At 39.0% G+C, this 72089-nt stretch overlaps 3 protein-coding genes across 3 annotated transcripts; 1 reads left to right on the top strand and 2 right to left on the bottom strand.

Annotated features, from left to right (window-relative positions):
* The first annotated feature begins 5562 nt into the window (after positions 1-5562).
* On the top strand, positions 5563-28919 carry slc25a37 (solute carrier family 25 member 37). Its single transcript, XM_088908468.1, has 4 exons — positions 5563-5821; positions 17744-17972; positions 19289-19345; positions 22359-28919. Exons 1-4 carry the CDS (start codon positions 5627-5629, stop codon positions 22889-22891), a joined length of 1014 nt encoding a protein of 337 aa, XP_088764594.1. The 5' UTR covers positions 5563-5626; the 3' UTR covers positions 22892-28919.
* Positions 28920-48094: 19175 nt separating this feature from the next.
* nkx3-1 (NK3 homeobox 1) lies at positions 48095-50252 on the bottom strand. Its single transcript, XM_088908258.1, has 2 exons — positions 49917-50252; positions 48095-49269 (listed from the first exon to the last, which is right to left on the bottom strand). The coding sequence occupies exons 1-2, from the start codon at positions 50206-50208 to the stop codon at positions 48836-48838; spliced, it is 726 nt and encodes a 241-aa protein (XP_088764384.1). The 5' UTR covers positions 50209-50252; the 3' UTR covers positions 48095-48835.
* A 17077-nt stretch (positions 50253-67329) lies between these two features.
* nkx2.7 (NK2 transcription factor related 7) lies at positions 67330-69198 on the bottom strand. The gene is made up of 2 exons (XM_088908447.1): positions 68877-69198; positions 67330-67940 (listed from the first exon to the last, which is right to left on the bottom strand). Exons 1-2 carry the CDS (start codon positions 69196-69198, stop codon positions 67330-67332), a joined length of 933 nt encoding a protein of 310 aa, XP_088764573.1.
* Positions 69199-72089: the final 2891 nt, after the last annotated feature.

Genomic DNA, 72089 nt, shown 5'->3' on the forward strand with positions numbered 1-72089 from the left:
TTATTATTTATTCATTTTTATTTTAGTAAGACATGGGGGAGTTTCTGTGCAGTGTGTTTTTGTTTTATGAAAACCTGTTCTACGCAAGGACAAAAACAGATCCTGCTAAAGCTGCATCTTTAGGAACAGCTCAGATGCCTTGACAGACAACATTGTGTTAGGAATGGCTAATGCCGGCTGATTATCACTTTAAAAGAAGGTAAACTGTCATAAAATGAAAAAAATAGTCAAAAAAAGTCTTCATCCTTTAGAGCTTTATCCATGTAATTCCCATGTCCACAGCTGTACAGAGTAGCACAGTTAAGAGGCTTTGCTGTTTCCAGTGTAGTTACTGAAAGACCCTCTGTATACTGCTAAGAGCCCATATCCCCCTCAGGCCTCTCCATATGACTGTGTTTCACATGACTTGTGTTGAACGATTGTGTCCAGTGTGGAAGAGTGTGATCCTGGCTTTTAAGTTAAAGTAATCCGGCTCCCGGAATGCACTTCACAATCTGTTTCCTCTGAGTCCCACTGTTGCATCAGGAGGCATGTGAGACCGAAGGGATTTTTCTGATTTTAGGGATTTTAAGGAAATAAGACTTTTGTACAGCAACAGGGGGAGTCTGCCTTGACAAAAAAGTTTGATCAGGGTGTTTCATGGGTTTTGTCTTTGAGCATTCATAGCAAAAAGCCAATTTTGTATCCTTCAAAATGCACTAAGGGATAATTCCTTTATTTTGTTCCTCACCCTTATTTTAGTGATCGCATTTAATACTTGGATATCCGGTTTGCTAAAATCATTGCAAGGTGTTTAGAATACTATGCCACTGTATGTTTAGAGCCCTGTCTTATTCCGAGTAGACATGCTGTGAATGCATAAATTGGCTGCTGTGCACCTGCCACACAGTTAGCTAGCACTTCCTGCAATGTATGTGGCAGTTGTCTCGAATTTCAGTGGTTCAGGGAGCATGCGTGTGCTCCAAACCTGCCCAGCAAGAATGCTGCCTGGCATTCAGCATGACGAGGAAGATATCCACTGAGAACAGGAAATCAGCTACCTGGGCACCTTCACAGCCTTCCAACAGGGCACAACGAGCTTGGGTACAAACCGCATCAGCAATGAGATCTTCACCACAGGGTGTCAGACAGCGAGAACAGAGCCTGGCACCAGATTTGTTTGAGAGATAGGGGAGCCACACACTTTCGTGTTTTTTTTTATCTTTATAGCTTTTCCAGATATTGGAACCGGATCTGTCTGAATGTTTACCGGAATTCATCTGAGAGATTTTGAAAACCAGCAAGCAAATAAAAAAAAACAATCTCGAGAATGAACCTTAGAGGGGTCTGGTTTTGGCAGAGCCGGTCGTGTCTGAACAGAACATTTGGATTAGTCAGTCCCCCAGCTGGTTTCGGGCTTGCTGCCTTGAGCCCTGGGGTGCTCCAGGGGTTGAAGGGGTGGTACTGGGGAGACGGGGGATGAGTCTGCAGATTGTCTGTCCATTATCTGTGTACTCTTGCCTCTTTCTCAGCGCTCTTTCCCATCCCTTCTTCAGCAGATGTCTCATGATAGGAAGGGCCACAGCCCTGCTAATCTTCAAGATCCACCCAAAGTGCTGGTCCAGCACCCCACCCACCTGGTTAGGGCCTTACTCAATGGAGCAAAGCGACAGCCTCAGTATGTTCAACCTCCGTGGAATTGTTTAAATTTTGGTGAGCTGATAAAGGAATTGAAGTGTGCTGTATGATACAAAATGGTGTTTTAGATTGTTATGTGACTTGTAAAGTGCCTTTAGGCATACAAAACTGAATGTTCTCCCAGCTGGGTGTTCTGTCGTCATGCCCAAAACCTCATTAGGATAAATTCGTTTTGTATGCCACTTGACAGATGTAGAAGTCAGAAACAATTCCTGTACGACAACAGGATCAAATCATTGTGGATGTTAACCGTTGTATTTTTCTGTTTCCCAGTCACATCATGTCTGTAGAAACCTTTTAGGGCACACGTCTCGCTAACAGCAGATAGCATGTCTTTGGATGACTGGAGGAAACTGTAACACATAGCAAAAAACCCATGCAACCACAAGGAGCACATGCAAACTCCACACACAATGCATCCCAGGCCAGAATCAAATCTGAGACCCAAAACCTAAGACAGCAACAGTCTCCGGACGTCTCTCTGCAACACCATGAATCGACAAGACAGAAAGCTCTTTATAATTAATACCACAAAAGGCCAAGCCACAGGGAATGCAGAGGTTACTAAAGAAAGCGCCAGCAGAATTGTAGGCACAGTAAGGCCAGCCAGCTAGATCTGTTTCTGCTTCTGTGAAAGAACAAGACTGAAGTCATCACTGAGCAAGAGCGATGGTTGACGGCAACCTATCTCCACAAAATTGGACCATCCTAATCAGAACAAAATAAATTACACACAGGGGAACAGATTCAGGCTTTTCCCCCCTTAAGGCTCTGATTTTCATATTATGGTATTGTAATTTCTCACAGAAAATCTGCACCTGGCTCTTCAGATTTTGCTCTTTGACCTTAATTGGTTTCATGAATTGTCACTTTTCTTTCCAAGATAAAATAAATTTTGTTGAAGGAAAATCAATAAAATTAAAGAGCAATAATGGCCTAGGTGAGGCGTTTCTACAGTAAATAACCATTTAGCACATGGCAGTATTAACATTACACTTTTAAATGTACAACTGATCTAACAGAATATCTTGTTGATCCTTGAGAGGATTCTTGTTTGATATCAATACACATATTAAGTCCATTCTAGATAAACATGTAATTTTTACATATATGTTAAACTGCAAATACCTTAGATAATCCAAATCATAAAATCGAAACCTAGAGCAAAGGTGTTTTAAGCTAAAATGAGAATTCTGTGGTTGGTAATCAAATGCCAAAAATGATGTAGGCGTTCGTCAGGAATGCAACTTGAAATCACAAGCCCTGTCACGGAGACAATCCAAAACATCCTTTTCAGACCGTTTCAGATGGAATGTCATTCTCAGATAAATGTAGAACTTCAACTTAAAAAAAATTAAAATCCAACCTTATATCCTTCAACCCATTTTAAAAAGAGGACATTTAACAAAAAGGGGTCATTAAAAAACGGGTATTTTTCCACATTAATTTTTATATTACCGATGAGGATACATCTTAAAAGTCTTTTTAAGTGACTGTCAGCCCATGAATTACAGTACACTCAATTTTTGTATTGGAACATGAGAGTGTTTTACTGCTCAGAGTCACGCCCATCTGTCCGAGTGCGGTAGTGTACTGTAATATGCCTGAAGTTAGCTGCTTTTAGAACCTTAAGAGCATTACTTATTCCAGTTACATTAAAAAAAAACCTCAAACTTTTGTAAATGTCTTTTTCAGATTGCGTTTGAAGGAAATGGTATTCTGGAAGGAAAAGGAGACTCTCTGGGGTTTTCTACCGAAGGAACGTGAATGTAATCTTAATAGTGTAGGGTTTTCGGGTTCACGTGGGTATGAGCCCTCGCCGCTCCCGCCTCCGGTCGGCCCTCCACCCGAACCCGGGTCTCCGGCGTCGCTCAACAGGTAACCAGCCAGCTGAGCTAAAAGTTGATCTCTCTGCCAGGCAGCAGAGGTCCCTGCTATTCACAGGGAAGGGCAGTGACGTCACCGCGCTGGCAAGCTGGCTTGCACAACCTGTATGCGTTACAATAGTTTGATGACATCCAAGTTAATTAAATGAATGTATGCAATTTCGGAAGATTTGGTTTCGGCGTGCCTGTCATGTAGACATCTGTTTGGTGATTTCCCGAGTACACCAATGGGTAGAGTTTCGTTTTTTAGTGAATAAAGGTTTAAAGACACTTGAATTGATACTTAGTCTCATGCCTTCACATGTGACAGGTGACTCAAAGACCCATATTTCAGCTGTACGGAGTGTAAACCAGCAGAAACGCACCCCAGTATCGATCAGCTAGTTAGCATCCAATATTATTTCTTAGATATTAACTTTTCATTTACAGGTTATAAAACATCGATTTATGAAATGACAAAAGTACAGAACAAAAGCATTACATAAACCGTTGAAAGCAAATCTAATTATAGCATAATACATGGAAATATTTACGTTTGGGTAAGATTTAACGGATACAAATTTGATTTTGTTCCCTAAAATAATCGTGGTAAGTGAAACGAAGCCGATGTTCATAAATTGCTGGACTGGTATAAAACAGGGCATGTAGTTAAAATCTTTTTTTAACTTATTTTATTTTGGAAAAGCAACAGAAATACCTGATGAGTGCTTTCTTTTGCGTCTGCTCCATTAAATGCGAAATAAGACGCCGATACTACATTTTAAAATCCGGAAAGCTGATCTCGCGAAGCACAAATTAGTGTTTTAACAAGTGTGTCGTCTTTATTTTTATTTATTTTGAAATGTAGGATATTTTCCACATTTTTAATTTGCGTATTTCAAAACTGACTTGAAGTGTTGCATAGAATGAAGGAAATGAATGAATCACATTCCTGAAACCATTTCATTGACTTCACCGCACTCTCGCCGGTCAGAGCTAAACTCTTAGCCTACCTTCCTGTTCTTGTTTCGTTCACATGCAACTCTACTCTGCACCAAAAAAAAAAATCGCTCTTGTGTTTTTTTATGTGGTTTAATCCGTCAGAAACCGCATCAGAGAAACGTCAGGACTCAAAAAACGTTTTGCAGGTCACGGCCGAATTTGTTTCAACTTTATATTTTTAGGAACAAATGTCAAAAACCAGTCAGTGGACTTTAAGCGAAAGTGTAGTGGCTATTTAGAGCGGTTTAGCTGTACCTGACATTTTCTTGGACCACAATGTAGACTTAGAAAGGCGAAACTAAGGGTTTGTCAGAGCAAAAAAAAAAAGTTGTGATGACCACAAACTGACAATTACTGTGTACTTTACCCCTTGGGACATTCGTTTTAACCTCAGATATCGTACGTTTGTTAAACATACAACATTTCTGAAAAATACTCGAGCATTTTCTCTGGAACCGTATAGACTGGATTGTAAATTAATATATGAAGCTGTCTGGATTTCAGCTAAGTTTAAACGCTGAAATTTTTACTTTTTTCCAAACTCTGCTCCTATTTGGTGATTAGTTCGGGTCAACGTATTAAATACAAGCAGAATGACATTCATCTCAGACTGCAAATGACCAAAAAGGTGACTTTTCCACGGCAATAAATGCTCGTTTTGAATACACCCTCGCTCCTTTGGCACAGCTACACGTGAATTGCGTTACACGTCTCTTGAAAACATCCTTCAAGTAACCCAGAGTCTTGGACTCCAAACTAGCCGCCTAGTGGTCGGTCCGAAGTTTCGGACTTTGCCATTGGTTCGGAGTTCAGTTAATCAAAAGTATTCCCGCACCGTTGCTATAGCACGGCGGCCTCTCTGATTGCGCGTTGTTTCAATTGGCTACTTCCCGGGCCAGCCCCGCCCCATTCCGAAAAGCGTCCCGCCTTAGTTTGCGTTGTCTTCGCTTTCATTGGTCCACTCGAAGCACCCTGTCACGGAGTGGAATGACGTCAAGGAGGCGCTGGAAAGTGGCGATGGGTTGGCTGTGTCTGCCGCCGTTCCGCTAGTGTTTACTACCGTGTGCCTGCTTCTTTCACGCATGGAGTGGCGCAGCGACCCGGTTGCCGCAGCCTTGGAGATGTCGGAGAGCAGCGAGGGCAGGGACGGGGAGCCCTCGGAAGCCGACGGCTACGAGAGCCTTCCGCCCACCGCCTCCTTGGCGACGCACATGACAGCGGGAGCTGTGGCAGGGATACTGGAGCACAGCGTGATGTACCCCGTGGACTCTGTCAAGGTGAGGAAGCGTGCGTTATGCTTGCATGCCCACTAGCTGTCTAGTTGCCGTGTACCTCAGCCCACCGCCCCTCCCACCTCACAAGCACAAAATCGAATATTAAGCGCAAGTTGTACGCGACAGTGTTAAACGATTTTCCTGATTTCTTTTCCGCTTTAATAAATTGCTAAGCTAAAGTGCTACTTGAAGCCACTATACTTAAAAATTAAAAGTTTTTTTTTTAACAGAACAGCGTGGTAGAATTAAACATCTGCTCTCCTCTAAAAGTGCTTTACCTTTGCCCTCTCTGTAAACCTGATGCTTAATTGGCTGCCGCGACAGGTAAGGCACTAGACTTCGCTTAGTCATGACGGGTTGCAACTCTAGTGCCGGTAAAAGACTAAACGGGGAAGCCAGACTTGTTCTCAAAGTATCCAGGGATTATACAATCCACACATGCACGCTGCATGCGTTCAGATCATATCCCTGCGACGGACACCCGCAAACGGAGATCATTATTTTATAAATGAGGAGTCCAGGTTAAGTTGACGGTAGCGTGCAAGGTGTTTCCTGCTTGTGTCTGGGGCAGTATAGCACAGCACAGCACACTGCCGATGAACGCTGAAGAAATAATACACTCTGAAGCCAGAGTGAACGATTATGTGGCAGGCGACAGTGATGTTTTCCAAAAACAAAGGTAATAAAAATAAAAGATGGGCTAACCTACTTGATCTTTTAAGAATTTCAGAGCTTTTCTTGGTGTTAAACCCATTAATGCTTTATTCATGATTCCTTCTTCTGTAGAACAGGTTTGGCACCTGTAGCCAGTGAGGTGACCGAACGGCAGTGTAGTCTATCTGAGTAATAAACCCTCTCAGTTGTTCCAGTTTTACTCTCTGGATATTTGTTTGTCTTTACTTGTGGCTTCCTCCATACTGACATTACTACTAACGTCCATCTAACAGTCTTAACAGACTTGACACATTTCCTCAAGTGGGGCTGATTACAAAACGTTATTTATTTTGCTTTCCTGAAAGCTGTTTGGCTCCAATTATGTAAGGAGGCTCTCTTGAAAGTGCTAAAGTCATGGCTGCTCTGTGCAGCTCTTACAGAAACAATATTTGCAGGTCAGAGCTCTGCATGACACTGAAGGAAAGCCCTAATGATGAAAATCTGAATCTTTGTTCAGAGGGGAAAGAGGGGGAAAAATTCACACTTTTCCATGATAATAAACAATTTGTCAGGAATACTGTGCACCTGTTCACACTTACAGAGAAAACATGCCTCTGCAGTACTGGCCATTCACTGCAGCAACAACTTTTCTGTGTAGTTATATCAGGTCCATAGCTTCAGTGTTCAGACTGCAGTTGACAGGATGCTGTACTATACATTGGCAATGAAGAATTAGTATATCATAAAACAAAGTAATCTAGGGTTGTAGGAATTTAATTTAGGTTAAAATCTCCTAGTTAGCAATTAAAACAATTGTCATAATGCAAGAACAGGGTTGGTTTTTGACTCAGTGGGATTCTTTCAGACATTGACTTAGCCTTTTCCATACTTAACGTCTGGGTTTACCAGTTCAGCGCTCTGCTCAGATCAGATGCTCTGTTAGTGGATTGTTGGATGAGGTTTTTTGCAAGAGGGTAATCATTGGTGACAGTTACTAGTATAAACCTGCAAGAAAACCACTAGGAGTCTCTGAAATATAAGCAGCAGTGCAGTGCATTAAATAAAGTGCAAATCTTTGCTAAATGACTTTGCAAAAGATAACCTTATGCAAGTCATGGGAGGGGGAGCGGAGGGACCAGAGCAGGACCAGACGATGAAACTGAAATACAAATGCAGTACAATCAGGCCTTAGTCTCTCTGCCAGTATGCAGAGAAGCAGAACATCTGGGATAAGCAGTTTTGCCATTAATAGTTATCAGGCTTGGCATTTTCTGATAATTGCATCTATAAATTAAATGACTGGGCATGGCTAGAGACCCAGGCTGAATTTTGCTTATGGGGGTGGCATTCCCTTCATTTATTCACCTTCTTTCTTTCCAGAAGAAGATGAGAGAGGTTGATAACTAAAGCTGGCTGTTTGGGTCATCCTGTGCATTACACTTCTTTTATCTTCTTGATCTGAGCATGTCTGCAAAGCCGTTCTTGAAAGATTACAGTGAATCACCTGCCACAACATAAGAGGTAGTTCATCCAGACACCCACAGCTGCCCGTGTAAAGACTGGTGCTGCCTCCCATTATTTTATTGTAACCTTGTGGTTATTGTAGACATGTTCTTATAGAATTCCATATACCTAATATATGTCTGTTGAAGGGTACTTTTTCCTTTTTCCAGTCTTCTACTACAAAAAGAAACCTTCCTGCACAGTTAAAACATTTACATTTTATATCCCCATGCAGCAAAAGGTACTGCATTAACAAGGTTTTGCATTTCATTTTTATGCATGATCTAAAATAATACCCGTCAGTCAGCCTCCACAATTGTTAGTCTTTATTTTTTTTGCTGTGTTTTGTGCTTTGCAATGTGCTTTACAAATACAGGGTGGTTGAAAGGATTCATCATGTTCTAACTCTGAGACTGAGAGTGATGAGCATTGGTTTTCATCTTTTGTGTTTTAATGCCAATTCAAAAGGATAAAAATGGCCAAAACTCTCACTGGCTGGAGAACTTAAAATTTTAAAAATAAAGACTGTTTCCTTGAATAATGCTGTTGCCATTAGGAGAATAAGTCTAGTAATGTTGTGGGTGTGGACCTAGCAGACTAAGTGACTGTGAATGCACAAATTAGGTTTTATTAGGTTTGGCAAGACAACAGTGATCTTGGATAGCTATGTCTTTATAGCCTTGTTGCGTTGAGCAGTATAGTATTCACGCCACCTGTTCTTTTAGGGTTCAGCGCCATATCGGGTCATTCAGTCTGCTTGCTGGTTGTGTCTTCTGCTGTTCCAGCATTCCCTCATCTCCAAGTCCTCAGAAGTAGAAATGTTTACACAATGTAGCACAGAACTCGTTTGTCTTGATCAGTTCTTAAACATGCACAACACAATGAGGAACCCAACGTCATGTACTGCAGAAAGGTAAAAGGAAGTTTGCATTGCCTGGAAATTAAAGTTTTATGGACTTCTTACTTCCTTCACTGGGATGGAAACTACAGGTGACATTTTTTCCTGCTTAAATTTCTGTTTTGTTTTGTCTAGTTATTTTACTTTAATACTAATTACATGCCAGGAAATGTGGAGATGAAGTATCACTGATGCATCAGCCTTAAAAACAACAACAATGTTGTTTTAATGAATCAGTTAGTATGGGGAATAATCTTCAGACAGTGTCCAGCTCTGCTTAAGAAAGCTCAAATCATCATCTGTTTACTTAAGTGAAATTGTTGTTAGCTTGGGACCATTACTCAAAAACTAGATGTGTGCAAAAACAGCAGCACACAGCCAGGTAGTAGTAGTAGGATGTGTAATACCTAAAATCAAATTCAGCTTCTTTTTGCAATGCTTTTCAAGCTTTCCAATCAGCTGAGATCCAATCACATGCTCTCCAGAAGCACATTGAGACTGTTGCACTATTGTAGTTTGAAAGGCATTCTGGAGAAGGCCAGTGCCTAGAGATTCAGTGGGTATAGAGACTTATTCCTAAAGATCAAGCTGTGGATGTGATGGTGTGAAGTCAGGGATGAGTGTCATTTACAGGGATGCTTAAGTTTGTACTAAAAATAAAACCAATTTAACCACACTTTAAGTGTCAGGGAGATGGAAAGCAGACCTTGCCAGTCTGGTTCCTGTGACTTTAGTATTGGCCAATTGTCTGTATGAGCTCCCAGCAGCATAATTCAGCAATTTATTTGCCCAATTGAACCTTTTTGAATTCTGCTATGAACTGTTGGGGATTTTGTATAGTTAACTTTAATTTTTCAGTATTTTAAGAAATGAAAATAACAAAAAAGTGAAAAGAGTTACAAGTTATTAGTTTATTTAAAAGCTGAATGAAATAAAAGCATAGCTCGAACAGGAAAGCAAAAGATGAGACATGGATGTAATGGCTTGTTTATTCTTACGGTAATATGACTTATATTCAGGTAAAATACTGTATGGATTAGAAAAATTGTAATGCTTTTAATTTTTAACTTTAACTTGAATTTTTTATACTGTAGTCAGAGTGAACAACACAAAAACTAGATTACAATCCCTGGAGGACTTCACTGATGGAAAAGATTTTGCAATTATGTTTTGTACTGGAAATTCTGTGTTACAGGAAGCCTTATGATAAGGAAGTGGAAGATTTAATTTTATCGGCCGTGTCTTATTTGCCTGGCACTCCTCTATTGTAAGATTATGGTTCTCATCACAGATAGACCTTTAAATGCGGAAAGCACAGATGTTTGCAACGCGACATCGTCACCGGCTTAGAAAGAAAGTTGTTTTGAAACGGGATATTCTTCAGTGGCGGATTTCTTTTCCGGGACAAATGTTATGGAATGCTCTCCAGATGATGATCACGCAGCTAAGACTGAGGAATGTGACAATAGAGGTTTGTTGTTAATGGCACATTCATCCACATCCTCTGAGCTTTTTATTCCAAGTTTTTATAGCACCTCTTTGTAATGGGAGTGGGAGCACAGCACAGTCAAGAAAGCCATAATTGTTTTACTGTTTTAAAAAATAAAAGTAAAAAGTAAACGGGAGGGTATTGAAATGAAGTGCTCTGCTTTGAGCCCTCAATGCAGTCTACACAATGTTTTGATAGTGTACATATATTGTATATGATAAAAGCTTGATTGCGTAGTGGAGCTCTGAAGGAATGGTTTACTGAATGTTGTATTTGCCCCTCCCAGGTCATAATGTGTATTTTCCATATTTTCTCCACAGCTTAAGTTGGGGAAAAGGACTCGGAGAAAGCAGAATGAATCAAGGGCTATTGCATAATTATGGAAAAGCCCGAATGAGGCAACAGGATAGGATTTCAGCAAACAGTTTTCATTCAGACAGGAGTGGTTTGGGCATTTGTCTTATGATACTGATGATATTCAAAAGACTTAAACAGTCCTGAACCTTAAAAGAAGAGAAGGGTGATATGGAGGAGGAGGTTATGATGCAGATTAATGGCTTTGACAGCTAAAACAGAAGGACCGCTCCAATTATTCAGTCAGCACTTGGTGAAAAGCAAGCACCAGGTGTACTCCTGGGCAGAAGGGGACAGGAATTTGTCACACCTGTTTCTGTGTTTCATAATTTGTCCCTTGATTGCATAACTGGGTAAACATTATTGAAAATAAAGAGAAGGTTCTCTGTATAAGCTCTAATCACTTAGCGGTTTTTAGTCCTTCTGGTAAAACGAACCAGGACAAAGGCAGCGTCCTTTAATAGAGCTGTATTTAAAGAGTGTTTGTGGTGACTTCCCAAATTCCTGTTGCCTGATACAGTGGATGTCACTGCAGTTCAACAGATGAATGCAAAGTATGACCATCTTAAGCTTCTTTATAGCAATGAATTAACCTTGGCTTGCTAGAATCTTCTTTCTTTGATGAAAGAAATTGACAGCCAGACAAAATAATTGCATTTTGGCCCACCATTTCCTTGTCAAGAATTTATTTGAGGGGCTTAGGTCATTTTAGAATAGTCTGAGTTTCTCTTAATAGAACCATTATGTTATAGCAAGGTTTGACTTACTGCACAGTGGAGAGCCCTGTGGTTTGCCAATTAAAAGACATCAGTCACTCCAGAAATAAATTAAATATTGTATAAAGTTTCTGAATAACTGAGTATCTATTGCCTTTTTCGTCAGTGCTTGTGGTATATACATAAGAAAAGGTTATAAAATCATTTATTTCAATCTCTCTTAAGTTTTATAGGCTAGTAATATGATTTCAAAATGAATGGCAGATGTTAAGAAGTCATTATGTTTACATATTCATGCACTCTCTCTGTATTTGCATTTTTGCATATGCTAAGACGTAAGCTTCAGTAATATTGTCAGTTGTTCCTGCTTTTCTTAGTTTGTAGTTTCCACCTCTAAATCAGAATCATCCATGTTGCACACAAATGCATTTTACATTGAAACTTGATTTTCACTTCTGGCTTATGGATAGTGACCCATACTTTTAAAGCTGCCAAGTTTTTTCATATGCATTTAAAATGTGTATTCTGTATATCTTTGCTTACTCCTCGGTTAAATGCTTAGATTCATTGCATTGTGTGACAAAATGGTAACATCACGAGGACAGGACACTGTTTCTTTCTGATGTAACAATATGACAGTAAATCAGCTGTGGATGTCACAGCATATCTGCAGTTAGACCTGGATCTCAAATTAAGACTGCCACTACAGAGATCTTTTGCACTGAAGGCCCGATCTACTGGTATCATGTGTTACTTTCAGGTACAGACATTGCAACCAGACTTAGTTATGAGTATGCATTTCTTTGTTTCTTCGTTAAGTTAACTGCCTCTGTGTTTCCTGCCTTGTTCTTTGGTATGTAGTTAGGAGCGCTGTACACACGTATTGTGGGCTCACTGTCTCACTGCATCAGAGCTGATTAGCAAAATCTCAAAGGCAGAAACCAGCTACGCATTAGGCCACTGCCATCTCTGTGCCCAAGGCAGGCAGCCTTAGCTCTTGTTGGTGTCCATAAAGACTTTATAGCTTTATGAATATAAGGCCCTAAATTGCATGAAACATGATAAGATAATTCAGAGTAGGCGAATGGGTCTGTATTGTAATCTTGCATAAGTCCAGTGTCTTCTTTTTGTCTGTCAGGCCAGTTCATTGCCTTTTGGGTTGGCTTTTTGAAGGCGTGGACTGACAGTTAGCTGTGTTTATTGGCCTGTCCCAATATTATAAATCACTCCTTGAAGTATAATAATATAAACCCTATGAATTATCAAGAACTAAAATGAGCACAGCTCAGACATGTACCACTGTTTATGTGGCTGTGCCAAGAACAAAGTTTCTCTGCTATGCTCTGAATGGAAGAGCCAGGACTGACTGCTGTCAGCTGTCACATTGCTTGTTGGATTTGGACAGGCAATCCCTATTCCAGACTCCTACTTTCATTCCTGCTTTTTCTACCAACCCTGATGAACAATTTTTCACTCCACTGCAAAACAGGCTTTTTGTTTCATGCTTGAAAAGGAGCTATGTGTTATGAAAAGTGACATTTTCTCTCATCTCTTTGTAGTTAGAGAACAAGTGAAAATATAGTCATTCAACAATATATACTGTATGAGCGAGGAGCTGAAAAATCACAAGTTAAATTAATACATATTGTATTTGTCTTGCTAGTGTGACAGTTTAGGTGTAGTACAGTTATTATACTGAGGTCTCTGTTTTTATGTGAGGCTTGTTGGAGCTTGGCTGTGCAATTGAGTTTATTTACAATAGGAACTGATGCATTAAGCAAATTTTTAAATTAAAAATGTATTTATAATTGCAAGTAAAATGTATTCTTGATTTAACTCTACTTTTAAGTAAAATAAGAAATCAGTTTTTATAAGTTATTATAAGTTTTCAACTGGCCTGAGATGAGATTTATGTGTTTATTTTCATATTTTAATTATCTAATTTTGTGTCCCACAGCAGCACACATTTTCAAGAATGCACATTTTTGGTTGCTAAATGTAACTGAAATCCTGAACCTGTTGCACCACTACATTATTGGGTTTTGCAACAACAGCTAAGCTGCTATAATGTTAATATGCTTTATTAGGAAGTATGGAATATGTGTTGGCAACCCTGTTTCTCAAATGTAGGGTTTCTGCAGGGTTTAGTGGCATCTTCAATCAGCCCCTGAATGAAACCTAGAAAATACATTGATCTCGATATTGACCATTTAACTGGTTCAATTAAGTCACTAAAGTCACTGAAAACCACAAGCACTGCACTCAAGCACTGGCGATTTGGAACTTGGTGTGAACTTGGCCAGCACTACCAGTGGTAGTGAATATTCATGTATTCATAATGACAGCCATAGATGCAGCACATGACCCAAAGCAGTTTTGGATTCTGAGAAGTCTTCCATGACCTTCAGAATGCCATTGTTTGTTTAGTAGAATTTTACCAATCTTTGAAATACTCAAATATGTTAGACTATAATGTGTCTAACAGCACACATGTTTTGTTCATATTTAAACAGCAGGGATTCATTTTGATATCACTCTTTGAATAGTTCACAGCTGCACAAATTCTGGGCAAATACTGATGAGAAGAGTTTTTTGTGGAATTATTCAGAAAGCACTCTGTTGCATTTTCTTTTAAATAATAATTATTAATATTTATAGCTTAACATTATTGTTTGTATCATAATTGTGTTTTAGTCTAGTGTTGTTCATGAGCCCCATCACTTTGACTGTGAATTAATATGCTTCTTAATGTGCACATGCAAAAGGTTTTATAACTTTTATTAACTAGTGCAACTTACGTCATAAGCCCGTCTAGAATGCATTTCCTGGAAATGAACTAAACTCTAGAAAAAATGTTCTTTGTGCATGACTCAGCAAAATACATTTTCACTTTTACACAAAGTTGGGTGGAATTAGATTTTAAACAGTTGGTGTTTGTAAATACAGATTTTTCACAAACGTCACCTTAAAACGTCTGATAAAAAACATTCTTAGTAGATCGTTCTAGTTGTCTTGTATACTCAGGAACACCAGACCAATTTGATTCTGATGGTAAAGTTTCTTTCATTTTCTTGCAATAACAATATAGGACAGACAGCACCTACGCATTTGGTTTCATCCTACGCAGACCTTAGTGGGAGACATTCTATACCCTGCCAAGTGGAGCTACTCTTGGCTTGTTGTTCCTTTTGGTTTTTAAAATGACATAGGTCTGATTTTCACTGCCCTCTGACTTTTTATTAAATGTAGGATGCTTTACAACAATCAAGAAAATATCTTTGTTGTATACTAGAATAAAGATACTATAGTCTTAATATTATAGCCATGTTTTATGGAAAAAATACTGAGCATCAATTATCACATAAAACTGGAAAATAATAATTCAATTTAGCATAAAATTACTTTTTGTAGCAGGTGCATTGCCTTATTATTGAACATGCCATAAATAAATTAATTTTGTTCAGTAACATTTGCTGTCTAGTGAAAGTTACTTGATAGTAGCTTTTGTAGGCACCATTGGAATTAATACCAGTTGTACATCTTTCACATATGCTTTGCAACAAGATGGAGATACTGCCTTGTGGATGTCTGTCCCTGTCCTCTCGTAGAGCTTGGATAAGCATATGCCTGTTGACTTGTTTTTAAGCCCTAGTTTCTAAATTTGTCCCTGAATCTCCCACAGATGATAGGGCTCAGGTCTGACAAGTAGGGCTTCCACAGCATAACTGCCACTTTTCATCTTGCTAGAAAGTCGCTGTTATACAAGCAGCATTAGGAAATGAGTTGTCCTACTAGACTGTTGTCTTGTGCGTATGAGATGCAGGAAGGGTTGCAGGTAAGGTCCTGGAACTTGATTAGTATAGCTCCAGGCAGGTAGGTTAACATTAATCATTGCACGTAAGTTTTGTTGAGATTGCCCAGACCCTCAAGTGTATACTTTCCCATCAGTTGTGCACAATAGTTAGAATACGTTTCTACATATGTGATGCTGAACTCCATTAACAATACAGTGATGTAGTACTGACAGAAAAAAGTATTTTCTGATTTTTATACAGTTGTTTTTACATCTTGTCAGTGTAAAATATGCGCTCCCTACATTTGGAATGATGGCAAAGAAGCATAAGGAAACTTTGCTTCCTCTTTTATTGCCACATTTAGCTCACAGCTGTTGGGGTTCAAGTTTAAAAAAAATCTAGATTATCGTCAAAACAATGACACTCAAAACTATATCTTATTAGTCACTTCAGGAGCTCTGGAGGTAAAACTCCTGATGCAGATTTTCTAGGCAGTTTAATTAGAAAACAACTGGAAAAGTAACTCATCAACTATGCAGAGGATTCAGTAAAAGTTTATTCTTCCATTTTGCTAACCTCTGATATAAAAGCATCATAGTACAATATGTTCCACTGGTTCTCTCTGCTTACTTGGATGTATTGTAATACTTGGCATTTCACACTGAGTTATACACTAGTTTAATTAGCTAATATTTTCCCCATTAGAGTCTGCCTGTACCTCATGTCTCACACTGACAAGGTTTGCTCTGTGACCATAATGTTAAGCTTTGTTCAAAAGTGTGGTGGGGCTTTTTACTCTTCTAAATTTGTGGAATCCCTGTCTTTTTATTTTAGTCACACAACTTTTAAGTTGATGAATCATTTTCTAAATTATGCCTTTAAACTGATTTGTGGTCATGGAGGTTCACAGAAATGTAATACAAGAAAGGGATAGAAAAACTGAAGAATACATGTAAACTCTTTTAGTCCTGGTGGCCGATTACCTTTAATACTTTCTCTGCATTGCTGTCAGGAGGGTTTCATGTGATGTTGCCTAAAAACAAGAGCTGTTTAAATACATCCGACTAGCCTTGGAAGCCCTTAGTTTGTATTTGTAATGCTGTAAACCTAGGACAGCTTCAATGTTGACCATTCTACCCAATTTATTTTGGCAGCTACAGTATTTACAGTAATAATTTTTTTTCTCTCTAGAGCAAAGCTTTGAGTACTACACACATGGCCTTCTTCGAGGGTGCACAGCAATATCATACTTAGTTCATCTGAAAACTGAGGATATGGATGGGCTTTCAGTCCTGTTGCGAAGTTTCAACTACAGAGTTGAGAATGGAGAGGAACTCGTTTCTAAGATTCATTCAAGAATTGCTTAACCATATGACTGAATGGAAAAGGTGATGCAACCCTCCAAGTCAGAGTCTGTGCCAGTGTATTGGAACAGCCCTTTGCCTTTGTACTTTATCACTGTGCATTTGTAACCAATCCTTTGCTATGTAAAAACCTGGGAAATGGTCAAAACAGACAAATTAAAAAATACAAGATCTTAATAATCCTTTACATGATGTTGATTTACATTAGGAATCAAAATGAAGCACAAATAGCCATTATATCTGGGACTATTTAATTGTTGTATAAAACCTAACAAAAATGTGTTTCGCTAAAGGAGCCCATGTCATGTACTGACAAACTATAGGTACAAATATCTTTAATTTATTTGAGCACTTGGAATTATCTTCATGCTATTATTCTTTTATTCATTATATTCTTATTGTTTCATCATTACTCTTCATTAATAACTAATTTTGAAATTATTTCTTTCTTTTCTGTAGTTTGCTATGAAATTACAGTTATGGAGTTATATGGATTAATTTGCAAACAACTGTGTAGTTTATCAAAAACTGTACCTCAGCCATCGCTGAAAGGGTGTGATAAGGACAAGAAAGGCTTTAACCCAGCCCTTGGTAAACTGTCATGTGTTCTTGTTACTGATTAGCCCGGTATCTGCTAACACCAAGCGTTTCTGACTTACGCGGGACTAGTATCTAAAATATCCAGGTTCCACTGGTGAACGATAGCAGCATCCTTCTTGTTCTTTAAAGTACGTTGATGTCAAGTATTAAAATTTTGCAATTTAAACTGTCATGCAGTGTTTCTGTGTTTTTAGTATTTATTCATATCCTAATTTGAAAATTCCGTTTTGTGATTACTGCTTTTTCTTACATTTATTAATGTATGATGATTTCTACACATTACTTCCCAAGAAATAAGATGAGATAATGAGGTTTGTTAAGCCTTCACAGTTACCAAACGCCAAGAACTTTCTTTTGCTGCTCTTTGTAATATTTCAGTCAAAGCCTATTTACAGTACATTGGTACCATCAACTAATGTTTTTTTATTTATTTAATTTTTTAATCTTCGAAAACATTTACCCCTCGCCCGTCCCTCTCTCTCCACTCATACTCTTCTCTGCCACCCTCCCCTGTTCCCTCTCTCTTTCCTCCCATCCCTCCATCTTCGTGCAGACACGGATGCAGAGTCTGCAGCCAGACCCAAAGGCACAGTACCGCAGCGTGCTCGAGGCTCTGCGCAAGATGGTGCACGCGGAGGGACTCCTGAGGCCCCTAAGAGGCCTCAATGTCACCATGCTGGGTGCCGGCCCGGCCCACGCCCTCTACTTTGCCTGCTATGAGAGAGTGAAATGCTCGCTGAGTATCGTCATCCAGAATGGCGGCAACAGCCACGTGGCTAACGGTATGTCCTTCGCAGAGTGTGCACTCTGGATATTTGACTATTGTCACACGGTCTTCTAATATAGTTCCAATAAATGTTGAATGCCGTGTTATCTCTCTGTAGTGCGGTAAATGATATGATACATGACAGGAAAGCCTTCTGACCCATGGTGAAAGTTAGAGGCAATTTTGTGCCTTGTGCTTAAGGCATAGAAGAGACAAATTTGCCTGTGAATCTCTATGCATTTCCTCCTTGCCCTCTTGTCAAGAGTGCAAGAGTCACAGGCCTGCAGGACCTTGAAATGGTGGTTATTTAGACTACTTATGTCAATTATATTAGAACATTTAATACCTGCTATTTCTAAAAATGCAAGTGCTGTAGAATAGTGCACATGCAAGTAAAGGAAAAAAAGAGGAGAGCCAATCTAAACAGTAGTACCTACACAATCATGAAAACAAAGGTTCCCTCCTTAACAGAAAGATCAGTTTGCTAGCTGCTGGTGTTGAGAATATCAAAAGTAATATACTTGGTTTCTGGGACTGTAATGGTACTATTGTGGTCACCGTTAGGTCAAAAGGAGTCCGTCACCAACTGCCCTGACTCCCTTTGATCGAAACATCTTATACACTTCACTCCAAAACGTATTTCCCTGAGGATAGTCAGTGATATCTGTGTAAAGACGTGAAGTGGTCAGTCAGGTCTCAGTCACAGCTGACTCTGTATTGTCTGTAAGATGGTCATTCAGAATGCAGTCACACTGTTATATCACTATTCATCTGCTCCCACAAGCAAGCAGCTTGAGCCACTCTTGAGATCACAAAGCAGTTTTCATGAAATTCTTTGTCTCCCCTATACCTGCTCTGAGAACAAAGAGAAAAACCTTATCAGATGCAGTCTGAAACCTCTTCTGATGATGTCTTTATTAAGAAGACTGACAGTGCCGAGATTCTAACATTTTGTAAGAAAAATTTGCTATGCTGTAGTTTAAAGTAGAATCAATCCTACATAATTTATATCCTTTTCAGAATTTGCACGTTCATTCATCGTTCGTTATTTTTAATTTATTTTTTTGTTTGGATCAGTTACTGCTTTCTAGATGTAGGTTTGTATTTTTCAATGCTGATCCTCCAGCAAGAGTCTCCCTAATCTTCTGGTTGTCATTTCACTTGAGCTATTAATTAACTCATATCTGGTGCAGGTTAAGATTTTGTTTTGGACTCGCAGCAGTTCATAACTTCAACAAGTGTCTTGAGGAGTGAATCTGAAGGACAGTGCAGGAAATGCTCTAGCGTGTGCCTGGTCCACCTGGTTATTGTTGTTTCTTGTCTTCCTGGCAGGAATTGCTGGTAGTGTCGCCACAGTGCTCCATGATGCAGTGATGAACCCAGCAGAAGGTATTGTAAAGAAAGGTTCATTACAGTACTTCCAGGCTGGTCTCCTTCAGCTCTGCAGTTAGCGCTGTTGCTTTGTGTTGTAGTGGAAGTTGAATGGAGCAGACAGAGGTTCATCTTTGTGCCTTGAATTGAATTGTTCTGAGCTCCACATCCATTGAGGAGCTTTTTAAAGCAATGATGGGGAAGAACAGTTTTCACATGGGTCAGGTTTTACGTGTGTTTTTCAGTGATGGAGAGAACATAAAAAGTTTATTGTCCAGACAATTAGATCAATTACATAATTAAGATGAGAGGTGGAATAAAGCCCAGAGGGCCCACGACCTTTGGAAATTAGAATTTCCCAAGCCTCATTTAATCGTAAGAGGCCCCGACTAGCTCTGTTGGTAGAGCATGAGACTTATAATCCCAGGGTAGTGGGTTCGTGCCCAACCTCCAACATGGAGGACCTGGCACCTGACATCCCGTAAATAAACTAATGTTACGGAAACGGCAACAGGATGTTGCTACTGTACCCCTAAATTCTGGAAGGCATAATGGGAAAACATCCATCCATCCATCCATCCATTTAATCATAAAATTAAGCCTGCATGATTTTAGGAGCTAAAAACAGCTAAAAAGTTACACAACTTTAGTATTTATAACTGAAACTTTCAAAGTTCCAACTTCAGTTTGCATTTACCTTTATTGAAAATTCAGTGTGGCAAAGTGACAGAAGACAATCTGTTCCGTGGATGTAAAATTAAATAGCTTTGACGTGGACTAAAATAACTTTTTTTACACGGCACTGTATCCGCAGAGAAACCTTCTCAGAATGGTTTCCTACTGCCACCTACTGACCTGAATAGTTTGTGTATGTGCTTATGTACAGTATGTCTGCCTTAGCCATAATTCTTGCATGAACAGTACAGATTGACACTGCCTGTTGCATGACGTACTGGAGTAAGCGTGCATGTCCTAGGTCTAAAAATAATATAAATAGGAAATTTTAAGCTTAAAATAAGTGATAAAGCTAAGCCTAGTCCAAAAAATTAAAGTGGCACCCTAATGGCACTGAAACATAGTACAGTACATTATTGTATTACATTACCTATTTACAGTGCCTTGCGAAAGTATTCGTCCCCCTTGAACTTTTCAACCTTTTGCCACATTTCAGGCTTCAAACATAAAGATATAATTTTTTTTATTTTATGTGAAGAATCACCAACAAGTGGGACACAATTGTGAAGTGGAACGAAATCTATTGGATTTTTGAAACTTTTTTAACTAATAAAAAAATGAAAAGTGGGGCGTGCAAAATTATTCGGCCCCCTTGCGTTAATACTTTGTAGAGCCACCTTTTGCTGCGATTACAGCTGCAAGTCGCTTGGGGTATGTCTCTATCAGTTTTGCACATCGAGAGACTGAAATTCTTGCCCATTCTTCCTTGCAAAACAGCTCGAGCTCAGTGAGGTTGGATGGAGAGCGTTTGTGAACAGCAGTTTTCAGCTCTTTCCACAGATTCTCGATTGGATTCAGGTCTGGACTTTGACTTGGCCATTCAAACACCTGGATACGTTTATTTGTGAACCATTCCTTTGTAGATTTTGCTGTATGTTTGGGATCATTGTCTTGTTGGAAGATAAATCTCCGTCCCAGTTTCAGGTCTTTTGCAGACTCCAACAGGTTTTCATCCAGAATGGTCCTGTATTTGGCTGCATCCATCTTCCCCTCAATTTTAACCATCTTCCCTGTCCCTGCTGAAGAAAAGCAGGCCCAAACCATGATGCTGCCACCACCATGTTTGACAGTGGGGATGGTGTGTTGAGGGTGATGAGCTGTGTTGCTTTTACGCCAAACATATCGTTTTGCATTGTGGCCAAAAAGTTCGATTTTGGTTTCATCTGACCAGAGCACCTTCTTCCACATGTTTGGGGTGTCTCCCAGGTGGCTTGTGGCAAACTTTAGACGAGACTTTTTATGGATATCTTTGAGAAATGGCTTTCTTCTTGCCACTCTTCCATAAAGGCCAGATTTGTGCAGTGTAAGACTGATTGTTGTCCTATGGACAGACTCTCCCACCTCAGCTGTAGTTCTCTGCAGTTCATCCAGAGTGATCATGGGCCTCTTGGCTGCATCTCTGATCAGTCTTCTCCTTGTCTGAGCTGAAAGTTTAGAGGGACGGCCAGGTCTTGGTAGATTTGCAGTGGTCTGATACTCCTTCCATTTCAAGATGATCGCTTGCACAGTGCTCCTTGGGATGTTTGAAGCTTGGGAAATCTTTTTGTATCCAAATCCGGCTTTAAACTTCTCCACAACAGTATTACGGACCTGCCTGGTGTGTTCCTTGGTCTTCATGATGCTCTCTGCGCTTTCAACAGAACCTTGAGACTATCACAGAGCAGGTGCATTTATACAGAGACTTGATTACACACAGATGGATTCTATTTATCACCATCAGTCATTTAGGACAACATTGGATCATTCAGAGATCCTCGCTGAACTTCTGGAGTGAGTTTGCTGCACGGAAAGTAAAGGGGCCGAATAATTTTGCACGCCCCACTTTTCATTTTTTTATTAGTTAAAAAAGTTTCAAAAATCCAATAGATTTCGTTCCACTTCACAATTGTGTCCCACTTGTTGGTGATTCTTCACATAAAATAAAAAATTTATATCTTTATGTTTGAAGCCTGAAATGTGGCAAAAGGTTGAAAAGTTCAAGGGGGCCGAATACTTTCGCAAGGCACTGTAGATGTACGTAGGAAGTACAAAACATGTTTTACTAACATGATTATTTATTATTTGTAAATAGTCACATGTAAATAATATTATTTGTAAATAGTTACTTGTGAATAATATTTGAGTCACATAATACCCAAACTGGATGGGCAAAAGGAAATGATGGGATCTGACACTGTAAAGGATGATAATATTTTCCAGAACTGGAGGTACTTGAAAGTTTTTTTTTTCTTGTTGCTTTGTTCTGAACGTGATGCCTGGCATGATCTCAACTGCTTACTCCCCCCGGTCATTGCAGTGGTGAAGCAGCGGATGCAGATGTACAACTCTCCCTACCGAGGGCTGTGGCACTGTGTGACCACAGTACACCGGACTGAAGGGCTGGCTGCCTTCTACCGCAGCTACAGCACGCAGCTCACCATGAACATCCCCTTCCAGGCCATTCATTTCATCACCTACGAGTTCATGCAGGAGCGCCTCAACCCCCAGAGACAGTACCAGCCGCACACCCACATCGTTTCGGGCGCCTTGGCGGGGGCCGTGTCCGCGGCCGCCACCACCCCCCTGGACGTCTGCAAGACCCTGCTGAACACGCAGGAGAACGTGGCGCTGAGTTCGCTGAACATCAGCGGGCACCTCACGGGCATGGCCAACGCCTTCAGAACGGTGTACCAACTGGGCGGCGTGCCCGCTTTCTTCAAGGGCGTGCAGGCCCGCATCATCTACCAGATGCCCTCCACTGCCATTGCCTGGTCGGTCTACGAGTTCTTCAAGTACTTCCTCACCAAGCACCAGCAGGAGAGAGGCAGCGCGGGACCAGCGCCCACCTGACGCGGGCTCAGGCCCGTCGGCGGCGCACACCTTGCCCACACTGGGCCCTGTTGTGAGGAAGGTTAGCAGGTGGCTTCAAGTTTGTCGTTTTTTGTTGTCGATTTGTGTTCCGTCTGTGTCGCTGTTGCGTGTGTGGGCAGAAAGATGGAGTTACAAAGTGTTGGGAAGCCACTTGGGAGTGAAAGCAAGGAGAGGGCTTTTGAGGGGAAAGGCAGGCCAAGCTGGGCGATCATTTCTTTGTGTTCAAGGCAACATACAGCACCCTTCAGCAGAACACTCCTGTTCCCTCCCATTGAATTCTTCTTGTCAGAAGGTGTGCTGTTAGAAAGCGCTGAAAAACACAGCAATGTAACAAAACTCTTAGGATTTCATATGTGAAAAAATGTAAGAAAATGGCTTTAAACCTTTCACAGTAAAGGCTGGTTTTACACGGGCACACATGCCTGCATACTCCCATCGTTACTCCCTACCCCTCTTCCAAACGGAGTTGCAACGTCACATAGTTATTTATGTAAATATAGAGGTTTGTTGATTATTTTATTGGATTTAAAATGTGGGAAGAAATATATTTTTCTTTGGGCCAAATGTTTCAACTTCTACAATCAGACACTGGCCTATTTGTACATTTTTGAATGGCCATTTATTTAAATGTCCGTTGAATTTTATACATTCCTTAGCCTTGCACCATAATCTGTCTTCAATCAAGTGCCTACAGTTCCACTTGCAGCTTTCTTTGACTTCAGAAAGGATGCTTCTATCCATATTTTCACAATCTTTACTTTGGCCCATCAGTGCACTACTTATTCTGTAATATTTTATTGGATAAGATGTAGGTTGTATATACAATATAAAACACTGCAAAACTGAACAAATGTCAGATTTGACTATATTTATTTAATTTTAAAAGTTGAATTATTGTCCTGTTTTAACGGGATATGAAGACTATTTCAGACAGGGTTTTGTATACATTTCTTATTAGTGTAGCAGAGCAGAATGTGAATGATGTGGTGGTTTAACAGACCCACACATTTTCCTGTTGGTTTTGTTGATGTTTTGGCTTCCTTGTAAGCAGTTAAGTGAAGTGGTTACTTTTTTTGTCTTATCTGAAGATGCCATCTTTGAACATGCATGTTATAAAGCTATCAAAATATTAATCAAACTTAAAATCACAATATGCTTTGTCCAGCACTGAAACATTCAGTTGACACTGACAGTGTTTTTTTTATAGATCACTAATCCTGGCAGGAATTCTTCCTTTCTCTTTACCTTCCCAAGACCAAGTCTAACCCTAACCTTTTGCAGTGTGTCAGTGCAGTTCCCACATTGCATTCATGTTATGCCTGCACACATCCGGAAACCATTTCATTGTCTTTCGAGAAGTGCACATCTTTCTTGTTTAATCAGTCATGTTTTTGCAGAAACGTCCTACGTAACATTTGGATAGATGAGGAGACAAGGACTCTTTGTTTCTTTGACGTTTATTTAAATGTATTGGAATCATGCACAGCACCTTCTTGTCTAAATCATGTGTACAAGAAGTGTAGCACAGAGGTGTAGCACAGTAACTTCAATTTTTATAGAACTAACCATGTTGTAATGCAGGTCCCAGCTGGGCCGTGTGTTATGAATTGTTTATTTTCACAATAGCAACACGCAACAAACGCACATCAATCCCAAAGACTGAAGTGGAGTTTGACAGCAAGAGAATAGCACAGCTTTCCGATTTGCTGCTCTCGAAGGCTGAAGTATCATACCAAGTGTTACTGTGCCTTGAATCTCAGTCTCTTGCCATTTCTGAACTTTGTTGCTTTTGTGTGCACATATTCACAATTTGCAAGGAGATCAAGGAGTAAACCACTGCCTTATGAGGGGACTGTGAATACCAGGTGGTAGAGAACTGAGGCAGAATGGCTGGAAGAACTGTTTTGTTTTTTCTTTCTTCCCATATGCTCTGCTTCACTCAGGTTCCCCTAGCTCTTCTCTCCAGATTACTCTCAGGTCTCCAGAGAGACATTAAGACTTTGTACTGTTCCTAGTGCCACAGGAGTAATTGACTTCATGCTTGATTTTTAAAAATGGTCATTTTATTCATTTCTAACGTTCTTGAAGGAATTGTTCTACTAAAATACTAAAATATATGGCTATATATTTTGAGTATTTGAGTAGCTGCATTGACTTTTTTTGTGCAGCCAGCAGTATACAAGTCATGCACAACTGCTTTAAAATATTGCTGTCACCTCACCCTTCATAGTCATATGTAAAGCACAAAGAAGCAACCTCAAGGAAACCATATTCGCTGATGTAAATGTTTTTTTTTCTAAAATGGTTTTTGGACAGTGCTTAAGTGGCGGTGGCTCGGTGTTATAGTAAATCCAAAATCTATCAAGATTCGGGTCCGATCCGACAGATCCTTCTAGTTTCTTCTGAAGCGAAGCAAAAAATTGATCAGTTAACTTTGTACGAAGATATTTAGTTTCAAAAGGCTTTCACTTTCTGTGACTCCATGTTCTGAAAGTCACAGGAGCGTAAGCCAAAGAAAGCTAGCTTTTCTTGTGCTTTGCACAAAAATCAGTCCTTTAGTAAGGAGATTAGAAGTTTTTTCATAGAAGATTGTAATGTTTTCTAATATTCTGGCTTCTTAATACCCAAGAATGTTGTTGATTGTATTTGTTTCAAATCCCCAAGTTAACATGAACTGTTGTATAATGCTTTAAGATGTAGTACTGTAGAGTGAAATGTCTAGGTCAATGTCTGTCACAGCATTTGAATCATGATCTCATCATCTCTTTTCTTATTTTTTTTCTGTTAATTTGTATCTTTGATGTACACTGTTTTACAGTGCTATACTTATGATTTTATTTGAATTCTGCATACAGTATGCTTACAATAGACAAGGACATATTTTTTCTGTGAACAAAATAGATTAAAAATAGGTTCACCAAGCTCTGCAAACAGAGCTCGCTTACGTCAATCTGCTTTTATTTTGCTTCTTACATGCTTTATTACCTTGTATAGTATGAAAGTAATACACATTTGTTTTTGTTTTTTTATTAAGAATTTTTTTAATAAACAGAATCCTTTCTTGATTTTCTTATTAGATTTTCACCTTTCAAAAAGGGTTCTTTCAAAAAGGAAGACATTAAACATTTTATCTTATTTTAAACTGTCACAGTATATGACAGTTACACTTTCTAAAAAACATTAAGAAATTAGCAATTCCCTACATATTCTGGTACATGGAATTTTAATAACGAGATGCGGTGTGTGTCTGTACTTGTCTATAGGTTGTGTAGAGGTTCCCCAGTGACTTTTATTTTTGCTCTTTGTTTTTAAAGGGATGCTTAGGACAGACGATGTGACTTGCATATAACATACAAATCCTATATAACATATACATAAATACACCGATACAAATCCTAAATTGTTCATCCCGTAAAATACCAATGCTCTTAAAAAGCTCAATGACCTTAGCGCTGTGTTTTTAACAAGAAGAGGTGGATGCCAGTGGCTGTTCAAGTTACAAACCATAAAATGTTGCTTGCCGCTGTTGTTTACAAGCCAGAGTTTGAATATGATTTGTGCTTCTTTCCTGGCAGTTGAGACAGACATTTCTTTTCAGATGGACTTGAAATTTGTATATACTCATGGCATTGCTCAGATGCATTTGAGCCAGCACTGTGCTAAATTTCCTTTTATAAATCAGTTCTCCAGGCTGAGCATTTTTCTTTCTTGCTGCCTAACAGTAATGGTGTTCACTTATCTCTGACTCATTTTGCAGTATATAAGAAAGCTGTTTCAGTATTTTACCTACATGCAAAAGAACATTAAATGTTACAGGAGGGAAGCTGTGGATAATGGGCACAAAAGCTTATAATGTGCACAAAAATTACTGAGCATGCATCTGTTCTTTAATGTTTTTAACCTCTCCAGGTGTGAGGGAGAGAGAGGGAGATACTGTAGGAGAGATATAAAGCACAGGAGAACACAGGACAGAGCAGGTGAGAAAGGGTCCAATGAAGGCAGATCTGGAGGAGAGGTGTGAACAGCTGAAATTTGTAATTGAATGGAGAGGTTCTCAAAAGCAGTCACCGAGAGAAGGGGAAAATTGTGATCCATGTTTAGGATAATATTGGCTTCTGAAGTTTTTTTGGGAGTGAGAGCCCTGAAATCCCCACAAAAGTATATAGACTGATCTGTGAAATTATGGCTAGGAGAAATGAAATAGGTGATTGACTTGTACGGATCTCATTTATACTTATAAACATTTATATTGATCATTTTCAATATTTTGAAGTAATATAAATATTTTGATGTATTACCAAGTTAAAGAGATTGGACAGGTGCCTTAATGGCCACTTAATTATGAAAAGAAAATAGTGTTTAATGAAGACATTTAAAAAAAATTAGCTAAACCTTTCAAAAAATGAAAAAAAATTAAAGTGACTAGCATAATCTTCACTTACAGAATGAACAAATTCTAAAAGATTGTCATTTTAGTCTAGGTACAGTATTTGTATTTATTAACTTATTAATCTTCAGAAGTCTGTCCACAGAGTACGACTTGAGCAGGATAGCAGTCTATGTCAAAGCACTGGACAAGATGACAGTGTTGAACTGCTGATCAAACCTCGCCAGTAGATCTCTGAGAGGTGAGAGAACAAGCAGCTGAACACAGAGGGAGCGCTCCAGCTCCAGTCCAAGACACAACTGGACTCGGGAGCTTTGAGGCACCAGTGCTAACTGCTGTGCCCCCATGCCATCGTCTAACTGTAGTTAGTTTTGCTTCTGAAATTGTAGTTTTGTCTTTAAGCTTGCCAGATCAAATAACCTTTAACTCTGTTGGGCTGTTCCCCATACAAAATGAGAACATGCTGATTTAGAAAGGAATTGCACTAATACTTGGCTTATCGAATCAATCTGAAGATGTATAGCACTCCAATTAGTTCTGGTAACATTTTTTTACCCATTTGAAATAATTTACAAAGCAAATTTTTCAAATGATTCTTCCTATGCCCAGTTAAACCATTTCTGTTTTCCTTTAGTACATATTTTTCCTGTCTTTTATTTCAGTTCAAAAGTGTACTTATAGCAGCATAGTGGAACAGAGAATTCAAAGGCTAATGATTTGTTCCAAGAAGCTTAGCTAAGCAGCACATGCTTCTGTAAAATTGTAAAACTCTTTAAAAGCTTTATGTTTGTGCTTGTGTTTGGGATCTACATTAGACAAACTGTCGTTCTGTTTTTGTTCTTTTTCAGAAGCCCTGTGGTCATGTGGTAGTCTAAGCACTAGTTATAAAATCACTAGGCAGACATCATCTTCTAAACTGATATTGTCTATGTGGAAATTTAGTATTGTTACTTTCTATCACATTTGTAACATTTTTGAGTGACAAAAATACACTAATGGGCAATACACTTTGTGAAATAAGGGTATAACATCCCATTTTCATCCTGAAATATTATCCTCTTGGATGTTTGACATTGTCACAGACCTTGCATTCTTTTTACCTGTGTTTAAACACGGTAATATAAAGGGTGGAGCTTTTTATATGTGTGTGTGTTATATGTGCCTTCATTCTTAATGTTAAGCTGCCTCTTGACAGCATTTTCTATCCAAGTATCAAATAACACATCAAGCCTTCCTTCTAACTTGAAATTTTAATGCATTTCATTTTTATGCATGTGGATGGGAAACCATGTTTTACAGGTTGAAATTGTTCTATTTTTCTTAAACAGGTATCTGGACTAAACATTTAAGATTCATCATGTACAGGGAGATATTTAAATATATATATATAATATTTGGTTCTATTTTGATCTCATGTTTTTCGCTGCTTTCTGAAACGCACACGAAGGAGGGGGGAAATAGTGTTTTTTTTAATAATGCCGTTTAGATTCTGAAAAAGATTGTATTCAGAATCTAGGTGAAGAAAAACTAAATAAGGATACAGATATTTTATGATTGTGTAATGCTGCTACAAATGTAACACTGGAGCTTTACAAAAAAAATAAGATAAGCAATCTCATGAATCTCTCGTGTCTTTATTTCATTTTTGAGATTACGTTTGGGCAAGGGTCTGAAATGCATCAGAAATGCTGTATAATTCCACATTAATTCCACCACGATCTAAAAGCCCTTTGTCATGCTTAATGTGAAACCAGTGGCATCCTGTCTTCCCACGATGGACAGCAGTTTTGACAGTTCAGCAGGGGTACAGTATGTACTTTAGGACTGGGTTTATGAACATGGAAGCACAGACAGCAATCTGATTTTGGGAACTCTATCCAATCAAGTACCTCTTGATGTCACTGTAGAACAACTACACTTTAGAGTTAAAAATTGTTGAGATGGAAAGTGATGATTAGGTATCATAGAAAGTAGAATAATACACACTTTCCTTTATTTTAGATGGAAAATTATACAAGTTATTATATAGTTCGTTAATTAAAAAAAAGACTTTTATTGTTTGTTATGAGCAGTGCTTTGAGATTAATAACCACGATTAACATATATGTAAACTTAAGGTGTCACTGAACACTGAAATGTGTGCTGTAGCAGTTATGTGCGTTTTTCACACTCCAAGCCCAGACCTACATTAGTTATCCATGTGCTGTGCAAAGAACTCTTCTTATACCAGTACATCACTTATTTTTACATGCACTTCATGCTTATTATTATTTGCTCAACATTGTGGGATTTTGTGATTCTAATAAAAGTTTTGCTTCTGTCAGAATACTATAAAACTACAGTATATTACTTGAAAACCATAAAGGGGCAGATGGAATTTGTCAATAAGGACCCAAAGATATGGATTTTGTTTAAAGGTATTTGTACATATAGACACTGCTGTGCAGAATTCTTAGATATTTTGCATTTTTTACTCTTTTTTTGTACAAAAGTAGTTCCTTGGTGGTAGTTGGCTGAAATTATAGCCATTTTGTGTGAGGATAACATTTAATACTGAAGATCTATAGTGTATTAAAAGTAGCCTTTTCGACTCTATGGATATGTTAAGTGAAGTAAATTATGTTAATAACAAGAACCTCAGGACAGTGTATCTACAGTATTAACCTTGATTGGTCAATGTGATGGATTAGTTCACATTAGCTGTCCCTTTAATAAGTTTATCTTGAGTTGTTGTGAAGACATTCTTAAAAATTCTGATGAAATTGAATTAAAGATTGCTAAATGGTTAGCATGGTATCTTGTAACTTCTGGTTGTGTATGAAATTGTCTAAGACTTTTGCACAGCAGTCAGTGCAGGATATAATGTCTAATGTAGTGATATTTACCACCAAGTAGATGGTGCTGTTGTAACAAAGATGGAATTATGTGGAAGAACAATATTGAGTTAAATACAAAGATAAAATATAAGAGCTCCAAAGTGAACAATAAATGAATACAGATACAAACAATATTATGATGTTTGGGATCCTGCTCACCCTGGACAAAGTGCTGGTGCCTTTGACCCCTTTAACTGTAATCACAAGCCATTTGTGAAGGGCTGACATCCCACTGCTCTATCCTTTGGGTCAGGTTTAAATGTTTGTTTAACAAAATGGAAAATATATCAGGTTACATAATAATTATCATCATAACTTTTATTTATAAAGTGCCTTTCCAAACTCAGGGACGCTGTACGTAGTGAATAAAGAAAAAGAGAAAGTACAATTAAAGGTAAAAGAAGAAAAAAAATAAACAAGACTGTACAGGTTTATAGGTCAATCAGACTTCGACCTTGGTAAAAAAATAAAAGTTTTCAGTTTAGATGTGAGGAGAGTCAAAGAAGTTTTCTCTTGTAGAGTCTGAGGAAGGTCATTCAACAACACGAGCACCGCCAGAGAAGGCACAGTCACCATAAGTCAGTGATTCTCCTGGGTACAGTGAGTGGAGGACCAGCCTCAACTGAACAGGGCTTACAGGAGGGAGTGCAAACCTGGAGGAGTTCAGAGGTGTACGATGGAGCCAGATTGTTTAGAGACTTGCAGGTCAGCAACAAGACCTTATATTGATTACATGACTTTACAGGCAAGCAATGTAGAGACTTAAATGTGTCTCTACTCATAAATGAAAAGTGTTCATTTCAAGTGCCTTGAAAAAGGAAACACTTTCTCATAAGCTTATAGGTAAAACAAATATGCTATGGATATTAGTAAGCTTAAGGTTTAATGCATGCTTATTATTTTAAAATAAGCTCTTTGACCTTCTTCTTCATTCATCAGTGCTACATTGATCTTTTAAATATGTATTGAACTCAGTGTGTCATGTATTTTAGGGTCCATATACTGTATGTATCTTTTGCGTATGAATAAGTTAACAACTATAATGATGTTTTCTGCACAAAATATTTCAATTTCTTACAGTATATGTGGGATTTGAGGTGTCCTGGAGAACCTGAACAATTACACTTGTAATCGTTAAAAGATGACACACAGTGCACATCTAACACTGCGGAATATCAATGTTCACTCGTCACGCCACCGACTGACATACCTTTTTTGTAATGTACTGTAATTGATTACATTGAAGTAGTTAGCCCTCAGCTTGCAGTACTGTAATTGTGATGTGAACACAGCAGGGGTAGGTAATGGACAAGTGTGTCCTTTATTAATACGTGACAGTAAGAATTCCATTAAATTTCATCTAGTTTGAAAGAAAGGTAAGTCATGCACCTCTTTCTTAAGAAAAGTATTTTCTTGAAGTTATGTGTCTGGCCCTCATTGCTGTTGTGGTAAGCTTTGGTTTTCCCAAAGTTAATTCAGTATTCTGTGGAATCCAGGACCCAGAGCTGCTTCAATGAGAGCAGCTCAGAAGTTAAGGTTTTGTAAAGGGCCTGAGATTCCTGGCTTGTCCCTCAGCTTTTACATCAATATGTTAATCTGAGGAAATCCCAGTTTGTGCTACGACCATTGAATGAGGTCCTACAGTATCTGGTAGAAAGTCAGATTGGCTTCCTACTTGAAAACCACACATCCTATCATGTTTATAAAAAAAAGTCTGCTTTATTGAGTTCAAAACAGCATTTGATTCTGTTTGACATGAAGGACTGCTTTACAAACTTCTCCAAAGTTGTATAGGGGCTAAAGTGTACGAATTAATCAATGCACTTGGAGAACAAATGTGTAGTAAAAACTGGAAACAAAAGAACAAAATTCTGCACTCAGGGTCGCGGGCTGAGACAGGGCTGCAAGCTGAGTCCAACACTGTTCAGTATCAATATCAATGAGTTAGCAGAAAAGCTGGAACATTCTGCAGCCCCTGGCCTCACACTGCACAACACAGACATCCAGTTCCTACTCGGCGCTGATGACTTGGCCCTGCTGTTGCCCACAGAGCAGCTGGAGCAGTACTGTCAGATCTGGGCACTGACAGTCAATCTGAACAAGAGAGGAGCCATGATTTTCCAAAAGACAGCCATATCTCAGGGAAATGGGCACCACTTCATATTAAACAACAGCACACTCTAACACTCTTCCAGCTACGCGTACTGTACCTTGGTCTGACTATCAGCTCGTCGGGCAGTTTTGACCTGGCGGTGAGGGCACTGATGGCTTTCTACACAATAAGAAGGAGGCTTTTCAACATCAATCCTCCCACAAGAATCTGGCTGCAAATATTTGAAAGTGTGATCCAACCCATTGCCTTATATGGCAGTGAAGTGTGGGGTCTGCTTACAGGCCAGGGTTACATAAAATGGGATAAACACCCCATAGAAACTCTGTACATGACATTCTGTTAAAAAAACATTCTCCATGTGCAAAGAAAAAAACTCTAAACCACACATGCAGAGTAGAATTTGGCCAATATCCACTGTTAAACAACATACAGAAAAAAGCAATCAAGTATTGGTTACATCTAAAAAGCAATGACCAAAACTCAAAATGCTGAGCCCAAAGAAGAGCTCTGTGAGTGAGCTGGTCCTGAAATTCACTGGCCTGAGCCACAACGACACCAGCCAGCCTCAGGAGAGCACTGCTACAGAAGTCCAATTCAGTGTCAACCACCGATCAAACAGCAATGTCTCGCACACTGGGACACACACATAACATAAACCGGAATGCTATTGGGCTCTAAAATGACACAGAATACTGGCTGAGTACCTGACCAGGGTACGACACAGCGAAACAGACCCTGACAAAGTACAGGCTCAGTGACCACAGCTTAGCCATAGAAACTGGGCGACACAGGAAGACCTGGCTGCCCAGAGAGGACAGGCTGTGCTCCCACTGCCAGCGGGGAGAAACAGAGACAGAGATGCACTGTGCCCCAGAAATACTCTGGAATTAGACATTCTTCCCTAAAATAACAAATCTAATCCCAGACTTCCCACACCTGCCAGAAGGACTAGCTACCAAACCTACTGGGACAAGACGAAGGTATTGTAACGCTTACGGCCGACAGGTACTGTGTAAGAGCCGGCATACCAGAGCAGGTGACGTCACCGCCCTTCCCTGTGATAGCAGGACTACAGCTACTGGGCTGCGGAGAGATCTCTCTTTAGCTCACCGGGCTGGGTCCCTGTTGAGTGACGCGGGAGTCCCGGGTTCGAGCCCCCGACGGCGCAGGGCCGACCTAATGCGGCAAGGGCGCCCACCTGAACCCCGTTGCGTTACAGTATCTTCCTCTGAGCTGGCAGCCCAGTAAGTGATCTGCTGTTCACGCCTGAGGGACAGCGACTGATCCCCTCAAATAATGTTTCATGTGGTGTCTGTAGAAGTTTACCTACTGTATATGTTCTTGCTCTAAATGTCTGTGAATATCTTGTTACGTGTTACCACTTTGACAACACTGTACTTCATCTGTCATGCCAAAACATCTATATGCATACCGGATAATGAATTCAGTAAGTGACTCTACAGCGGCAGCTTGTAAATGTGCAGTTATCTCTGTTGCCTGAAATGAAGAAAATCTTAGCACAACTGCTTATGGCGGTGCAGTCTTTACTTCCTTGGCACGTGTCTTTGCACATGGGCTAGTTTGTTATGTGTTTATGCTTCTGTTTTTTTAAAAAAATGCAGTGGCTGTTTATCAGGAACAGAGGAAGAAAGCTCCTTTGCAAACTGTCTCTAGTTATCATGATCCTTTTGTAATCAGCTTATCTATAATAAACTTTGTACCAATTTCTATGGCTTTTTTCAAGATAAGACCATCATTAGAGAGCTTTTGACAGAATTTCACAGTACAGAGCCTGTGTGCTTAGCTGAGCCAAAACACTCTGCTCTGGAAATGGTGCACTGGCTGTAATGGATATCTAGCATCAGTCGGATGCAAAACTATATCAGCTGATAGGAAAAGAATAGAGCTCTGCTGGCCCTGCAACATCAGGGATTGTCTTTCATTGGCTGACCTGGGAGTTTATGAATCTTCCCTTCTTCTGTGCAGAGCGGGCTGTTTAAAATAGCCTTATCAGTAATGATGAACTTTGTCAGCCAGTCACGGCATATTGGAACGGTAACAAAGGCGCCCTTTGAGGATAAGCTCATTTTTTATTTTATTTTAAAATATGTTTGTTTGTTTTTTCATGGCAGGATTTTATGACAGCACTGTCTGGAGAATCTTAGGGGGTAAACAGATACGGAGGTGGTTTTGAGAGACAAAGTAGAGGCTTGTCCAGATGCAACTTTTTTGTGCAGATTATTATGTATGAATACGGGTATTGACAGTATACAGGACTGATACTAAATAAATTTGGTTAAACTATATAATAACCACATTCAGGGCCAATTGCATCAAGCACAGGACAGCAGAGTAGTGCAGTGGTTAGCATCACTGCCTTGCAGCACCAGGGCCCTGGGTTCAGTTCCTGGGGCGCTATTTATGTGGAGTTTGTATGTTCTCCCTGTGTTCACATGGGTTTCCTCCTGGTGCTCTGGTTTCCTCCTGTAGTCCAAAGACATACTGTATTGGTAGGTTAATTGGCTTCTGTAAAGTTGGCCTTGGTGTAAGTGTGTGCATGTCTGTTGTTGGTGTATCCTGTGCCTGTTGCTTGCTGAGTTAGACGCTAGCTCTCTTGTACTGGATAAGGAAGGTTAGAAAATATATGGATGGATGCATCAGCCACATAAAAATACTGAATATAGCAAAGTCAAGAGCTCTAGGGCATGTCTTCTAGTAGTCGTTTTCAGACCTTGTGTGTTTGTTTAGATTTATCACTAAACATACTTTTTAACAGCAAGCTGTGCCTGAGGCCCTGGTAAGCCCCAAGAACTGATTCTTCCCTTTTTATTTGAAAAACCATTTGTCACCTCTGCTAACTGCCACAGCAGTTGGGGTCAACTATTTACCTCTAAAGGCAGCGTTGTCTCATGTCAATCACTATGGACATTCTCAGAGCGGAGAGCAGACTGGAATTCCCATAGGTTTCTCACGGAAACATGTTTTAGAACAAAACACGAGAGGCATATTTATAGGTGTTTTGCTGGTCTGCCAACTGTTTAATTACTGTTTCATTTTGGACTCCATGCTTGCTGATGTAGCTGCACTTAACTGAATGTCAGGTTTACCTCAATGTTTTTCTTGGACTCCCTGAGTGTGTGAAATGAGTGGTAATTGATAGGGATTAGCAGAGGTGTGAGCTCGAATTGGAGATGTCCCAGCTGGCTCCAAACCCCCTCCTTGCTGCTCTGCAACTGCACTATTGGACACTGTTAAAGTCACATTTTTGCTGTTTATAGAGTCCTGCACCTGCAGGAAAATCATATGTGGTAGAAATTATGATTTATTAACTTATAGCTTATTTATTTTAACATTGAGTGTTTCCTCAAAATTGCTAAATGACTAGTAGCATGTGATTTGACATTACTTGGAAGGCTGTTAGAGGTCGTGATCTGCCCTCCAGGTTTCTTCCCAGCTGGAAGAACATAATGGACTAAGGTGCTATAGAAATTATCTTATGATTTCATCTGTTTTGTCAAGATGAACAACACCAAAGTCTGATGCACTCCTACATGTAAGACGTCTCATGTACTGTATATTGCAATTTGGCTAGGTTTCCCATTCATCTTTCTGCCTTATATCTTTCTTCCTAAGATGTTTCAGAATAAAGCTACTTCTATTATCACGTTAAAAATTAGCTGGTAGGGTGGTTTAAAAGCTCTTTGCAATTGACAATCAATGTACCGTGTCCCCTGTAGGTTCTAACAGTGCACACACCCCAGTGGCAGTACTGTTAATAATCCTCAGCAAAGCCTGTCCGCCCACAATTTATCTGATGGTCGCATTCTTTTGCCTTGTTGTCTGGGACACATGTAGCGATAGTGTAAAAGTCACAGATCAGCCATAACCATTCCTTATCTCTGCCCTCTTTAGATCTAATTGTGCTTTTGTATGTGCTATGACGTATCCCAGTGGTAAATAGAAAATGATGCATGGAAATTTACAAAAGTTCTATAAATGGAAGGCGGAGTATGAGTGCATTACGTCTATAGATTCTTAAACAGCCTTCTGCTGAAATCTACAGGGCCAGGTTGACCCTGAATGAGCAGAATTAGTGAGTCTCTTTTTCCACTCCTATTTAAGCTGCATGTGGATGTTTGTTTTCGTTCATGGGAAGAGTCTTTACCTTGCATTGTCTTCCTCCTGTATTCTGATCCCTCAGTGGATGGTACTGCTGCCAGTAAAAGCTACCTCAGAGATATTGGTGCAGTTCAGCCTCTGTCTCTGCTTCTAGCTGTGTCACCTCTGACAGCTCACACCTCACTCCTGGGCCTCCATCAATAAGAACCCGTTGAAGAACTCCAGAGTGAACGATCTGTAGCTCTGACCATTCTATTAAGAAATTAAGAATTTTAATTCTATAATGTGCATTTTAAACACTGTAAGGACCAACTTCAAGCACCATATAATGTTGAACAGTATGTGAGGGTTACAGAAAATGCTGATTATTGTATTTTTTAACCTTTTTAAAACTTAACTTTGACCTGTTGCTTTTCAGCCAATGCATCCCTTCTCAAAACTACTTTTAATATAATAAGTTTGTAAAACCTGGTTGAAGCTGAAGAATTTCGAAAATGATCATCTAGGTTTTCATTCTTGGTAATTGTTGTATTAAATAAGATTACATCTACCAAGTAATGTGAGCACACCAAGGTTAAAAGTACATTTGTGTTATTCCTGACTTTCTGCCCTTGACAGCAATCGATTTCTTTAGGACGAACCATGTCTGTAAAGCACATAGTTTTCTCATTTACCACTCTCTTCCTGAAACTGCTGCTGTCAGGTGGGATCCCAATAAGTACAGTTACAGCAGATATCATAATGATTTTTAATGGGGCTAAAGATCTGCTCTTTAATGTGCGTTGTTAAAAGGTTACAGCATGGCTGAAATGATCTGCATTTAATTTTGAAACTTTCAGGGTGTCAAAAACACCTACACTTTTAAAACTGCTCACCCTGAAGCATTGAAAGAGTACATGTACACACAAGAGCTTAGGGAACACATTCTCATGGGCATCAGTAATATTCACCACAGGGTGTTACAGTGATAATCACATTGGTCATTTGCTGTCCAAGGAATGCACAGTAGATTGTCAGGTGGAAAGTAGTGATGTTAGTGTGTTCTGGTATGAGTTAACATTATCCATAGAAATGTTTTTCGCATGGCTCCATTTGTTTATCTACAACATTTCAATGCACTGTGGAGCAAAAATGGCAAGCACACCAATAGACAGTTTTAGAGGCCCACATTTTAATAAATATTAACTTCAATACGCCTGTTAGGAGCTATTTAACGATCCCTGCCAACATCAATCCCTGCCATTTGTTTTCAGGGGTGCAAGGGTGGGCTGAGACAAGACACAAACATTTTTTTTCAATTGTCTGTTGAATGCCTATATTATCCCAAACTTTGTGTCTTCCAGTATCAATTGCTGTGGTGATGTTGTGCAGTAGCTTAACTGTTTACTGTTATCTCATCGTTCTGTTGAAATGGTTAGAAGGGAACTGTTTTACTGCCTGTGTTAAGGAGTTGAAATCTGAACTTCTTGTCAAGCAAAGAGACAAGTTGCCTGTGCACGCATCTACTGTATTAAACAGAGACTGTCAGAAGACGGCCTCTTATCTGAGCTCTCTCGTAGGCTGAGAATTCCTGTTGATCCCTATCATGACTTGCATAGCAGATTGCATGTTGAAATCATCAGTTAAGCACTAAGCTGTCTCTCTGAAAATGCAGTTGTGTAGTGGTGTGGGCAGTGCTTTATTTTGTGTTGTGGTATTTTTCACTTAGTTCTGGAATACAAAGAATAACATAATGCAGGGACCGTTGTGTACAGTGCTTGCCCACAGTGCTTTAAAATCAGCAGGAAGGCCTTAGAAAACAACTACAAAAGTAGAAAAACATTAAGCACAAGGAGGAGCATGCACAAACATTTGTGTCTGAAAGTTTGTACATCATGCTGAGTATTGGAGAATATACAGTATAAATTTATGTTCATATGGCTGTGTTTTGTAACTAATTTTACTAAGTTTGTCAATAAATTGAAATGCTTTCAAAGACAGAATGCATGTGGTCCTACAATTAAAATAACATCTGTAACAGTGTTTCTTCTGGCTGTAGACTTCACTCACTACGTCTACATTGTGAGGACATTTAAAGCTGCTAACTTCTTTTTCATCTCATGTATGTTTCTTAATTGTTAATGGATTCATGTAGTGTCAAATGTATTACAGTATGTATTGCATTTTGTCTTTTGCCTGCCTGCAAAGCAAATCTCTCATTTGGAATAAAGAGGTAGTAAGTATTATTTTTTAACAAAATATGCTCACTCTGAAATTTTGAAAACAGCATATGTTCTAGATAATAGTTTGTTAACAGTGCATATCTGAAGCAAATACAGTGCAGCAAAAAAGCGTAAAGACGTTTTGTGTGTGGAATGTTGACTGATGCAGAAAGGCCAACAGTCAAACCTGTGCAGAAATCACAATAGGCATTAACTGACGCTAGCCGCACCTTCCTGCTAAAAATACATTTGAGTGACAAACAAGGAAACAGATCGTTGTTTTGACTTTTGCAATAATCTAGAGGTGTACTTAAGTGAATAGTTGCGATTGGTAAGCACACATCATTGCTTTCAAATTGCAGCCCTGATGAGGTTTGTGTTTGGTTCAGTGCAAGTCAATGTGAAGCATGTAGGAGGCCCACGTGATATAGAACTGCCATGAGCCAGTGTTTTGCCCTTCAGAAAAAAATCATGCTTAATAGTTCTGTGGAACACGCCCAGAAAACGTGGAAGCTTGGTTTTCCTGAGGACAGAAGCTGTCAGTCGAAAAAGGAGGGTCTGATATTAGCAGAATTGTGCTCCTGTTCACATTGGAACTAAATACTATAAACTGTGCCAGTTTAAGATTTACAGCTCTGGACCTCCATGATCTAATCAGAATCCTTTGAGAATATGGCCACTCTTCTTTCTCTACTGATTCAGACACTAGGATCAATTCCTGTTAAATTGCTTGAATATCAGTCAGCAGTGATATGCAAGATGAAATAACTCCAGGTGATCACATGGTTAAATCCACAACACAGGCAATCCAGACCCTCTCATCCTTTTGGGATATAAAGAGTAGGACATGGCTACAGATCTTCAAGTTTTCCTAGATTCTGTTTTCAGCTGCTGAATCTGTCTGGCAGTATATGAAATTACTTTGCACATTTACAGGTTAATGAGTCCATGAGTGAAGCAATTATGACAATGTCATCAACATTATGACAATCAATAATCAACTTCAAATAGATTATTATTGTACATTGTTGTACATTTACAAGACTCAATGATGTACGATTGCTGGTTGTTTTACTTGCCATTTGCCATTACACTCTGGTCTTTCGATCCTGCGTGCGTAATCACTCACCCTTTGAACGTTTGAATAATGTTCAGGTGAGCCTCTGTATTGGAAAGTGAGTACAGTAATATTATTTACGTCCTAGCAATCAATCAGTTAATCAATCAACCAGTTAAGCAATCTCTGTGATTTTCAGTGAATCCTCTATTCAAGCAGATTCTGCTTTGACAGAAAGCCATTTACCGACCACTTCCTTCAAAAGCAGCAGGTCAAGTCAACCTTTTTTTTCTGCAAACTGCTTTCTTTATCTTGAGGGACAGAGTAGCCAAGCCCTGTTTTGTCTTTGAAATGGATAGTGTGTAAATCTGAACAAAAAAAAGCTCCATAAAAAGAAGCAGCTAAATCCTTTTTCTTATCACCCACTATCTTCAGAAGTAGGGCCCTTTGTTCAGAGTACTGAGCTTAAGCCACTTAGCTGACAAATTGCTCTTTTGCCAATCAATGATAACCCGTGTTTGCCTTCTTGCCAGACCTTGCTTTTCACTGGTCACTTGTGTTACAATGTCATCATCTCTCAAAGTGTGGAGGCAGGAGAAATTAACAATGGGATCCATCCCAACTCAGTAGTGATTGTACACTGGTTCATTTGACTGTGTTTTAAACTTTAAATAAGACCTTCACTCCATCCATCTCATCTCCCAGTTGCAAATTATGAACTCATTTCTTATACTGTAGATGGATTGCAGAGGGATAAACGGAAAAGGCCTCTAACACACAGAAATCATCCATCAAGTCCTGCGATTGTTGTCCACAGTTGTTGAAGGTTTTAACTTAATCAGAGCCTGATTAAGTTAAGGTGTTCAATGCATTTCCAGTCTATTGTTGTCTTTTCCTAGTTCTGCCTTAGCTTTGTGTCAGAACATTGGCCAGTTAAGCCTGTGGCTTTTACCAGACAATCTGACACATTTTCAGCTTGCTTGGCCCTTCACTGAAAGCGCTTGTGCTTTTTTTTTTCTTTGGTTTTTATTTAAACAGGTTGCAAGAAGTGGGAAATATCAGTGCAAAATAAGAGCCTGACCCCTCCTCCAACCAGTACAATGGTTTTGAGGTCTATGAAAAGTCACAGCCCATCGGCTTTCCTTCGCTCTCTGCCTGCCTTTCCTGAAGGCCCATGCTCCATTAGGAGAGAGAGCAGAGGGAGAGAGAGGTTTCACTGCCAGTGATGCTGAACTCCTTATCTGCAAGTTTAAGTGGTTAAAACGTCTGTTTCAAAACAGTTCTGATTCAGCTGTGGGAAGTGGTACTGACATGCTTCCCTTAAAACGTCAATGAGTTTGAATAGCTTTTGGGTTCTTTTGGTGAGACCAGTGCAGTTATCCATGAATGCTAGGGCTTTTGGTTCTCAGTTGTTCTCTGCCTTTCCATTCTTCTTTAAGAATTCAGATTGTATCGGCTGGAGAGCTTAGAGCTTCTCAATTACAAGTGAGAAATGCGTGGAAAGTGTTTAGGGAAAAAAAAAAACAGTTATTTTGCATTGTAGCAGCTCTGATCAACCAAGCCAGCGTCATGCTCATGAATGCAAAAAGAAAGAATCTAAAAAACTTGTGTTGAACACAAACGCAAGATGTGAATATCTTAGATAGATTTTCCCCCTGAAAATTACTGTGGCATAATCAATCCTTGCGAGCCAACAAGTGGTCTCGTAACCTGGACTAATCTTTCATGTGGCCTGAATGGATTTTCATGTGGAACCTGAGATGAGTGAAAGAAAGGAATGAGAGACTTCTCAGGGCAGTCAGATTTCAGGATGGCTGCAGCACAGTCTCTAAACTGATTGGTAGCGCTTTGAGTGATATACTGTATTAAGTCCTTCTGATGTACAAGTGGTAATGCCCTAGATAGAAAATCTGTTTCTCCTCATTGGTGGGAAGACACTTGAATGGATTGATGTAAGACTGACCGCTAAGAAAGCTTACAACGGTACATCTGTATGGTGACATCACATGGTTATCAAGACTTTTTTGTCTACACTTAACTGTAACTGTACTTTCTGGTTGCTTTCACAGATTCAATACTGAGAATAAATAGTAAAGCGTATTATAGCTCTATCATGAAAAAAGAGTGACATCGCCATACAGTTCTACAGTTGTTAAAACCTTCATAAGAAAATAGCTATCTCCTGTAAGTTAATGTAAGTGTTGCCAACTGTTGTTCACAACCTCCAACTTAAAGGAAGTTTAAAGGGAGAAAAAGAGTTCATTTTAGCTATTCAAAAAATAACCTCTTGTCCATTGATGAACTTAGAAGTTGAAGCACTGAAGAAGATATGTTTGTTCTCCCCAGTGGATCATACGACTGAGACACTGTTCCTATAGATGGGATTTCAGTGTAAAGTTCCGCTCTACGATATCATATTTCACATTGTTTTCCTTCTCTTAGAAAAACTAAAACCAGGATTCAGTGTTGCATTTATGTTTTACTATCTTTTACTGAAACTAAAAAAATTGGTGTTTTCACAGTTATTTCAGATAAATTTCAAGTACTTTTAGAAACTATTCTGCAATCCTTTGCACATGTACTTAGACCCTTCCTATGGTGTTCCATTTTGTGAAATCGCGAAATGATGCATACGCTTTTTAAATTTAAAATTTTATTGTTCAATGTGGCATCAAAGGATAAATTAATTAAACGTCAATAAAAAAACAGACATATGTCGATTGCAAAAGTATCTGGACATGTATACTCAATATTTGGGGAAGCAACTTCGACAGCAATTCTAGCCACTAGTGTTTTTGTGTCTCTACCAGGTTTATACACTCTCTGGAACCAGCTTTGGACCATTATTCTTGGCAAATTTGCACAAGATTGCTCAATTTATTTGGCAACTGTAAAACTTTCCATTCAGACCAGAAAGTTCCAATTTTTTCTTGTCTGACCACAGAACCTTTTGCCACATGTTTGCGGTATCACTCAGGTGCTTTGTTGCAATTCCATGCAGGATCTGAGAGGGTGTTTCTTCTGTTCCACACTGTGTCTGTTCCTTTGTGAGGTGTCCGGGGTGTCGTAGACGCACGGACATCTTCTGCCCTCTCAGCCACTAAACTCTGTAAATCTTTGAAAGTCACCATTTGGCAGTTTGGAAGGACAGACTGATCAGGGCTGTGCCTGGGTGTCCTCCACTTCTTAATGATTACATTCACCATGCTTAACAAAATATCAAGGCACCTTGAAGTGCTTTATTCTCTTTTTCTGAACTGTGCCTTTATATAATGCTACCACCATTGCATTGTTTTGAAATATGTGGCTTAGATTGTGTGTATGACAAATATTAATTCCATTCAATATTAAAGTGTCATGACTGTGAGCTTTAAAGCAAAACAAAATGTGACAACTGTGCAGTGGTCTGAATACCTTTGCAAGGTACTGTGTGGAGGTTTAATTACATTTCACTTTGAGAACAGTGTTACTGTCATCTGCACCCTTTGCAGTTTGGACCAGGTGTAATTGTGAGTGGCTTTTGATAAAAATATCGACACTGATGGGAATGTACGAGTGTTGAACTGTATGTTGTTCTCTTTAAAATTAATTCTATAACAATTCTATAACAAGGAAGCATGATGGTCTACATGTTTTATATGACAAAACTGAAATTTATACAAATACTGGAGCTGCAATAAAGAATGGGACATAGGGAAATGTCCAGAAACATGTAAGAAAAAAATTATGAAAGATTTCCATATGAAAGATGTACAGCGATCATACAGTGATTTCAATTAACATCATACAATATAATGGAAAGATGCACAATCTATACAAGAAACAATTAAGTTTCATGACAATTGTTGAAAGGGAGATGTGTGGTTTCTTTAAAGCATTTTAAAGAAGCGGAGTGGTGGTTCTGTGGCTCAGGATCTGTCCCTGTGGCTGGAAGGTTGCCGCTTCAAATCCCACAGCTGGCAGAGGAATCCTACTCTGTTGGGCCCCTGAGCAAGGCCCTTAACCCCAACTACTCCAGTGGTGCTGTACAATAGCTGACCCTGCGCTCTGACCCCAGGCTTCTCTGTCTATGTGTCTCATCAAGCTCGGGTATGCGAAAAGATGAATTCCTAATGCAAGAAATTGTATAGGGCTAATAAAGTGATGTTATGTTATTTCCTGAATTATCCAAAAGCTGTCAATAATACTTTGCATCTCTGTGCTTTGAAACACAGCAGGATGGCCTATCCCTATTAAAAAGGGATCCTTAGGTCAAGCACTGCTTCAGGACTGGCTGAAACAAGTCAGATAGCTCTCCTGGTCGCATGTCTGTACATCTGAGATGGGAGGCAGACATGATAATCCGTTACCTCTGTTTAGAAACCGACCAAGTCCTAATTAGGTGTGCAATGTTCAGTGACCTCAGCTACTGAATGAAACAAATTCCACAGCTGTTAAAATGTGGAAAGGTAGCATTCCACTATCCAGTCTTCATTCATCACCGGAGTGTATAAAACAAAGCCATTATCTTGCTAGGGATTAGTACTAAGTGGCACGCAGTGTGTTGAAGATGCTGCCCTGATTCTGTGGTTATGTGACCTGCCTTCCAAACTCAGTGCCTGGTGTTATAAGCCGTGTCAGTAACCCCTACATCTTTTATATCTAAATTGACTGCTGAACTACACTGTTTCAAAGTAGGTGTGCTTGTGGCTAAAAACATTTGTTACTTGTATTGTTACATCTCAAAGAATAAATTGCATTTCATAGTACACATGTTAGAACCACAATGGCGGGTTAGATATTTTGTTAACTGTTTTCTTAACTGCTAGTAGATGGTTGTTCTGAAGACCACAGCAAACTAATTCTTGAAGAGGGCTGGTGAATCATCAATGGCTTGCTCTTACTCTTGCTTTTTTAATAAGATCATGGGCCCCTCTCTCAGTCTTCTAAATTGATTCCAATGTGTGTGTTTTAGATTTTGTATCTAAGGTTCTCGTTTTCCGTGTTTTTGATTGGTTTCTTGCTTCTTTTAAACGGTTTTTAAGATACATGAGTCCTTTTGATCCATTTAAAAAAAAGTGACTGTCCTGTTATGACAGTTGAAATTAGAAGTTGGGTTTCTAATTTAACTTTAATCTGATGCAGCCCAAACCAATTTATATGAAAAATGTCATTAATGGAATAGCTCATTAACATCTTTTGTTCCATTGAAAGCCATTCATGAAACAGCTTATGAAGTCCAACTACAAATGGATTTGATTGTGGCTTCAATAGCTGTTGTAGAAGCTTAGCACTCATTAAAAGACATAAAGGTAAATTGTAAGTATATGAAAATATTTTAAGAGTCAACATTAGAGTTTCACTTTGTATAACTGCCATAAATGTAGGGCAGGGAATGTTTAATACAAGCATCTACTCGAAATACAATTTGTCAACCTGATAATCTGGAATGGTGAAAGACACTGAATTGGCCATGTCAAATTGATTAATGAGAATTGACAGCTACCCTTGCTTCACTTCACTGCATGTTTAGTTTAAGATGATATACAGAGCAAATTCTGGACACACATGGAGAAGCTACTATAAAAGAGGTGATGAAAGCTGGGGATTTATTTTAGGTTGAGAATCACTGTGAAGTAATTATAAAGAGTTGCTTTGCCATCAATTTCATGCTAAAGTACATCATATTGACTTTTCCTCCCACATGATGAATTGAAAACAGCACAATATCCCCTCTTATAGAATTAATCTAAAATATGAATAGCAAACATCAACAAACCCTGAAAATGAGTAATGCTCAGATCTGTGATGGTCAGAGATAATTAAATACAACCTTCGTGACTGTATGTATATTTAATAATTAGTTTTGAAATATGTACTTGCTTTTCCTCACAAAATATGAAACTGTATGAATAGTTCAACAAATTAATGGAAGAAGGTACTGTATTTGACCTCATCATAGGAATGTGGCTCATGGCCTCATGGCACACTTGAAAATGTCTTACTTCACACTCAAAGGAGAAAAGTTCTTGTTTGTCTTTTAGGCCAAAGGACAGCTCTTCATATGAAGTTACTCCCCCTTAAAGCATCAGATTTCGGCAAATCTGGTCATCCTGGCAAATCTGATCAGCTCCCATCAGGTGCTTAGTGAAGAAAGGTGGGGGACCTACTCAGAAGTATCAATGAACACTGCTTGTGTATGAAGCCCCTAAACACACAATGAAGGCATCAGTCAGTTTGGTCCAAGCATGGACGTGAGTTTCTTGAAGATGATCCAAGACTCAGACACCCTGCTGATGTTACCACAGGTGACAGGATTGCCCAGGCTAAGACAGATAATTGCACTAGAGATGGATGAGACAAAAGCATTATGATAGCATCTTACCTAGAAATGTTTTGAGGATCATCTACAAGCTCTTTTAAAATTGTTGACACAGAATCTCTGTGGTCCCTATTGTCACGAATGGAAGCAATGAAACCATGATCTTCTGGAAATCTTCAGTGAGGATCCTGCCAGCCTCCAAGTCTGAGGCTTGGATTAATCACTGGGACCATGAGACCAAACATTCAAGCACTAGAAGTGCAAGGGGTCTCCATCACCTGGGAGGATCTTCATTCAACCATTATCAGGCAAGACTGAACTAAACTTCCACAGGGTTTCAAAGGGAGTTCTGGCGACTCACAGACTACTATTACAGGGGAGGATCATATCAACTTAATTAAAGTCCTGATGTGGAAGAGCTCAGGGCTTTTATCCTAAGGCAGTAGAGTTCTGTGTTCACAGGTTTAGATGATTTGATGTCAAGATTAATTACATTAAAAGTGATACCACACCTTGTGGTTAGAACCATTTTAAGTGCCCCTTTGTATTAACGTGTTGAACCAAACTTGTACATTTGTCCATAAATATTCTGTTGCCCATGTGGAGGTTAAAAGAAACAACCAAACATAAAATCAGCCAGTACATAAAAACATAGATATTGATGAATAATCACTTACAAGGGCAAACTTGAATGTTTCTTTTTCTGTAACGTGAGAAGGGTCTGTTTTCAGGCTTTGCATTCCTGGGCTGTGTCCAAGCCTTTCTCTTATCTCGTTTCTTACTGCTCCTGTTGAGTGTGCTCTCCATCACTCATTGTTATAGCATGTGCTTTGAGATTGTTTCCTTGAGCCTCACAGTGCAAGTGGCCTTTGGAAAGCCTCTCAAAGCGCAGTGAAGGGATGTGATGTGGGGAAGTGTTTCTGTGTTGCACCGATCAGGGTTTGTGTCACTAAAATGATGCTCTACTACAGACAGTAGTATGAAAATGGTCATTTTCTATTAAATTCATGGTGGTGGTAACTGAAGCAGGGAGTTAAAAAGAAACAGAATTTTTGTTGATGCTCTTCACGGACTTTGGGAGAACTTTGTATACCCCTGTGCTCTTCAGGTGCCTCTTTAATAACCTTTTTAATCACAATACGAATTAATAAAAGGTGTCATAGTTTATGGGGGTAACAATAGTGCTAAGCTAGCTTGCTTCTACCAACACCCTACTTTTATTGAGGTAGTTTTGTGCCTCAGCAGTTACAATGGAAAACAAGAATTCCACTGGATAGCAACAGAAATATACGGTGTGATATTCGATGAACCAGTTCAAACATGCTACTATTATTGTGCACTACTTTCCAAACAACTCAGTTTCCTAGAGATCCCAGAATTGCCCAGAAAAGCACAAAATGAAGAGGCAACACCAGCATTTGAGGAAAGTTTAAAATCTTTATTTATTACATCACTAATGAAATTGGATGCAAAGTACATAAATGTGTTTATCTAAACACCTTGTTCCGACTATAATATTAAGCGAGAAACTAGATAATGTAAAATACGAGTCTTATAAACTTTCCTCTTCATCTTCTTTCTATCTATATGCACAAAATTTAACATACAGTATATACTGAATGAAACTTGAAGTATTAACAGATTTATGCATGAGTCACCTAATAACATCCTGCCCCTGACAGCCTGAACAGGTTGCAATAGTTTCTTCTGGATTGGTCTGTTCTGATATTTTCATGCAATCGGCTAAATGATAATACTATGATGTATGTAGGGGTTTTTGAGATACAAGGCACCACCACCTCACCCAGAGTAAATGATAAGCTTGCAATACAGGTACCTTGATCTCTATCTTAATAACTCAAACTACAGGATTTGAAAAGGCCCCCATGTTTTTACTTGACTCCCTGTCTGTTTCCAGTGTACTGGTGCCAGTTTGTGCGTTTCAGCAGAATTTGAATACAGTTGCGATCATTGTTAGCCCACGAACTGAAGAGCTCGTTTATATTGCCACAATCTCAGATTTAATCCAGCCAGGAGTCTCCATCATGAGAGACACATTGAAATGTGTTGCAGGATTTCTCCACATGAAAAGCCTGACCCACATAAGTCACACAGAAAACAGCTACTGTTGGAAAGATTTTATTTGATTTAAATATAATGTACTGAATAAATAAAAATTGATACAAAATCACACATCGATGTAGAATATTTAGTTACATACTGTCTTCAGAATGAAAGGATTGAAGTCAGAAGATTTAAGATTAATGCAATACGACCTATATGAAATGTCACTATATAATCTATATTGAGCAATATTCTCAACACATATCAGAGTTGTGTGTTTACAGCAGTAAAACATACAAGAATAATATTGCTATACTGCATATATACAGTAGCGTGAAGTTTAATTATGCATTTTTCTAATGATGGTTTTCTTAATAGTGCATTATGTTCGTTGGTGTTGTGTACATACTAGGCCTATGTGAATGTTATTACTCATTTAATTTATTGGTATTAAGCATAAGGGCTAAAGGAAAATGTGTCATTGTAATTTAAATATAACAAAATGCGAACAGAAGTGTGCTTGGATTTCTTAAGAGAATACATGTTAGGAGGAAAGGAGTGTTAAAATTAGTATTTCAGGGCAGAATTTGAATACTTAATTTATATGAGATTTACTTAAACGACTTCATAACCAACCCACCCAAGTCCAAAAAGAGAAAAGCTATAAGCACCGAACCAATAGGTGAAAAAAGGTTTATTATAAAAAAGAAATAATATTTACATGTTTTTATTTTTTACCACATATATAATATAGAAAACAGCATAACTGAAAAAATATAAATTATTGAGGGCCCGTTTCGGGTTTTCACCACACAGCAGAGTTCCATACGTTTAGCCCATAAAGGCAGGGCTGTTGATCGTGGTAAGTCTTGTACATGGTCGCGAACAGTGACGCTCTTATCAAGTCCTCCTCCGTGGCCACGCAAGGCAGTCCAGTGGCTCTTTTAACGGGGTCTTTGCCATATTCGGTAGCCAGCTGTTTCCGTTTGGTTTTGTATCTCCTGTTTTGAAACCAGATTTTGACCTGTGTCTCCGTGAGCCGCAGGCTGTGGGCCAGGTGCGCTCTCTCCGGGGCCGACAGGTACTTCTGGTGGCTGAATTTCTTTTCCAGCTCCAGCACCTGCAAGTGCGTGAACGCCGCCCGGGAGCGCTTCTGCTTAACGCCTGAGCTCCGACTGTCCGCGGACCGGCCGCGGCCACACTCCGGGGAACTGGCACAAGGGGGTCTTTCGTTGCGGTCTGCGGGGACAAAATCATTTGTTCAGCTGTTTTTCGGTTACAACACATCATGCCAACAATGTTTGATTTCCTATAAAAAAGGCAACACAGATTACAGACTTTATTTTTATGAAAGGCTATATCATCCCAAGGCCATTTAAGGTTATAACTTAAGGGTAATGATAATGCATTGTTTTTGTTTTCATTTAGGTTATTACAACATACAGTGAAATTAATGGGATAATGACAGTCCTTAAATTGTTATTTTTTAAAAGTGTCTGTCCGTGATCACGACTGACTAGATTTTTCTATCTATTAACCTATTAACAGATTTAATAGGTTATACAGTAGGTAAATCTATTAACAGATTGTTCCTGTCGTTTACTAGCTACATTGTAAGAGCGCAGATTTCAGGCAGCCCAACGGACCGATATTCTAGTTCATGGATTTAATTTACACCCTGGCTTTCACAACAACTTTTACAACAAAAACTTCAAATTGTGCCTTTAGAAATGTAATGCAAACTGTCTAGAATGGTTCTGCGCAAATCCTTCTCCCATCACCCGAGATTTAAAACATATTTTCCCTTCCTTCCCCACGAAGATGAATTTGTAACCCGGTTAGATCTTCCGTTCGGAAGTTTGCAGAAGACTGTGGAGTTTCCTCACCGTTCTCCACTGCCTTCAAGTCCGTCGCGGTGTTTTCTTCGGGCGAGACAGTCTCAGGAGCATGGCTGAAAGGCTCCTGGATTTCTTCGTTTGTGGAATCTGCACACGCAAAAGCCCTTTCGCCAGTGGCGCACCGTGTATCCTGACCTGCCGAGATGCTGTCGGGGCTTTTCTCGCGTTCCCTCGGTTCTTTGGCACAGGCGTACCTTGGGGTGCTCAAGCGTGACTCTTCCTTAAAGGCCAAAATGTCTTGAATAAGAAACGACGTTAACGGTTTAACAGAAGCAGACATTCTGTTGGTCCCACAGCAATAAACAGATTTTGTTCTATGATCAATAGGATCTTTAAACCGTTCTGAAGCTCTGTCCTTTGCGCCTCCTCGATTTATACAGGACTAATCGCAGACGTTGTCGTTCCTTCTCATTGGAAGGCGACTCATAGGAGAATATCATTGGCTGGGCCGGAGCTAATGACAGAAACAGATCGGCTCAGATCAAACTTTTTTTTTACCTGATAAACCACTACGGTGTTTTTATTTCGGATAGTCTATCCTTGCGCAATGATGACATCTACTTTTCAATTTCTTAAGTTAATTGAGTTTCATACAGTATGTAGAAAATATGCTTTGAACCTTTATTATTATTTATAGACAATTGCTAGGTTTTAAAAAATATTGTCACGGATGTTAGGTCTATATGTAAAATATGCATAGGATATTTATGATTGTAGGCAATCGTTATGTTTTTAAAATGTTTTAACGAATTTTAGTTTTACAGTAAAGAAATACACATAGGACGTTTATTATTGTTTGTAGGCAATCGTTACGTTTTTAAATATTTTAACGGATTTCAGTGTTTTATCGTGATCTTTACGCTTTTTCATTCACCGTATTTAAAAAAAACGAACTGGGCATCCTCGCAGAAATTAAACCATATTAGGCTGCACTTCGCAAATAATAAAGCAAGAAATTTGCATTGATTAATAGTGAATGCCGTAGCAAATGTTAGGATACGTGAAACATGAAATGTTTCAAAATGACACAGCATTTTTTTAAATTATGTAGTGAAACTGTAACATATTGTCTGCTTGCAAAGTATGCACTAGACATGTTGTGCCTCTCAATCAGTCGTTAAACGACTTAACGACTGATAATTCTTGCACCTGTACAGCTTGTTCATGAACAATTAAACGACACGAAGACAATTTCCCCATTTGTAATATTATTATTTCTAAATCAGGTTTCCATTGACGTTGGCAGGTAGTCTTGGGGAAAAAATGTATTGTGAATCCGCCTGTTAATATACGCGTTTAAAATGTTCAGATTTGACAAAAATCACTGTTTACATTAACGGGAATTTCATGCACAGGACGGATTAAATGCAGCGGAAAGGTAAAGCAATACGAAACTTTTGCTTATCAATGGCAATAAGTATTATTTGGAAAAATAATTTTATGTGAGGACTACAGTACAATACTACTGTACATTACTTGAAAAGCATCAATTTGCTTTGGTGGGATACCTGTTTTTTCTTTCACTCTATCTACAGAAATGCAATTGGTATTACCTTTGATGCCTTGTGTTGGAGCATTTTATTCAAAATATTTCTAAACTAAAATTATGGCTTTCTACAGCTTCACTGCATTATGACAAGGGATTGAGTAGATCAGACCATGTGCCATATTTATTCTTATTACTTCTAAAATATAATGCTATTATAGTACTGAAATGGATGAAGTGCCATGGTTTATATACTGTATATAACTTGTTACAAATTATAAGGAAATGTTAGACTACTAAATACCTACACACAGGTACACAGATTGAAGAGTCTGTAGGACTGCAGGACCACTGTGTTGGATTTATGCTTAACCACACGTTAATTGATTTCAGCTTCCTATTTTGAAAATATTAGTAAGTTTTGTTAATCGACTGAATTGGCAATTCAATTAGTATCAACCCAGTTCTGATTTCCGTTTTCAGAACCACCCTCGTTTGGGCACGGTGCCTGAAATGTAAGATATTAGCCCTCTGGAGGAGGCAGAAACCGTGGGCGTGTCTGCTACTGTGTCATTCCCACCTGCGTCTGTTCTTCCTCAGCTGATCAGGTGGCAGGAGCTGTTTTCATGAGAAGAAATGTCCAATGTGGCGAGGAGTGGATGAGGAACGTTTGTGCACTGACATATTTAGAAACCGAAATCCACGAAGTAGGTTATTTTTGGCTTTCGGTACTGACCAAGGAAATAAGTTGAAAAAAAGTATAAACAAGCAAACAGCCCAATTAAATCACCAATTAGCGCTGGAGATATAGAGCTCAGCTGGTCTGGAATTCAGAAGACCGTGTTTCTCCAGGACTGGAGCTGGGAAGCCCTTCTGTAGACAATGGACTGTAGGCTTACTCTGATACATTCGAAATATAATTTAATACCAAGTAACAGATTGTCTCCAGTTTATATGTTGACCATAGGTTGTGTATAATTGGATGTTTATGACTGATACACCACAACCAATTTAATTTAATAAGAACAAAGACTTTTTTTAACAAGAGCAAAGCAGTGAACTGCAGTAAGGTGGGTAAGTCTGTTGTGTGTTTTGTCTTTGAGCGTTAATTAACCTACACTTAGATGTAATTAGCAAAATAAGAGTAGTTTCTGAGGTTATAAACATGAGATAAGATAAGGCCTCAAGGTCCTGGTGAGAATTTAATTCATTGTGCATCCCAGTAAACAGATTACTGAAAAAACACTGGTTCTTATGGCTGATACAACATCGTTCTTTCTCGTTAGTGCCATTGATTTTTTTTTGGCTGTAGTGCTCATTTAAAATAGCATCATGATGATCAGTTCCAGAGTTGTGATGCATTTCTGTAGCCTTTGTTTTCACTTCAAGTGGAGCTGAGGATGCCATTATCAAAGAGTATCGATGCTCATAAAAAAAAAAACGTGCTGAAATCATTTTTGGCATGGTGCCGACTGGCAACATTCAAGTGCAAGCTTATGTGCGGAGCAGCATATAAGGGCTATTTGATTCTGAATACTGCTGTACTGTATTTGGGTCCAGTCCAGAGTCATTTCAAAACCATCCATCTATTTCATTTTATTAAAAAATGCTGAAAAATGCTTCACTAAAAGATTTCCAGCATCACTATTTCAAATATATACAAACATAACCTAAAAACATATATCATAAATGTTGAGCTAGAATTACTTTCTGCAGTTATTTCTAGTACTGTACATCTTTAATAGAAGTTTATCCTCTTTTAATTTACGTTATGTGGTCTCTGATGCAGAGTCCCCCAGTTGCTCTGAGATCAGTGGTGTATGGTACATATATTGGGGAAGCACACAGTTTTTTTTTCTGGTTTTGCATTCTGATATGTTTTTACAGTGTTGGTTCTGTCCTCATACACCAGACTACCCAGCTACAGTGGGAGACGTTTCTCCAAAATTCAAAATATGTCAAGAGACATTTCAGTAAGGGTTTCATATGATTTTGCAGATCATTCAAACATTTCACTTTGGGGTGGGGGGAAAAAGGCAATGGAACAATAATAATATTGAAACATAGGCATGGATGTTTTTTGGAGGGTGAGCCAGTAAGCCAGACCAGAGGGTTGTGAGTTCAAATCCAGCTGATGCGATGCCTCCTAGTAAGGTATTTAAAGCAAACCCACCTGGCTAAATCTGAACCATCATTTGTGAAAATATGGTGATTGTAACCTCTTCAAGCCACTTTGGTTAAAAGCATCAGATATATTAATTCATAAAGATCTTTACCACTTAATGATGTGACCTACAGCTTTGTGTCATCGACAGAAGGCCTCTGAAAACAGTTGAAACTGGCTCGGAGAAGGAAACTGTGGTGTGTTAATGTCACCCCATCTGTTATACATCCCTCATAAATAGCTCAGCTATCATCATCATCACAAAGGAAAAACGTGCAACTCAGTCAAAGTTAGACTCAGAATGTGTCAGATTGGGATTTCTTGTTTTTACTAGCCTAATATTTTATTAGGCTATTATTGGCATTATTTGTGTGGCATAGTTGTTGTTTTTTTACAGGGCAGAGAATGAAGAATTCTACTGGGTCAGGGTTAAAGTGAGTAGTTTATTTGTTTTTCAAGATGTTTCTAAATATTTCCAAACTACTAACAATGTCCGATTAGAACCTGAACCAGTTTAATTATCATCATCATCATCATCATCATAATCTTATGGCATTGCTATTTCATTTTTTTGTATCTGTTTGGGTATTTCTTGATGATGTATTTACCACAAGTCCTGTCTATGTATCTGGTTATGGTACCTTAATAAATACAGAGTCATACCCTTTAGGTCACCCAGGAAATTTTGTTTCACAGAACAGTTCTATACAGTATGTCATGCAATTATTTTGTTTTTTAATCAAGTGATTTGCTGTTCTCTGTACAAGATACCGCTGAACACCAACATTGAATATTAACAAAGCCAATGCAGATGCTTCTTAGTGCGGTGTGCATCGCTCTAAAAATTAACTTCTTCTGAATGCCATGTCAGTAAAAAGAACTGATTTTTGGATGAAGAAAAAGGAATTATGCAACCCTCCTCCCTCCTACCCTGTGTGTTCAGTAGGAATGAATGAAATGTATTCAATGCTGGCTTGTACAGGACAGTTGTAAGATAAGACTATCTCCCAGATAACAACTCAACACAGCTCTGGATACAGCTCCTGGGACTCTTATCTGCTTGGCTGGTAAACAGCTGTGAAAGATTTATTGTGCAACGGGATAGCTGTAGTATTTTCAGATGTGCCCTGAGTGTCAGAGCACCCTCACCCTGGGTTCTGGGGAGTGAATTAAGTTCCTGTTGAGCAGGGCCCAGAGAGTCCTGCAGTGGTGGAGCTGTCTGGGTGGCCCAGTGGGAGTTTCTTCAGCAATGTGGCCAACTCATTAGCTGTGGTACTTCACCTGACGCGCACATTGTGCTCCATTTGTTTGTTTGCTAGCCCGCTGTACTGGACTGACCTCTTTAGGTTTAGGTAGGGAAAGGTCTGGGGCTTCCTCGTCTCCAGCCGCCCTTTACAATAACAGAAGCCCCCAGAATTTTAAACAGGCAGCACAGACAAAAAGTCTGACCGCTTAGGTTGTGCTTCATTCTTCCTGAACTGCTGCCTCTCTTGTCACTGCTGACCTGGCCCAGTGATGTCTGGGATGTCTGTTTTTTTTGCTTTGCTTTTTCTGTTGATTTCTTGCAATTTTAAGAAACTAACAGCTGCAAAGAAAAGACCATACACGGGTGCTGATATGCCTAATTAAATCCAAGCACATGTATCTTCCCAGGTCGTTAGAATAAAATGGTGCTTCATCATATGGAGGGTCAGACGATTGTGAGAGCAGTTATCATTATCAATATAGAAATTCTTTACCTGCTGTTGCTATACAGGACAGGTGGAGAGCAAGCTACTGTCTAATGTTTTGCTTCTGATTTTTCTACTTCAGATGAAGTATCTGCACCTTCAAATGAGGTATCTGCACTGCTCGGACTTTCCTATCACAGCCAGCCAGCCACATGGTCCTGGGGCCTTTGTAAATGCTCCTACACACTTTATAGTATGTGCGAGTGTGCTGCTTCATTTAATTGGGTGTTGTCAGGTTGTTATTTTGCTTCCTCATTGGATAGACAATTAGCAAAATGAAAGACTCTTGAACAATCTAAAAATGTTAGAGACCATAATCCATTTCTTGCATATCAGTGTCGTGTTGATAATTGCATATATGCAAGTGTGTGCTTAAATGTGTACTTCCTATGTCAAGTCTCTTGCTGATGTCAGTCTTAATAACTAATGCGTGCTGGTACAGTATTGATTTGGAAGTTCAGCCAGCTATGTCATCCTGAGGCCTTGTTAACGTAACAGAAGGAACGTGATTAGAAGAACACTGGTTGTGTCACACAAGTCTTGTGTCCCTGTGGAATATGTATTTTGCCTTTTTTTTGTTATTGTAGCTAACGCAGTTGCCCTGATATCCAGTGACCTGGCCTAATCCACCACCAGATGTGGGCTAGTGAGGTTTCTGACCTCTTAGTCCAGGAAACCATATGTCTTGAACTGGCTTGCTCTGTGTTTTTACTAACTGTGTAGTGCCAGTCCAATGGAGACCCCTCAATCGATCATTTCTGGGGTTCCATTCCGATCTCAATTGCTGCTGCAGTGCTCTCTCTCAGGCCTGTAATGAGAGAGAGATATTTACAGGAGTTTGTAATGGTAAGAATTCTTTTAAACTTTTACTTTAAAACCCTAGTGAAAATTATAATGGTTTTGCTTAAGTAAAAGGCAAAGCTATGAATTCAGAGAAAGGTGATTGAATATTGCTGGACCTGTTTTTCATGGACGTCTGGTGATTTTCATAACAGATTCCAATTTTCAACATCTGTTTGGATTCTTGACACTAAGGGTTTAATACTTCTTTTTCTGAAGTCACTTGGATTGTTCTTTGGTGATGCAGTGACAGGCATGATAAAAATCTGTAGTGTGTAGGATGGGCTTTATTTAGTATTTCAGTTATGTTCTAGTTACGTTAATAGGCACAACTTGATGAAAGTCAAAAGACTGAAATGTCGGGTAAAGATCAATTTTGGGATCAGGAGTTGACTGATCTGAAATGGGCACAGGGCATACTCGGCATGTCTGACAAAGTTAACAATTAAAATGAACACATACACACAACAGGGAGAAGTACCTCAATGCAAATCAAATGCAGGATTGTTCGTCTTCCACCAAAGGATAACACTTTGTCTTGTCTGCAGAATTGCGACGGTGCGTTCATTTAGGAGTCTCCAAGTAAAACTTTTCATTTCCTTGAACTTGCCTTGTCCAGGCGTGTGTTAACATGGGATTGACAGCACGTTAAAGGAAGGAACGGTGTTGGATATTCACGATGGTCCAATACCGCCCTCTTGTGGCTTCGACACTGCAGACCAATGTTTCTCGAAAAGCTTTTGAGTTGGTCGAATATTGGAAACGTTACGATTCTGTAAGTGTTCGTGAACACTTTGTTCAACCTGTTCTCGTCATATGTATTTACATATTTCTTGTTTTGCACTGTGAATTGTTTGCGTAGTTAATTATTTGTCCTTAGCTATCCTTACTGCTATTTAAAATCCAAGGCGATTGAAGCACCATTTAGAGAAAAAGTTAGCTTTAATGTCATACAACCTACAACAAGGCCTTACTGAAGGCCTATAACAGGAATAATCTTGTGGAATTTGGATGGATTGTTGTTGCCAGAAAACCCAGACACATGAAAGTGTGTGTAATTCCAGGATGAGGACATGTTAAACCTTTGTAGAATAGTTGCTGTCTGTCAAGTGTTTCTAGCTAAATGGTTGAGATTTAGAAGTTTTGCCAAAGGTTTGTGCTTTTGCGGTCAAGTCAAAATGGCAAGTTTCAGTACCAATTCATATTAGGTATGCGATTCTCACGAACACGCCAACATAACTTAACATCGAAGGAGCTATTAATTAAATATTTCTGAATGACAAATATCTGTTTGATGAAGTGCACACAATCACTAAATGTTCTCTTCATCTGTTACGGTTTGCATGAGCTGCGTACCGAGGGTTAGCTCTTGTTCTGTACAGTATTATGTGTATCCACCAGAGGGCGACAAACACGTTTTCCTTTTTTGTTGCGAATAACGTGATCTTTAAACCCTTCGTACATTGTTGGGTATGGTACAAAAGGAACTCCTCTCATTTCTTCCAGGTGTTACTCAAGTTCGAGGCTCCAAGAGTTTCAGTATCAATATCAGCGTTTGCCTTTTCTTACATTTTCTTTCTATAATTTTCTAAGTTGGTGAAAACAAAAACAGGGAAGACGTCATGGATTAGTCTGAAATATTTATTGAACCGATCAGGATAATCAAGGTGTATTTCTGATATTTAGTGTTTTTAAGAAAACTCGGGTATTATGTTACATTTTCTAAAGTAAACATAAGTCGGTCAAGGAATATGCGTTAAACCAATCAGAATAAACTGAAACGCTGAAACGTCCTGTATAAGTGGTAGATTGAATGTCAAGTAGTCTCGCGGATCTAGTATCATGTAAAGTGTTTGATGGTGTTCTTAAAAATAACGGAAGTGCAATAAATCTCTTGTAACCTGATCAGAGAAAATTCTCACTGGTCCTCTAACATATGTGCTTGGATGGTGGTATCTGAATCTATTGTATTTGTATTTAAAACTCGTGGGAGTCGGTTTAACTCCATCTTCACTTTTCCTGAAAAGGTGCATTAAGACCGAGGGAAAGGGGTGTAGAGATTGGAATTTGTGGGGTTAAAGAAGTCTTGAGAAGCTGTGTGGTGGAAACCTTGACTGCTGAAAAGATGAATGACGCCTTAGGGAGTGTATTTCCTCTTCTAATTTATACAATTTATTAAAATAATCCATATCTATTTATCTGACTTTTCATATTCCTTTATCAACCTCCTAATTATGACCTGCTGTAAGATAAGAAATATGTTCCTGAACAATGTCACCTACACGTTTTTTTAGTCATAAACAATTCTTTCACACCTTCGTTGATTATTGATTGAACATACAATGGGTATCTTGCTGTTAAATAATGCAAAGACATGGGAGTAGTACTTTATGTCAAAAAGACAACATAGAACAACCACACTTTTGAAGGTCTACTCCTCATTCGCTGGTCCTGAAGGTTTCAAATGAAAGGCTTATCCCTCTGTCTTGGAAGAGAGTATTTTCTGCCTTGTTTAAAACAAAGTGGTTTCAGAAATGAATTTTGCTGTTTGCTTAAAGTTGTTGCCATATCTTAAAATATACCCATAAGTACCCTTTCTGAGGGCTGAAGGAATGACAATGTGTTCATTTCAGTTTTGTTTGCCGAGCTATATTTTATGTTGAATAACTGTATAATAAACCTTTCATAAACACACACAAAGTCATGTGAAGAAAAGTTCAACAGCATAAAAACTACTATGCAGTGTTTAAGTTACAGAAAAATGCTTTTTTCCCAGAATGCCACTGAGCTATAATTCATTCTTGCCGAAAGGACAAGGGCTTGTTTATAGATGGCAGACAGAGTGCTCAACCATATCCCAGCTGAGTGATGCTCTTTAACTGCAGACAGATGTGAATATCTTAAAATGGTGTGACCGGCATAAAGGCTCTTGATTTTGATCTGTATGAATATCCTACTAAATCTGTGTAAAAAACATATACGAGGACCTTTCTTAAGTGAGCCTGCAGCAGTCTGAGGGGGTTTTAATGAGACGAAGTGAGAAATAAACTCAAAGTATATAATCCAGTATCAGTCAGGTTGTCATCTGTCTTTCATCTGTCTTTCAACCCCGGCATATTTATGCCTAACACTGTACATCAAGATAAGAGAACATGCATTGACTATAATTTTTGCAAATCTCTGTCAACTTCTTCTCTCATGAGTTCAATTGATGTCACTTTTTCTTAGTGCATGAGGTGTAAAATGTCTTCTTTTGCTTATTGTATCTCAGACATAATTTAAATGATCCCTTTTCTGGAGAAAATTCGATTTTTCAGCTAGTACAGGAAATGTGAAAGGCAGCACATGACCTAAACAAATCCAAAAGGTCAGAAATCCAGAGTTTTAATTCACTTTTTTTTTATTTTGTGCTTTAATGTAGGAGAAAAGCGTAAAATGCTGTATAGTCTCTCTTTCCTGACATACGCACAGCTTACCGCTAAAGGTCTCTGAATGAACCGAAGCCCCTGAATCAAAAGGAATGATCTTTAATTTGAAAAGATGAGTCTACAAAATATTGCGTAAATATGCAGCTCTCGTGCGTAAATCCACAACCCTCACTGTAAAACAAATGAAAATACAGCATTGATATCTCACAGTTAACTACTTCTTAGGAGCATTTTCAGTAAATTGGGCTATTCGGAAGGTTCATCTGACCAGATATGTTTTGGAACCAACTTGCAATATTTTCACAATAAATAATCAAAAAAGAGAGAAAAGGTATTTTCAATAGACTTTCCTCGGAAAACATGTTCCAATGAATATTGAAGCGAGATTCACAAAAGAAAATGCCATTTTCAATACTGTGGAGCTGAGAGTTAATTTGTACAAAAACAGGTCATTTCACATGCTAGGCTCTACTACAGTTACCATAATTCATATCTCATAAAATATCCAAAGTGTCAAGTGTCAGTTTAGTGAGAATATGGAAAAAATGTTACGGTTTGGGAATTGTTACACCCATTATGGTCAAAGAATGTCCCGTATATACAGTACAGTGTAGTTGATATGACACAGGTGTATGGGGGGGGGAAAAAGGCAGGTTATGAGGGTATGTAGTTTTTGGAACAGTGGATTGGCAAATAGATCATTGATAACTAAATCCACTGTGTACAAATATGTATAGTTCAAAAGGTCTGCTCTTAACTCGGTATGAATACACATCACACTGTTGCTCAGAATAACTGATTTTTTTTCCATTTCTGAAAGTGGCCTAAAGCCTAGTTTTTCCTCTCGGAAGAGCTAGAATTGCTTTAGTGTTTACAGAAACATCATTGAAAAATACCCTCGAGATTTTAAATGACTTAACTTATTGTCTTACAAAGAAAACATAAACTCTGACTTAATTCCCAGGTGAAAGATTCAGGCGGTAAAGATGAATGGCTGATAATCTTCCAGATGTCAAACACAGAATTATATAAGATGTCATCTCACAAGTCAGAGAATGTCTTTCTAGGCAGAACTCCTTGCTGTTGGTTGAACACAAAGAGAGCGCTTTTACACGGTACTGAAACAGACTCCAAAGCTATAGCTTTAGGGAACTTCTGACAGGTTTCTGAGCACGAATGAACTACAGATCATGGTACATCTGATGTTTCCCTGTTTCGCGGACTTGTTTTGGCAGAAGTGAAGGATCATTGCAGATCTTTTTCTTTAAAGAGAATTGTCAGAGTGTGTTTTTCACAGATAAGTTGGGTATCTATATAATTTAAGGCGAGATTTCATAGTGCAGATGAGACCTTTAAGAGCTCTGCCACTGTCATCAGTATTATGGGAAAACATGGATTGCATTTTACTATTATATATTTTTGTGATGTATATTTGAAATAAAGTAGTAATGTGTAGATTTAGATAATGCTAGCAATCTGAATGGTATAAACAATCCCATTCAATAGTTTATTGGAAGCATTCAATATTTAAAACCAATCAGTTTTATATTGAATTTGAATTTATATTGAATTATTGAATATTGAGTTAGATATTCAATTTAATGTACCTGCTATAATTGCATCTATAACTATACTTTAGCATAATAATGTTTAGAATGTATGAATTGAGCCAAAAATTGGAAATGGGAATGTATTCAAATTTGATGGCATTCATAAAATGTTTGCTGTTTGCTGAATTAACATCTGGTTTCTCCTTATAAAAAAGCAATATGTCAACATTTAAATGTTTTTGTATTTTCTTCTGGGGAACAAATGTGTGAGAACATTCATGCAAAGTCTACGTATTTAAATATAAAGCCCAGAGTGTTACATTAGCTGTGTGGAAGAAAAATAAGATAGTGTCTTTATAATCAAGCTGGAGCTACAACTGTGGTCCTGGATGCCAACAGTCCTGCAGGTTTCTTTATGTAGCCTGAAATGGTTTATTAATACAGAGTTATGGAAATTAATTCCTCCCAATTAAGCAATCACTTGGTCCAATTAAGTCTTTCAGGGCTCAGTTGAAACAGAAACCAGAAAAGACTGACTTTACAGGAATGATTGAAGGAACCATAAGACCTACTGTAAGAGTTTGGTGTTAGGTCTGTGTGCCAACCATCTGATAACAGCAAATATTGTACTCTTGTTCTTTTCCCAGAAATTAAAAGTAGATAGTGTTTACCATCAGTAGTCATTATTTATTCCAAACTTATATTTAAAGTTAATCATTCTGTTTTTATAAACTGTCATATTGTTAGGACACTGGGAATTATTAAACATTTTTTTTGTTATTTGTAACTGATCCTCTGTAAAATATTTTGGATTACTTTTGTCATGCCTCTTTGTGCCTTCTGAAGCTCATGTGCATTTAATTAATCATTATGATATGGGTTTTATCTTTTGTATTTTCTATGCCAAACTCTCATTGTGTCTAGACTACACCATATACAGTGTGTGTGTATATATATATTGGATGATGCCAGTGTGGGCTGCCATTCCATGCTTCTGTAACAGGAGTTGGCCTCTGTTGGTAATTGCTAGTGTAACAGTTCTTTGAGTTTCTGCCCTTGCCTCTCCTGCTCTGCCAGTTCGTCCCTCACTACCTGATCGCGAACCCGGGTCTCCGGCCTCACGCAACAGGGAACTTGCCAGCTGAGCTAAAGGAGACCTCCCTCACCCCGGGCGGCTGAGATCCCTGTTGTACGGAGGGGTGTATTCGTTATACAATACACACCCATTGAGAGGCTTGGAAAAGCCCTCACAAAGCTGGTTCCTTTCAGGGTTCACCTCAGTCTTGTATTACAGTACTTTGTGCCAGTGTGACTCAGTGTGTTGCACAGCGGTGACATGGCATGTTACAGCGATCTTGCGCGAGAGAGCTTGCCAGCCTGATGGCTTTATCTGATCTCCTCAAGTGGCTGGGTCTCCACTGTGTCTGCTCCTAGAGCTGCTCGGAGAAATGCCACCCCCTTATCTCCTGATCCTGTTGTGGTTCCCCCTGTGGACATCTCTGCTGGTCACAGGCTTTGTCCTGGCTTACATCAGAAGAAGGCAACAGCAACTGGAGAGCCCATTTTTCACCAGCAGAAAGTGAGAGACACACCTAAGTAGCTGACCTCCTGCACAAATATTACTTATATAATGTGTGTGTTTGATGTGTAAAATGATTGGAGAAACTTATTTGAACACATCTATATTTATCATGTATAAACATGTACAGTACATCTATTTTTAATTGTCCACACTTTGTTTTCTGTAAATATTTAATAATATGACTGGATTTCTAGGTTTAACTGGTCAATATGATCATTAATGTTGTTAATTAAAAAGTAATTAAGTAATTCCATCTGGACCAATGTCCATTAATATTTTACCCTTAGTAGTGTCAACTCCATAATGGTGAAACAATGCTTCCAGCTCCTGCAAGTCTTTAATTAGAATGTAAGCCTAAGGTTTTAATCATTCTCAAGGCCTAAAAATTATTTATATAAGTGGCAGACTGTTTGAGTAGAAAGTTCTCTGTACTTAATAATAAAGGAAATGTGCATGGAGCTCTTAATGTTCACCCCTAATATACACACGTTTCAAACCTTTAATGCCTTAAGGGCCGAAGGAGTGTATTATCGCTACACATTGGCTAAGGAAAGCAGATTTCTTCATACATAACTGAAATTAAGTTTTTACTTAATTTCACCGTTATTGTGGTGGATTAATTAATTATTAAAAATTAAGAATGGATTTATATGAAATCAATTCAAATGCTTTTTCAAAGTATGTCAAAGTTATATATTAGACTGATCGATGTGCTCCAGTTCGAATTAATAAAATTTAAACGTGTTTTTGATTGCCTTTAACGTAAAATCTTAGAGACCCCTTCAAAGAGTTACACTGCCCAGTTCAGTAAAACTACCACTTACCGACCATCAAAGGAACACTATCTGGTTTCTCTTTTACATATTTTGCCAAATAACGTTTACTTCCCTTACCAAATTTGTATAAATGAACACAAGCACACGATTTAAACCCCACATATAGCTGGAAGAATTTGCCGACCGACTATTTTTTTAATACTGAAATATCGAAAACGGTTATCTTAAAACCATTTGCCTATTTTAAGTCGGTGCATTTCGCGTGAAAGGCTTCAAAAAGTGTTAACGTGAGGTATGATAATTGCCATATTGGAAAATATCGTTCCGATTTAATTTGTTTTAAAATAAAAAAGTTAAATAAAGCGATAGCTTCACGATACGGTAAATTTATAAGTATTTATTTTAAAAAAACCGTTTTGTAAAGGGAAATAAGACGCTGGAATGTAATCATTGGTTTCAGTTTTAGTAAAAACATTAAAAAATAGATTTTCTTAAAGTATGAATTGGAATGTTACATCCAGGCTATCGGTGTTTAAATGAAATCGGCAAGGTTTGATTTTATTTTAACCTTGAATAAATTGATCACTGCAGGTTTTTATTTTCAAGTAACATCCCTCGTAATAAACGTGTGATTATGCGTGTATAAAGACGCTACAAAGGATTTGCTGTAAATGACACAATAAGTCTGGTTGCAGGGTTCAGAGTAGTGTTTTTTAGACTGTTCTTCATTTGCTATTTGCCAAGGCTAAACTTTTTTTTTTTGAATACGGTACAGTATCCCTTTTTGTAATAAACTCCATAAATTGCTCTACAAATTCGTATTGAGCAAAAACCGTTCGTTTACATCGGTGATCTTTTTTTGCCTTTTTGAGCGACCGAGCCTGAAGTCTATCGATAGATAGGAGATTGACGGAGCTGGAGTTTCCTGCCTTGACCGAGGGGGATAAGAAGGAGCCGAGCCAGGTAGTCGCCAGCGATGTTTATCTCTGCGCACGGGCTCTCGGTGTGAGAGGACACTCCGGGCTAATGCTGTTCTGAGTGACAGTGGGCTCCCGTTAATAACATTGAATAAATCCCAGTGGCGGGATGGCCACTGGTTTAATAGTAATTAAAAATAAAAAAAACATGAAACACCATCATCTACGTGAATATCAGGTGGATGTTTTCAAAATTATCCTTTAAAAAAATTATCCAGAAACGACCAACTTCCAATTAGTTTGGTAATTACAAACAAAAGGTAGTATAAGAATAGAATTTAGACTATCACAACGAGACTAACATAATTAAGATTAATCCAGTTTTTTTTTTAACTGGCGATTATCATTCTCAAATATTTCAGTCTTCTTAGCCTATTTTGTAATATAATATTGTTTAATTAATGTTCACTATACGCATATGCCTATTCATAAGTCTCCCCCCCCCCCTCCATCCACTCTGCATTCGATTTTAAATACAAAAATAACTGATATACATGTAACATACGCCCAGTTTATAAAAGAATGGACCAGCAAAATAATTTGTGATCTTACGAAAACACGGGGAAGCAAAGAAGACCGATTAAAACAAATAATTTTAAAAAGTATAAAAGATGATAAAACAATACTGATTTGTTTAAAATACCTGTTCTGCAGGTAATGCGTGAGTGTGTTGCTTAATATTTGAATCACCTTTGTGGGCAGAGATTCTCTGATTTCAGGTATTAATTTCTGTGACATGAACTGTAAAACGACAGAACACCAGAAAAATAATTTTGTGTAGATATATTTGTAATTTAGAAACAAATATTTGATCATTAGAATAAACCAATTCGATTTCATGCATGTGCTTTAGTTGATTATTTTGTAATATCCTTTAGGTTACAGTCATACTGAAGCTCTTTCTACCACAAGCACGATTCTTCGATTAGAACCTAAGATCTCTGAAGAAGCAGGCAAATTTGTATCCCTTTGTTCGTTTTGTTTTGAATCACTATTTTAGAGATTCAAATGGATTTATGTCAGTATGCAATTTACGGGATTTATGGTAATCTCATCCCTGATTATTAAAATGCTCTGACGTTTTGTAAGCGTACAATTATTTGCTTATAACACATACGATATATCCAATGATACACTACTGTACATGTTATCTTATATTGCATATTACTGTTGTGGCTTCATGACTTCCATTAACTTCTCTGATTACTGCGATGCTAATGTGTTATCAAGTTGTGCGCAGAGTGTGATGTCTTGAGAATCCTGGGCGAGATTCGGGTGAATTATTTTACCCACCTAGCGCGTCAACACTGCCCAGGTGTAGTGGCTTGGCTCGGTCAACCAATAGTACCCGTCTGAGCAATGACGGACACAAAAATTAATAAAATTAAAGGTGTTCGTATTTTCTGCACACAAAAATCTCTTAAAGTCATTACTGATGTCTCCATAGTAGGCCTTCCGAATAATGCTTGCTCTTTCGTTAAATATTACATTTAATATTTAATGCTATAAAAGTTGGTTTAAGCAGATTATCAAGAAATGCTGTTTTATTCTGTTATTCTGGGTGTCATCGCGAATTCATTGTAAGAGAGAAATTAATCGCATCCGATAAGCGATGAACTCCTCAGTGAGAAAAGAAAACCAATTTTGCGCTCTGCTCTTCATTCAGGAGTATCGCTGGCAGAACCATAAATTAATTCTCGTTTTTTTCTGTTTACGTGTTTGTCATTTATTTATTTAAATCGATTAATCCGATCATTATAAAGCTTTTTTCTTTTACGTTTTTCATTGCAAAGAATATTGCGAAATTTCCTTCAGTTTAAACAGATTCCAACGGCCTGCGTTCAAACGTGCCCAACTGACGTAACCAAAATGGTGGAATTAAAAGTAATTTGCTTGCATTTACTACTGTATATATATACTCAGATTATCGCATAGTGTATAATCTCTTAAATTTAATTTACGTATTGATGTGATTGAAAACGACCATATTGAAATTTTCACTTTTTGTAAAGACTTTACAGCGGGAACGATGTGTTGTGGTTTGCGATTGTTGTTATGTGTACCTTAATTAAGGAGGATTTAAAATTCTGTCCCATCTAAATTATTCACAGGTGCTGTAACGGCAATGGCGAGTGGTCCTTCATAGTGTGCTCAGAATTAACCAATCCATTTTCAATCAATATATGACAACCACAGGTATTAAAAAATTTGAAAACCTAAATATGACTTTTCGATATTTATGTTGAACCTATACTTTATTATATTCTTTATTATTTTCTTATGATTTGACCAGTGATTTCTCTTCAGCGTATGTCTTTGTTCTGTCTTGACAGGAGATTATTTTAACCTAAGCCATTTAAACGAAGTTCGCATCTGCACTGTTTAGTTCACGTTAAATTCAGTTTTGACACGAATCTGAAAGGACAGAAAACTCCATGAAAAAACATGGGACAGACCAACAAATCTAGATACGTCCTGCTTATCTTTCAAAATCTGTAAATACTGTAATTGTCGTCTCCCTTTAAGAATTTAAACGAAGCACTTTCTTTTCTGACCAATCATCATTTTATTTCACCGCTTTAATTTCTGAAGGAATGGTCGAGATATTATTACAGCACACACACGTGAAGCCAAAACAAAGCAACATTAGTACCTTTTACAAAATTATCTGTTCGAAGAAATGGGTCTAAAAATCTTATCCGTGAACATTTTCAGATTGTGAACGCACCGTTTCACAGTGGTAGGAAGGCGTTACATGTTCATGTTTTTTTTTCTCCAAATCACATCTGCTGTTGATCTCCGTTAAGAGTCCATTTTACATATGAAATAATGCGATTATTTACAGTAACATAGGAGTTCTTGCTCGTCTCACCAGGCCCGGATTCCTTGGAGCTTGGCCTGCAGGGGACCCTGTTGATTCAAGGCGCTCGGCTGTACCGCACTGCCCATGCTGAAATTCATGTTCACGATCTGACTTGGAGGCTGGCTTACGCTTGGCACCGAGGGCATCCCCGTGTAACTGCAACTGTACGGGCTGCTGCTGTAGCCGCCGTAATACGCGTTGTAGTGATAAGGGCTAACAGTTACGTTGTACGGGGCCGTGTAGGTCTGGGATTCTCCAAGACATGGCTTCCCGTCTCGAACCAGTACCGGTACCGCTACCCTTCGCGGCGGCGGCGGCGGCGGCGGGTGGCCGGCTAACTCCAGCGATTTGTCCTGCCTCTGTCGCTTGCACTTGTACCTCCGATTCTGAAACCAGATTTTCACCTGGGTGGAGGTGAGCTTCAGCATGCTGGCCAGGTGTTCGCGTTCTGGCGCTGACAGGTACCGCTGCTGTTTGAACCGCCTCTCCAGTTCGAACACCTGCGCCTGAGAGAACAGAACCCGCGGCTTCCTCCTCTGCCTCTGCTTCGGTCTCTCGGGGTAAAAATCGTCCTTTTTTCCATTACCGCCCGGGGAATCTTCAGCACCACAGCTGCCTAGAATGTGAAGACGAAAACCTCTTAATTAGACGTACGTTTTGTATGCAATCGAGGAAGCTTTGGAGCTGAACCGACGTTCGTTTGCATGTGGGATACTCTGCTCTTATTGCACAATTTGGAAAAAATAGGGAACATTGAACATTTTCAACATAATTCAACATAACTTCAGGATGTGTCGCAGATTATATTTTTAAAAAGCAATACAAATGTAATGTAAATAAATGTAGAAAAAAAAACTTTCTTTTAAGGTACTATAAAAATACACCAGTGTTGATGGGGGTTATTTTGCTTTGAAATATTAAGCGCACAGTAAATAGTCACTTTCTATTGTTTCTGCTTGCAAAGATTTGCAAGTGCAGTTCGTCTATTTAATTGACGAAATACAAATCTTTACAATGATTTATTAATGCAGTAGAACGTTTATTATTATTTCTTTTATGATGTCAATAATCCCAACAATTAGATGGGCTAGGCTATAAAGCTGATTTAGTTGGTCAGATTAAATGTGAGGTACGATTTGGTTTTAATTCATTCCGACGGTACATTACAATGCAACTTCTGTGACGATCATTATTGCACTTATTTGCAACCTCAATCATGGCTACAACACGGTGTCGGTTATTCGCTTTATCTTATGAATTGTGGAGGAGATTCCATAAAGGCTTTCTGACTTTTTTTAAACGTTGCGAGTTTTTGTTGGTGGGGAAAATCAGACTGCACGTCTCCGCAAAGTATATGCGGTACCTGACGATTACTCTTACAGTCATTCTCAGTATAATAATTAAAGATAGCTGTGAGGACGGATCTCTCTATGTTCGCTGTTGTTCGTTGTTGGCAATTTGTCACGACGCTGTGGTTATGAATGAGACTGGCTGCCAATAAGCATGAAGAGATTCGCCTTGATCTGTTAGTCGGGTCCAGCTCCAAGCTCACCTGGCTCTTCGATGGCGTCCATTTCCTCCTCCTCTGTGTGCAAGCCGCAGCAGCCCCTCAGCATGTCAAAGTCCCCCGAGCTCAGGTGAGACTTCAGTGGCCCTTCCCCGGAGCAGAACGGCTTCTCCGCGCCGTACAACACTTCGGAGCTCTTCAGGGCGGCGTGCAGGTACTGTGGGGACGGCGTGGAAGACACGTCCAGTTCTGGCATTACAAAGCCTTGCTGATGGAAAACGCCGGGGCTGTGCTGCTGCTGCTGCTGCTCCAGTTTAAGGATGTCCTTGACAGAGAAAGGGGTCGAGGTCACAGGACTCGAAAGCATCGTCGCTGGAAACTGAAAACGCGACACAGAAGAGAAAACGCAGTCGGAGACTTGTGTGGGTGTGTGTCGACGAGCAAAACGCGGACGCCACAGAGATTTCAAATCGCCCTGTACTCGACTGTATGTGCTAAGTGCCCTGCTGAAGTGCTTGTTCCCTCTGATAGACAAAAGACGGGGGTGCCGAAAAAGCCCCTGATGCCTGACTACACCATTGGATAACCTGTCTATAATGGCTCCTGAATGGGATCGCGGAGTTCCCTTTCAGCGCTCTGGAATCGCTTCCTCCAGCGGTCATTAGCCGAGAACTGTACACCCACACAATACCTCCCCTCGTGGCCACACCCACTGAAATCTGTGACTTTCTGCTGTGTTGCGTCCAAGATCAGATCTGTGTGATCGCTCTTGTCCAAATATGAAATTCAATAGCGGCAAGCCCCTTTGCGTGTACATCCCTCACAAACGGATTTCTGAATTTACAGGGGTGGTTCAATGCATCTGCAAATTATTAGGCACATGCACGTTTTCAATATTTTCTCTTTTCTGCACATTAACCTGTTTCCTTAATGTAAACTGCAAGGAAGGATACAACACAGAAGAATTAATAAAGAAAGTTAAATTTGCCCAAATTTATTTTTTCTTCACATATTTAGTAGGCTGTATTTTCGTTTGTTCTGTTACACAAAATGTTGTCCAAACCCTTCTGTTCTTGTCAAGTTGGCTTCCCCCCACCCAAACCTCTGGATATTATCCAAAGCGCTTCAAACAATTACCTTGGAGCGCTACTTCCGACGGCCATCTCCTTAGGCAGTATTAGCCTCTACAGAGTTTCTTCAGGCCTCGTTTGATCAATGTTTGTTTTGCTTATCGATGGCTCTTATATCTGACAGCACCGTCAGATAGCGAAGGAGCCAGACTGTTTTTGGTCGAGCACAACAACAGAGCAGAAACAGACAGATTTGGGGAAAGAAACCACGTCTCATCAACTCGGTGATGTAACCTCCATTATTATCACATTAATGTCCATACTTGGTCTTATTGATAAGGCTGATAAGTCCCAGAGCTGAGAGGATTTAGACCACCCCATAAGTCCAAGTGGAAGCCAAGTGCCTTCAGCTAATTGCGTCTTTTAACATCTAGCCTATAATGCATGAATTTATCCAGACCCACAACCATGGGCGTCAGAATACAGCATTTTGAGAGAATTAATTTAAATGTCATATTTCGATTCACGCCCTACCATTAAACTAGAAGCTGTATTATCCGTTTTGTTTTCGTCTTGCTCTCTCTTTCTGTGGTTGTAATTCCAGTCGACTACATGTGTAAAAATACCGGGTTATATCATCTGCGGGTTAAAGGCTGACTTTACTAAGGCAAGTCTCTGTAAAATACATTACGAAGGTGCACAGCCTATGTTTTAAAAGCACAACTCTTTTGAAATTGGTTGTTCAAAAAAGAGAGGCTGCCGCAATTAAGCGCTGGAACTGTATACGTCTTATTTTTTTCCCTGAGGCGTCCATATAGTAAAAATTCCGCGATGAAGTCGAGTAATCGGGATCAGATACTGACCAAACCCTTACCGATAGGCGACGTGACCCGCAGGGACACCGATTACCGAATTGGCGCTTTTAAACGTAATATATTAATTTATTGTTAAGTGGTTTATTACCATATAACTGTATTAGCTATGCATTTATAATAACCCAATGTGGCCTGGATTTAAATGACCAATTTAAATGTAGTAATGTTAGTAGTTTTAAAAGATGCATTGAGGGATACTTCACCCACTGCCCGTCAAAAGGTGTAAACAATTATTAGTTGAGATTAGGTACAATGTCTGATAAGATCATTTCCTACAAGGAAATGCCACTTCACATAAGGAAGAAATGTCCTAGCCAACTAATAGCAATTCTTACAGGCCTGTAAACCGGGAGTTCCCTTTTGCTTTTAACGTAAGAAAGCAAGCTACAGAATGTCGTGTCACTGTGGAGTTTTTTTCCCCTAAAAAGGTTCAAATTAACTTTGACATCTAATATTGTTGATGCTATCAGTGACCAGTAATTTCACGATTGTGAAATTGTAATTTTATATTCATTCTGCACTTATACATTGCTGTGTAGAAATATGATTTTAATTTAATAGAATTAACTTGACTTTGTACTTAATGTAATGTTCTGTTACTAAATCCAATCGTTATTTAATCGGTTGTATATTCCTTGCTATACATCTATTAACAGGAATTGTAAATTACATCTCACTTTTATCATCATCACTTAGGATGGAAACTTTGTCCCTTAGCAGTATAAAACAAATTTTTGCTGTGAGTTTATTTTTGTCATTATGGTAAGAATACAAGACAGAAACGTACTTGAAGAACAATAAGGCAAGGTACTGTAGTAATAATATTAGTGATATTATTATATTATTAATCATATTATTAAATGGACAGCACAGTGGCTAGCAACTGCTGCTTTGTATCGGTGGTGTTCTACTCTTAGGGTGCTACCTGTGTGGAGTTTGTATGTTCTTCCCAGGTTTGAGTGGGTTTCCTCTGGGTGCTCCTGTTTCCTCCCACAGTCCAAAGACATACTGGTGGGTAATCAGCTTCTGGGAAAACTGGCCCGGGTGTGTCTGTGTTTGTGCCTGCCCAGCGATGGACTGGCGTTCTGCCTTGGCACCCATTGCTTGCTGGGATAGGCTCCGGTTCCACTGTGACATCGTATTGGTTACAAAATGGATGGCTATTAGTAACAAAAACAAAGATCAATTCATGTAAGCAATTCACAATTGCAATGTATATAAACTACTGTAAAAACAGGGGTTCTTGATACGATGAAGCAGAGCATTCAAAGATAAATTGGGAACAAGGACAGCGCCAACAGAGCCATCATGTT

Source organism: Atractosteus spatula, chromosome 2 (genome assembly GCF_055471065.1).
Source record: "Atractosteus spatula isolate fAtrSpa1 chromosome 2, fAtrSpa1.hap1, whole genome shotgun sequence".
Taxonomy (NCBI): Eukaryota; Metazoa; Chordata; class Actinopteri; order Semionotiformes; family Lepisosteidae; genus Atractosteus; species Atractosteus spatula.

Coding starts and splice junctions, on each gene's coding strand:
- slc25a37 (XM_088908468.1), top strand. CDS start 5,627: ATGGAGTGGCGCAGCGACCCGGTTGCCGCAGCCTTGGAGATGTCGGAG. Junction 5,822..17,743: donor ACCCCGTGGACTCTGTCAAG/GTGAGGAAGCGT, acceptor ATCTTCGTGCAG/ACACGGATGCAGAGTCTGCA. Junction 19,346..22,358: donor AGTGATGAACCCAGCAGAAG/GTATTGTAAAGA, acceptor CGGTCATTGCAG/TGGTGAAGCAGCGGATGCAG.
- nkx3-1 (XM_088908258.1), bottom strand. CDS start 50,208: ATGTCTGCTTCTGTTAAACCGTTAACGTCGTTTCTTATTCAAGACATT. Junction 49,270..49,916: donor CTTGAAGGCAGTGGAGAACG/GTGAGGAAACTC, acceptor TTGTCCCCGCAG/ACCGCAACGAAAGACCCCCT.
- nkx2.7 (XM_088908447.1), bottom strand. CDS start 69,198: ATGCTTTCGAGTCCTGTGACCTCGACCCCTTTCTCTGTCAAGGACATC. Junction 67,941..68,876: donor GGACGCCATCGAAGAGCCAG/GTGAGCTTGGAG, acceptor TTCACATTCTAG/GCAGCTGTGGTGCTGAAGAT.